Below are 68,370 nucleotides of genomic sequence, written 5' to 3'. Positions count from 1 at the left end.
GAAAACTTTTTTTAAAAAATATATATAATATATAGTTTTAAAAACATTTTTGAAAAAAATATATATCATATAGTTTGAAAATTAGTTTTTAAAATATATATATTATATGGTTTTGAAAATTATTTTTTAAAACATATATTGTATAGTTTTAAAAATGTTTTTAATTTATTTATTTATCTATTTATTTATTTATTTATTTTATTTTATTTCATTTATTATTTATTTATTTATTTTATTGTTGTTTGTTTCAGGTCCAAAATGGGGTCCAAACAATCAAAGAAACGGGCCTGAACCAGCCTAATGAAATAGTGCAGTAATAATGTTTAGGGTTGGAAACCCTAAAATGATGCCAGCCCACAGCTCCGAATGAGAGAGTTATACAGTCAAAGGGAAAACCAGGACTGCACTATCCCGGGATTCCCGACCACGTGAAGCAACGATAGGCCCGAAAGGTACGGGAACGACCCCATTATCACCAGAAACAGCCCGTGGAGGGCGGAGCAAATAACATCAGTGGTGGGTATAAATACCCACCAAGCCACACCGGAAAGGGGAGGACTCCCGAGCATCAAGTATCACTGAGAACATCAACCAAACACACGGCCAACAGAAAATCAGAGTACATCAACGGAGAAAAACTGAACACAAACAGTACACCAAAGATCCAACACCACCGAAACCCACAACATCACGAAAAACCATCGATCGGGAATGACCGAGCCACAAAAAATACCAACAACAGTACCATCGACGAAAAATAAAGATCCATCGAACACAAGCACATAATCATCATCAAAACCACAGTGAAACAAAAACCCATCAAAACCACAGTGAAACAAAAACCCATTAAACACAGTCGAAACCAAAAGGAAAACAACAACCAAACCATTTCAAAACACACATGCAAAAGGAGTAAGAGCAGTAAACAATCAAAGCGTCGGAGCAGAAGGAGCAACCGGGAAATCAAACGGTCAAAAAAAAAGAGAGGTAAAAACCCGAAGGTTATTTCATAGATCTACGCCGGCGAGGACATTGTTTGGGTGTTTGGAGGTTAGTTTTGGGTTCGTGAGGCCGAAGGGGTTATTTCGAGCTAGGTCAGTTTTGCCCGGTCGAGGCGGTGGTCGGAGCAGTTAGGGGCCATCGGACTAGTGGCCAGTATTTGGTCGGGGATGCTCTAGCTGAGAGAGTTTTCTCTCGTATGGGAGAGGGTTTTGTGAGTGAATGGTGAGAATGAATGCGAAAATGGGTCTTTTGGACCTTTTATATACGGGGGACCTTTTAAATTCGTTTTAAAGTGGTCGGTGGCGACTCCAATTCATTTAATCCAAGTCGGAGCCCAATTCTGGACCCAACCGAAAGACGGTTCCGACAATACCTAAAAGTGTAACGGAGAAAACTTTAAACACATACTTATTTTTATATTAAGCTTAAATTTTATATGCAAATTTGTAAATAACCCCAACCACCCTAAAGTCTTGATATCAAAATTCTCTTACCAAGTAGGAAACGTTGCGTTTTTGAAGGATTTGTTCTAGCACGTAAACGGCATCGTTTCGATGCTAAACATCCTCCATATAAACTAGGGGACTAGGGGTGATATTTCCATCTAAAACAATAACAATTCGAAGAAAGAAATCCCTAGAATCTGAAAAAAGGGGGGAAAAGATGAGGCCGATGCCGATGGAATACGTGACGGACCCGGACGATCAAGGTTCGGCCATGGAAGTCGACGACGTCGACTCACTCGATATCTTAGGTGATGGCGTAATCGGGAACGACAACAAGCTCGCCGATGCCGATTTCTTCAACAACTTCGAAGACGATTTCGATGACTCCGATATTAACTGAAAACAAATAAGAAGAATCCCTTGAAGTACACATCTATCTTCCCCCTCTTTCTCTGTTTGTGTGTTGCTTTTTAGGGTTTAAATTCTCCTACTATTTGTTAAATTTGGATTTGAACCATGGATGCTAATCGTATGCGAATCGTAAAAGTGTAGTGTGTAAACTTTCATCAGTATAATAATGGCTATAATTTTCCTCTTAATTCGATTTTCTTTCATGGCTTAAAGTCGCCTGCCAGTGAACCGAACAGTGAAAACAATTATTCACGTCCTATGAACACCGATATGTTAATGAAAAACTTTAATAGTGAGACGTATTGAGGTATCAACAAAGAGGTTCTTCAATCTCTTGTTGGATGTATTTACATAAGTTTTAATTTAATTATACACATTCTTTGACCTGGCCAGTGTTGATGAAGCTTTTTCATTTGATCACCATTTTTGTTTGCAACAACACTAAAGAAAATCTACATGTTTAGTTATTTTCCCCTTGTTTTGAAGAAACAATTAAATATTGAAATAATTTACCATTACCTTTGAATTTGAATTGTTATTGAAAGATTAATTCAAAAATATCGTTTTTCGGAACGTCTCTCTCAAATCATTTCCCGGAGAAGACAAAAACGATGTACGGGTACGAGCGTGCGAGTCGAACAGACACCGGCAAGGCGGAGCGTTTTGATCTAGAGTCAGGGGAGACTCCTTACCCGGGACTCGGCTATGGCGAGAATGCGCTCTGGTGGGGCTTTATCCGCAAGGTTTACGGCATTCTGGCGGCACAGCTGCTGCTGACTACCGTGGTCTCCGCCTTCCTTGTATTGTCATCTCCGATCAATGACCTCCTCCGTGGAAACTCTGGCCTCTTGCTCTTCATCTGTTTAATCCCCATCATCGTTATATTCCTTCCCGAAATAGGGCATCGGATAGCTATAGTGTTTGTTTTGTGATCGCCTTTTTTGTTTGGTTTATGTTTTGTATTTGTTATGGTTCCGTAAAGCTTTAGATTTGACAGTGCTTTGTAATTTTGTGAACAATTGTTGGTAACCTTAATAAATTTTTTTTTAAACTCTTTTCCACCTTCCGTTATCAAAGTTCTCTTTGATAAAAATAATTTTTTAATGAGGTTGTATTTTTTATAAAAAAAATAGAGAATACAAAAAGTACAAATATATAATATCACATATATCCTAAAATTCGATATAGATACCAAAACTTGATATATCCCAAAACACTCTTCTAACATCTTCAAAAAATTACAGAAATCTCAAAAATATTGCATATCTCTAAAATAATTCTCTCACGTTATCCTAAAAGTTAAGACACGATCTCTATTTATAGAGCCCACAAAAAATTCTTATTCTATATGAATTCCTACTTAAGATAAATATTTACTTTATTAAATAAAGTCAATTACTAAGAAATCTTCAACTATTAGAATTACAATAAACTCTAATTTAATTACTAATTATAATTTAAGTCAAAATATGACAAAATGAATAAAAAATTTATACTAACAAGTTTTGGGCAAACAATAAAATAAATTACACTCTAAGATTTTATTTGGTATGAAATATCGAAACGAGAAATAATGAAAAATATGTTGATTAAATGGTTGTTATAGTTTACCCAAAAAAACAATTGTTATATATTCAAATATCTTTGATTATATTTGTATATATCTAAATGACATATCAGTAAAATAACAAAATTTTAACTATCAAATCTTCTTAAACTAATTAACATATAAATTATCATGACCCTAATCAAAATTATGAAACATGAGAAAATATGAATAAATAAATAAGTAATTTATCTTAAAATTAATAGAAAATCATATCTAGATTTTGAGTAAACACATTTCGAAAATTAAAATAATAATCAGATTGTATATATATATATATATATATATATATATATATATATATATATATATATATATATATATATATATATATATATATATATATATATATATATAATTAATTATAAAATGAGTGTCCAAACTATACCGCTTTTCCTAAATAGGCGTCTAAACTTTTTTTTGAATCATTCAGGTACCTAATGTTACAAATTTATCACTTTAGGTGCACAGGTTGTAATTGCCGTTAAATTCTACCGTTAAGTGACATGTCTTACGTTCTAGTAGTTTTAAAAATTTTACTTAAATTAAAAAAATAAAATTATATATTTTTAGAGAAAAACCCAAAAATTTTGAAAGACTTAAAAATATTTCAAAACTTTGAAAATTATAATTTCAATCCTTAAACTCATGTCAACCATCATGTTTGACGTCGATTGGATATCCACCAGAACCTCTATCCTAAGACGAGCCAAACCTAACCATAAACGTCGTGTCTTCAACAAAGAAAACGACAAAATCGAGATCCAAATCTATGTCTCCGGTGAATTCAAACCTTCAAATTAGTGAAACCCAAGCAATCCAACGATGCGCACGACAACTAGGGGTGTAAACGAGCCGAGTCGAGCTCGAGTATTGCTGAGCTCGACTCGAAAACTTTGAAATGGAGCTCGACTCGACTCGGAAACTCTTTCAAGCTCGACTCGAACTCGAAATCCTGAACTGAAGCTCGTGAGCAGCTCGAAAAGGCTCGAAATGAAAAAAAAATCTTAAACTTAACTCTATTGAAGCCTCAAACTCAAACTCGAACATGAACCTTAAATACATGAAATCTTACTATATTTTTAAAAAAAATCAATACATAAATATTAATATTTGTTAGGATTTTCGGAAGCTCAAATCGACAACTGAAACGGTTTACAAAGAGGGGTCGGAACGATTTTGTGTTTAGGGAGTAAGGAGATTGAAAGATAGAGAATTGCACAGCGATTTATAGTGGTTCGACTTTCTCAACCAAAGTCTACGTCCACTACCTTAGCTCCTCACCAAGGATTTTCAAGGAGTAGGACTTTTGGCATTTCCGAGCTACTGCAAATGTAAGTTGGAGTATCAGCAGAATCTTAAAAACAAGGGCTGAAGCTTTTCCAATTTTTTCAGCCGGTTCACCGCATATTAGGGAAATTTGGGATTTGGTTCGATTCAAAGGGCAAAATGTTTCATGGCATAAACTTATTTGGTTTCCATTGCATATTCCAAAGTTTAGCTTGATAACTTGGATGGCATTACTGAACAAATTGCCTACTAGAGACCGCCTACTTCGAATGGGAATTACCACAGACAATCTTTGTGTTAATTGTTGCAACTCTTACGAGACAAGGGACCATCTCTTTTCGCAATGTTCTCTAGCAGTGGAACTCTGGTATTCAATTTTGAATCTTAATGGGATGAAGATCACTTACTTATCATGGGATGAAATGGTTTCAAAGGCATGTTCATCATGGAAAGGGAAGTCTCTTCTTACTTCCATCTTGAAAATTTCCTGGACTGCTTTTATTTACTCTCTGTGGCAAGAAAGAAACCAGAGAATATTCCAAGGACGTCGTAGAACGATTGATTGCTTGCTCAAAGATGTTAAAGACGTTGTTGGAATCCGCCTTAGGGGAACAAATATTAATAGACTAGAGAGTACTAACCTAATACTTTGTAATGCTTGGGGTATAGTCTAACCAATCATTTTGTAGGCTGTAATTTTGATTCTTTCATTGTTGATTGGTGGATGGTTGTAACTAAACCTTGATTTGGGTAATAAAATCAGAATTATCCAAAAAAAAAGAGTAACCTTACAAACTCCTTAGTTTTCCGGGCTAAACTAGAACATTTCCCTAGCTTTTACACGGGATTAGCTAGAACCTATCCCCTTTACAAAAGGATAAGAAATGTAAACAAGAAAACCTCTCTAAGGTAGGTGTTTACAAGATTGAGCTCACAAGAACAAAATATATACAAGAGAAAGATGAAATAAGAATAAAAAACTCTTCTCTTGTGTTTGATTGATTGGATAGTTGTTCTCTTTTTACTTCTTCAAGTGTCCTTAGCTTGTATTTATAGCTTGGAATGTGTTTGAAGTCATATCTAGCCGTTGGGGATATTTTGGAGCCGTTTGAGAATGATTTTTCTGCAAAAATAGGCTGCCCAGAATGGGGGGAATCGGTACCCCTTCATAGGGAATCGATACCCCTTCATAATATTCAAATATTATGACCGTTGGGCTGATGAACAGTGAGGGAATCGGTACCCTCAAGGGGCGAATCAGTTCACTTCGAGTAATCTGTTATTTCTCGGAGCCAAACCATGTAGGGGGAATCTGTTCTCGGGGAATCGATACCCCTTGGGGGGAATCTGTACCCCCTGGACAATATGATTTTTCTTGAAACCCTTAAAAAAAGAATATTTTTGGCTCGATTAAGGCTCGAAATACTTTGTAAAATTGTTTTAAAATAGTTTACGTATAAAACACTATTTTACACTTTAGTAAGGATTAAAATGAACTTTGAAAGACTTCGAGTAATATTTTGATATTCGAATAATTACATTGAATATACTTAGAAAATCTTTTGTAAAATCTTAAAATTCATTTAACTTAATTTGTTATATCGAAACATCAAAATGTTTTCAACAATCTCCCCCTTTTTGATATAACAAAACATTTGAGTAATTTTAAGATTTTGAAATAAAGTTTGAAATTACTCCCCCTTACTTTAACACTTCTTCCCTTTAACACCTTAACACTTCTTCTCATTTTTGTTAAATCAAAAAGACTCTAATCTTTGAAGTTCAAAATAACTTTGGAGAGTAAGTAGTAAATTTGACATTTTAAAAATCATTTGAAAAAATCAAAGCTCCCCCTTAATAAATGCATTCCAAATAAAATTTAGCTTTAAGAACAAGACACTTAAACAAAATTGAATTTCAACAAAGAATAACAAACATGTTAGTAGAAAATGAAATTCAATATATCTAAGACTAAAATACTTTATGCAATACCAATTGTTGAAATTTGATATCAATATCAATTGTTAAAATTAAGTGCATATGCATAAAGTTTTCCAAAAATGTTATGCATTTGAAAATTTTGATATCAATTGTTAGAGAGATATCATTTTCATTTAAACCACATGCATAAACATTCAAATTTAGGTCAAAAAATTTTAAAATTTGTAAAATCAAATTATTTGAAAAATTGATATCAATTGTTAGAGAGATATCAATTGCATTAAAACCAATTTTGACCAAAATTTTATTATGATGAACTAAAAATTATTAAAAATTAATATAACTTTAAAATGTTCGTCATAATCATCTTTTCAACATAAATGAGATTAAAACAATGATGCATAATCATTTAAAACAAAACTCATACATGCTTAAAATCAAATGAGAACCAAATAACCAAAATTAAAAGCATTAAGCTTAGAGGTTACCCATTCCTTTTTCATGTGTGGCTAGAGCATCTTGAATATCATCACTCTCATCACCATTGCTCCCACACACTTACAAGAGACATTTAAGTAGATTTTGGTATCCAAATTGCTTTGGATCCTTGGACGTTAGTTTCAATGCCCCTTGTTCCTTTCGGAACTCATACTTGCCTAATTTTAAAACATTTTCCTTTCTTCAAAGGACAAGTATGTTCCAAATGACCATGATAATGACAATGTGAGCATATTGTCATTATTGAACTAAATGAATTATTTAAAATGATTTCTTTTTCTTTTGTTAAGCATTCAAGCTTAACTTTTAAATCAAAATTTTGTTTTTCAAAACTATCAATTTTTATTTTTGAAAGCTCTAAATCCTTTTTCAAAATTTAATTTTGGCTTTCAAAATCTATTTTTGTTTTCAAAATAAAATCGTTTTCAATTTTAAATTTTGAAATCATTTTTTTTATATTTGGAGTTCATGGTCTCAAACTCCGAATATAACCTATGAAAACATCTTGTAACTCATCAAACGTATACGAATTAAATTCATTTGAGTTAGAAGATACATCGGGCTCTTCATAAGCCATTAGATACACCACATTTGTTGGTTCTTCTTTCTTGTTTCCATGGATTTCCTCGAGCTTATTTCAAAGCTTCTTGGCACTTGAACATGAAGAAACCCCTTCATATATTTCAGGACCAAATGCACAAAACAACATGTGCATGGCCTTGGCATTAAGTTGAGCTTTCTTCCGTTCTTGTCACTCCACTTCTTCTCCTTCTTCTTTGGAGAAGAGTAGTCATTCTTGATTATCTCCCATACATCAAGATCATTTGATTGGATGAATACCATCATTAATTTCTTCCAATGATGATAGTTGACTCCATTGAAGTATGGATGTTTGTCGGTTGGTAGGGAGTCTTCCATGTTGAACGAGCCGGAGGTGGAAGCCATCTTCTCGGTTGTGTAGGGAATTGGTAGAGCTTCTTCTAGGATCGTCTCAAGGTGGTTAAACCTTCTTAACGAGTTAGGCTCTGATACCAATTGTTAGTATTTTCGGAAGCTCAAATCGACAATCGAAACGGTTTGCAAAGAGGGGTCGGAACGATTTTATGTTTAGGGAGTAAGGAGATTGAAAGATAGAGAATTGCACAATGATTTATAGTGGTTCGACTTTCTCAACCAAAGTCTACGTCCACTACCTTAGCTCCTCACCAAGGATTTTCTAACAAATTCACTAATTTGTTCTTTCTTTTGAGGATAAAGAGTAACCTTACAAACTCCCTAGTTTTCCAAGCTAAACTAGAACCTTTCCCTAGCTTTTACACGGGATTAGTTATAACCTTTCTCCTTTATAAAAGGATAAGAAATGTAAACAAGAAAACCTCTCTAAGGTAGGTGTTTACAAGATTGAGCTCACAAGAACAAAATATATACAAGAGAAAGATGAAATAAGAATGAAAAACTCTTCTCTTGTGTTTGATTGCTTGGATAGTTGTTCTCTTTTTACTTCTTCAAGTGCCCTTAGCTTGTATTTATAGCTTGGAATGTGTTTGAAGTCATATCTAGCCCTTGGGGATGTTTTGGAGCCATTTGGGAATGATTTTTCTGCAAAAATAAGCTGCCCATAATGGGGGGAATCGATACCCCTTCATAGGGAATCGATACCCCTTCATAATATTCAAATATTATGACCGTTGGACTGATGAACAGTGAGGGAATCGGTACCCTCAAGGGGGGAATCGGTTCCATTTGAGTAATCTGTTATTTCTCGGAGCCAAACCATGTAGGGGGAATCTGTACCCCCTGGGGGGGGAATCTGTACCCCTGGACAATCTGATTTTTCTTGAAACCCTTAAAAAATATTTTTGACTCGATTAAGACTCGAAATACTTTGTAAAATTGTTTTAAAATAGTTTAAGTATAAAACACAATTTTACACTTTAGTAAGGATTAAAATGAACTTTGAAAGACTTGGAGTAATATTTTGATATTCAAATAATTACATCGAATATACTTAGAAAATCTTTTGTAAAATCTTAAAATTCATTTAACTTAATTTGTTATATCGAAACATCAAAATGTTTTCAACATTATTATTATTAATTTATTTTTTTTAAATAAAATCTTAATATATTATATTTTCGAGCTGCTCACGAGCTTTTCAAGTCGAATATCAAGTAGCTCGTTTCAGCTCGTTAAGAACTCGAGTCGAGTCCATTCGATCCGAGTATTTATCGAGCCTTGATCGAGTCGATCTCGAATAGCTCGTTATTTGTCTCGTCTCATTTACAGCCCTAACGACAACAAGTAAGATAACAACCAACTAGGGAGATGACAAAGGCAACATCAGCGACGACAACCATGGCCGACAACAGAGGTTAAAGTTAATGTTAGGGTTAGAGATTTGAGATTTTTATAGATTTAGGATTTTTTTGTAATTTTAGAAAAAATATGGTTTTTTTATAAATATAATATATTTTTTATTTTTCTATTTTTTTAAATTATCAAAGTGTGACACGTGTCACTTAACTAAATTTATTAACGATTGTTACGTCTCGAGAACCTAAAATAGTAATGTTTGTAATGTTAGGAATCGGGTGATTAAAAAAAAGTTTTGGCACATATTTTGGAAAAGTTGTATAATTTGTACACATTTTATAATTAAGCCTTTTATTTATTGTATTTTCTTTGGGGTAAATTAAAAATTTCATTATTAAACTTTACTTTCTCTCCTATTTTGCTTATTAAACTTTAAAAGTTTTCAATTTCTTCACTGAACTTAATACATTAGATTTTTTTGTCACTCCGTCGTTATATAGTTAACAACGTTAAATCGATTTCATTTCAAAAAATATTTTTTTTTTACCAAAACTATGTCATTTTGCATCTATATAAACGCCTATTTATATAACAATCTATTTATAACTCCATTAGTAAGGAAAAGATGATGAGTGACAAAAAAATCACAATGTATTAAATTCAATGAGAGAATTAAAAAAAAAAGTACAATGAGTAAAATAGGAGAGAGAAAATAAAGCTTAGTGACCAAATTTGTAGTTTACCCTAAAAAGCTAAACTCCGCCATGCACACACGTCGCGCGCATCGATTTTCTCCATCTTTTTCTGATTCTCTCACGCTTGGAAGTTGAACATCTTTTGAAGCTAAACAAATTCGCATTCCCCAGTTTCAGGGTTCACGCTTCTTTTTTTGTTAATTTCTACTCAATCTCCCCCCTTTAATGGCTCCCTTTCATTTCCTTCCTGAGCTGTTGATATTGTTTTTTGTCAAGAAATCCCTTTTCGCCTTGAATTAAAGAAGGAATCCTCTAAATCCTAAAAAGGATTTATTCTTTTCCCTAAATTTGATATAGGGTTTCTCTTCTTCTTTTTTTGCTGCTTGTGAAGGGGTTTATTCTTCTTTTTTGTCTTTAAAAACCCCCACCCTCTTGTTTGCACTGCGCCGTAAAATTTAATATTTTTCCCCATCTTTCATGATCAAATTTCCTGTTAAAATGCCCAGAATGTTAGCTTCAAGAAAAACCATTTCTCCATTTTCACCTAAAATCGCATAGTTCTCTCCATCACAAATCCAGTTTCTTTCAGGCCTTTTATCAAACACTTGAGCTACATTTTTTTAGAAAGGATTTTTTTATGCTCTTTCTAAATTGTGTTTCGAAATCATGGGTCGTGTTATGGGAAAGTGTTGTAACAGATATCCGTCAACCCCAGATGAGGATTCAGGTCACCATAGAGGAATAAAACCTTACAATAGCAAACACATCCTTACAAAGAGTTCATTGGAGCTGGTTCATGTTGCATCTCACAACTTCTCTTTGCATTACTCGAGCTTAACACAACATGGTTATTACCCAGACGCGGCTGAGAGGAAAAACCAAGATAGTTTCTGCATCAAGACACATATTCAAGGTAACCCGAATGTTCATTTCTTTGGTGTGTTTGATGGACATGGTGAATACGGTGCTGAATGTTCGAATTTTGTTAAGGATAGACTTGTAGAAATATTATCCAGTGACCCCACATTGTTGGACGATCCTTTAAAAGCTTACAATTCTGCGTTTTTAGCTACGAATTCTGAGTTGCATAATAGTGAGATAGATGATGTTTTGAGTGGTACCACAGCCATAACTGTACTTGTTGTTGGGGATATTCTTTATGTTGCTAATGTGGGTGATTCGAGGGCTGTGATTGCTGTTAACGATGGGGACCGTATTGTGGCTGAGGATTTATCTATGGATCAAACACCGTTTAGGAAAGATGAATATGATCGGGTGAAACTTTATGGGGCCCGTGTTTTGGATATCGAACAAGTGGAAGGCCTTAAAGACCCAAATATTCAACATTGGGGCGATGAAGAAAGTAACGATGGTGATCCTCCAAGGTTGTGGGTTCCGAATGGAATGTATCCTGGGACTGCATTTACAAGAAGTGTAGGAGATAGCACAGCAGAGAATATCGGTGTGACTGCAGTTCCTGAGATTTCAATTGTTCGCCTTACACCTAGTCATCTTTTCTTTGTTGTTGCAAGTGATGGAGTTTTTCAGTTTCTCTCTAGCCAAACTGTTGTCAACATGGTATGATGCAGATCCTTGTGATTTATTATTGATCCTTTTCCCATTTGCTTATAATGTTTTGGTCAATCCATGGATACATCATTTGTATGTTGACATTCAATTGCATGCTGATATGAGATATATTTGCTTTTGATTAGAAGGCTACTGCTGAAGTTTCTAATACGTTAGATTTCATTGCATGTTTATTGTTTGTGAAACGATGTTTATTGCTAAAGTTGCTTTTCTCAGCTGTAGCAATATATCGTACCTGCTGGTTATGCAGGATATTTGTCGTACTTTCTGCATTTGATTAACAAATTTATAATATTGTTTAATATAGGCTGCAGAATACAAAGATCCCAGGGATGCTTGTGCTGCAATTGCTGGAGAATCGTATAAACTTTGGTTGGAGCGTGAAAATCGAACTGATGATATTACAATCGTCATTGTACAGATCAAAGGCTTGTCTAATGTATGAACTATTTAAATATTTCTCTGGCTATTTGTGTTCTCAATATTTTAAACTACGGTTTCTGCTTTATGGCCGTCTCCTGAAGCTGTATTCTTTCTTAGAAGTGAGTGAACATCTTTTAGAATTGTGCGGTAGAAATTCCCACTTTGTAACTTAATTCGAAGCAACTTGTCTAATTAGCCTGGTTGAATTACTACTGCGAGCCATATAATCTTTCTTGATTTAGAAGGGAAAACACTTGTCGATTAATTTGCTTATTATTCCTTGCAGTTGGTATATCTCGTACATTTGTACTTGCAAACCTAATAGAAAATTTTAGGGAAGTTCTAATCTGAAGAACCTTTTGTCATCACAGTAAAGATTCTGTGTAATCCCTTTTTGCATTGTGATTAACTAATCTTCTTTGGAATCCTGCAGTCAGGTATTGCTGCCACAGATGGTGACGTAAATTACATGCCCAGGTCAGTTGAGAGAAATCTTGATTTTTCCTGTGAACCAGAAACCTATGGTTCAGTAAGACACGACTTGTCATGTATTCAGCAGTCCTGCTAGCATGGTGGTTCAATTAGTCGAAGCTCTGCTATTGTTGTTCCATCACCAATGCATCAGGGGCTTTGGAATTGGTTGGCCACTCAAGCTTTAGTTTTGAATCTAAGTTTATATGTATATATTTATACACCCACACACCCACACGAGCCATCAGATTAGTAGATTTGCCATAAGCTGCCTCATTTGCAAACGTAACACGCAGCGAGAACCGGTTTTTGATAGTCACTCGTCTTACTATCAGACTAGAGAATGAAGACACATTTCGTATTTCTTCAATATAGTTGTCCAAGTCTGAACTGACAGTTTTGTTTTGGCTGGAATCAGGATGCGGGTTAGCCGAAAGGAGCAAAGGGGAATTGTTTTTCGCATTCAAGATTCTCTTTGGCGAATTGTTTCGAGGCTGAGGGACATCTTGCTAATGAGGCCGACTATATCTTTGTTAAACATCATGAAATTTGTCAAGGTAAAGTACTTCAGCTCTGATCTTGCACCTGTTTATCCAAAGCATGTCAAGAAATGAATCCACTTTCGTCGGATTCGGAGAAACCCCATCAGCAAGTTTGAAGCTGATTATCGTAACTAACTCGATGGAACCGGTTCCGGGGATTAGGAAATTGTGTTCGTTCTTTCTATGTCAAATACCTTCATATTGTTAAGCTGCCACCATGGATTCTGTAAATTTCATGAATCGACTGCAGCTTCGGTTAAATGGTAAATACACATTTATTTGAAGAAAAATGAGAGGAAAACAAATGAAACAGCGAAAGGAAGAGTAAAAAATAGTTGAATGAGACGAGAAGTAAAATTAGAGGTTTGAATTTTAATATTGTAAATAAAATAAATTAGATTAAAAAAATTAAATTTCGATGATTAATTAAATTAATTTTGTTTAAAATGACAAAACACTCAATACTTCATGTATGTTTTATTGGTGTTATGATATTATTCTATTGATGTGACTGTCGATGCTATTATTTATAATTTTATAATTTATCATTTTAATAATTTTAAAATAATTTATTGTCATAGAATATCACATCAATAACGAAGTATATATGGGTTTATTTTGGAATACCGAACTCACACATTAACATTATAAAAATGTAATATTTTCATTAAAATAAGAGTAGAGTATTTACATTTAAAATAGTTTTAAGTTAGATTTACGGATATTTAGGAACTTGAACAAGAGCTCTCTAGGGATTGGCAAAAATATTCGAATTCGATGAGAAAAATAAAAAATCGAATTAAAAATGGGATGGAGAAAAATTGTTTATGCTAAACGGAGACGGAGATGGGAAAAAACCGTTTATGCTAAACGGGGACAGGTTTAGTAATCTCCGTCCCGATTACCCTACTACTCGGTCCGATAAATATTAAAAATAATTATTATATATATAATATTAATAGATTTAATTTAAATTAAAAAAATATTTATATAATATTTATATATTTAATTTAAATATATATATCTGGCCCGATACCCGTTTAAATAACCGTTTATGCTAAACGGGGATACATATTTTCCCACGGTTTTCCCCGATTACCCGATGAGGATCCCGTTTAAATCCTCGCTGCGGGACGGGTACGGTTTTTTTTAAACGGGACGGCCATCCCTAGAGCTCTCTCGGTTGAGACTGAAGACTGACTCTTCAAAAATCACTGCACTTCGAAGGGGCATCGATGGAAGCTGTGTTGAAAGATTTACGGATAACAAACATAGCGCGACTAGGACGGAATCTCAAACCCCTCTTATATCAGAAGCGGCGACGGATTTCCAGGACATCTCCTGTAAAGGAGGCGTGAAAAGTGAACGTGAATGCGTGATGCGTCTGTCGGAGGACATGTCCATGGTTTTCATCCCCTGCGCGCACCAGATCAATTGCACTACGTGCAATGAGCTCCACGAGAAACAAGGGATGGAGGACTGTCCTTCTTGTCGGAGTCTTATCCAGCGCCGCATTCCGGTCCGGTATGCTCGGTCGTAATCTTAATATTCGAAGCGATTCGAGCGAGTGTTCTGAATAATGTCTGTGGGAACTCTGTGGCTTGAATAATACATTTGAGAGTTGAGAACAGTTGAAAGTTGCATTTACAGTGCAAGATGATGCTTCGTTTCAGCTTCATCCTTATTGAAAGCGATGATATAAGGCTCAATTAGTCCAATATAACATTTTAAAATATTAAAAAAATCTTTTTTATATTGAAAATTATATATGTTTAATCAAACATAAATAAATAAAATTATTATTACAGAGAAGTTGTAGGAGGCTGCTCTGGAAATATTAAATATTAGATTTATATAACAAATTGTATTAAAGATTTTAAACCATTGACAATAAACGTTCAATCACCTCTACAAATGCTGCTGTTCGAATTCAAAATCTATAGAAACAACAATTATTTTTTAATCATTGAGATAATTTGGTTTGTACAAATATAAAAAATACTAAAAAATAATTTTGAATTCCACACATATATACCATGCAATAGGAAAATATTGAGTGCATGCCATTCAGGGGTTGTTTGGTTTAGGTAATCTGGGATTACCGAAGGAATGAAATGTCATTCTCCCGTTTGGTTGGCCAATATTCCCAGCCCCCGGTAATCTTTTATTACCAACAATGATATTTTGAGGGTATATTACCGGGAATGTGATTACCTCCCTTTCTTTAGGTATTGATAGATTATCGGCGTTTTGGACTAAAATGCCCTTAATGTTTTTTTCAAAAATATCATTTTTCTGTCGTTGAATAAAAAAATCTACGAAGGTTAAATTACAAATTTATCCTTAAACTATTTTATATTTACAAAAAAAATCCATAATTAGAATTTTATATGAAGTTCAGGGGTTAAAATAAAATTTTACCCTTTCATTAAACCTATTTATCTGTTCAATTTTGTAAAAAATATATATATATAAATTTATGAATTTAAATTTTTTAAAGAAAATATATAAATTAATTATAGTAGAATTCAACTTGTTAAAAATATATATATAATAAGAACAATTTGGTAAAATATACATTCTAATAAAATACAACATTCTCAGTAATCTTATTCCCGCAGGTAATCATATTCCAACTGATAATCTTATATTCTATAAACCAAACGCACCCTCATTGTAATTCACCATTAATTTTATAGGGTAAAATTAACAAATGGTCATTAAACTATATCAAAATTATCCTTTTGAACATTTAACTTTTAAAAGTTACATAATGAATATTAAATTTTAATTTTGTTACAAAATAGGAACAAAACCATTAAGAAATATCTTTTTTTGACCCTTCAATAACTAAAATTTAATTTTACTCTTAATTTTAATTGAAATAATTATTATTAGGTTCGTTGAATTGAAAATAAAATAGATATAGATAAAATAAATATCATATTTTAATTTTCTATTATAAATATTAAATTTGTACCATATAAATTAAAAATTATTTGATATGATATTATAAAATTATGGATGTATGATTTTTAAATTACACTTAAATTTGTTAAATAAAAGTTAAATACTTAAATCGTATCATTAATAAAAAAATAATTTTATTATTTGATAATATAAATTTTCAGACGTCAAAAAATTATAAATTTTTTATTTTAAAAATACAAAAAAAATCAAATAAGTAATTAGTTATAAATAATTTTTTCTTAATAAAAAATTAATTTCATTGTTTGATAACTGAATTTTTTGAATTTTTTTAAATTTTGAAAATAATTTATTTTCATATAATCTTAAAAAAGTCTAAAAATTCTATTTTTTTTAGAATTGCTACTTAAAAATGTTGAAAAATATTAAAGTGAAACTTTAGTTATAATTGAGAGGATAAATAAGATATTTTTCATTAATTTAGTGTGTTATTCAACCCTTATTAGCATTTAACGATTGTTATTTATATTTTTAACAAAATTCAAAATTTAATGTCTATTTTGTAAATTTTAAAAATTCAATGATTAATAGAATCAATTTAAAAATTTTGTGACTATTTATAAATTTTACCCTATTTATATTAGTAATGTATTTCAATACATGTCATTAGTGATGCATTTCAATAAATGTAGACTCTTCTCCGTACAATATAATTAGGAAAATTCTAGAATGCATGTCATTCATTGCAATTCACCACTAATTTTATAAGGTAAAATTTACAAATGGCCATTAAACTATGTAAAAATTACCCTTTTGAACATTTACCTTTTAAAAGTTACATAATGTATATTAAATTTTAATATTGTTACAAAATGGGCACAAAATTTTTAAGAAGTATCTCATTTGACCCTTCAATTATAACTATAATTTAATTTTACTCTTAATTCCAATTGAAATAATTCTTATTAGTCTCGTTTAATTGAAAATAAAATAGATATAGATAAATATCATCTTTTAATTTTATATTATAAATGTTAAATTTATACCATATAAATTAAAAATTATTTTATATGATATTATAAAATTATTGATGTATGAATTTTAAATTATATTTAAATTTGTTAAATAAAAGTTAAATGCTTAAATCACATCTTTAATAAAAAATTTACTATTTTTTTTATAAATAATTTAGTATATTATTCACCCCTTAATAATATTTAACGATTATTATTTATTTTTTAACAAAATTCAAAGTTTAACGTTTATTATGTAACTTTTAGAAATTCAATCAGAAATAAAATTAATTTAAGAAATTTTATGACTATTTATGAATTTTACCTTATTTTATATTAGTGATATACTTCAATATATATTATTAATGATGTATTTAAATAAATATTACTCATTATTGACTCGTCCATATAATTAAATTATTTAATAATAAAAAGCAACCACTCAGCTGATCAAATAAACTTTTTGTCTTTTGCCTATCCGTCAAGATTTAAGAACAGAAACAAAGCTACGTGTTTTTGTTTTTATCCACAATTGCCAAATATTTTTCATAAAATAAATATTCATGTAATATAGAAAAGGTAAATTCGTAAATAGTCCGTAGACTGTGGTTCTCGTATCATTTTGGTCACTAAAGGTCCAAGAATTATAAAGTTGTCATAATAATAATAATGATGAAATTTGATAAATTTATTCTGTATTTTAAATCAAATTGATAAATTTAATTATAATTTTATGATTATTATTTTCAAATATTTTGATAAATATAATGATCATTTTGTAACTACTAATAATTTAGTGAACCAAAAATATAAAATAATAGTATAGGGAGCAATGCTTTGCTTTAACCAAACATAAAACCAGCCATTAAAGTTTTAAAAATAGAACTATAGAATACAATAAAGTAAGATTGGAGAGAGAACAACGATGTTGGCTGAAGAATCGGACGGATCAACTTCAACCTTCGATCTTCCGGATGAAATCTTACGAGTCTTACCCTCCGATCCTTTCGAACAACTCGACGTTGCTTGTAAGATCACTTCCATTGCACTCTCCACTCGTCTCTCTTCACTCGAAGCCGAGTCTTCTTCCCTTCAATTCAAACTCGCCGAGAAAGACCAAAAAATCGCCCATCTTCATGCCCAGATCGAAGCCCTCGATGCTTCCTTGTCTCAAACCTCGGAGAAACTCGTCCTAGCCGATGTGGAAAAGGTCAATTGGTTTCTTCTTTTTGGGAGAAAAGAAAATGAATGATTGACTTATTGTTTTGTTTTTTTGCAGGAGAGTTTGCTGAATGATAACGCTTCGCTTGCTAATATTGTAAAGAAGCTTCAGAGGGATGTTTCCAAGGTACGATATTTATGGGGTTTTGAATTTTGGTTGATTTGTTGACTGAAGTTGGTAACTGTTTTAGTTTCGAATTAATTTTGGGTTAATTACTGTCTTTTGATTTCTTAATAGCTGAGTATTTGTCTATGAATTGTAATTAAGTTCTAAGTATTGTTAATTGGACTTGATTAATTAAGAGGGAGTGTTGCAATTTGAGTGCTAAATTGGAAGTGGAATAGAGTAAACAGTAAGTAAACGGAAGTATATTCATGTGTGTGTTTAGAGGTGTAAGTGAATAGAGCGTTCGGTAAATTGATCGTGAATCGTTGGTATAATATCCGTTTATGTTCGTTATTAAGTTAAATAAACTAGTACGAATAAATTTTTTTATGTTAAATTTAATAAACGAAAGAACACTAAACAAATGTGTTCGGCTTGTTTATTTTTATGAATAAGTTTGTTTAAAAACTCGTTTATCGACTCGCTTACCTGGTTCTCTTTTCCCTTTCATTTTTTTACACTTTAAATATTAGTAAATTTAGGAACTAAATTAAACACAAGGTGAACTTTAGAGTTCAAACTGTGAAGCCTAAAGAGTTTAAGGACTAGTTACATAATTTCACCATTTTTTGGCCTGCAAATAAAAGAGTTAAAAGAGAGTGTTGAAGAAAATACAAATAAACATGTTTGCAAACGTTAAATGAACATGTTTTGAATGTTAAACGTTAAACGAATCAAACATGAACATCTTCAAAAGTAAACAAACGAACACGGACTTGTTTGTTCAAGCCTGATTCACTTACACTCCTATGCATGTATAATGACTGTCTAACATGATTATCATGATTGATTTAGAATATTTTTCAGTTCTGGATTTTGTGTTTATGGTACCAAAAATGATGAGAGTTTGGAAAACTTGACCATACCCTTCATCTCTGAATCTGAAAGCAGATAGGGCCGATGTGGTTCGAGCTAAACGGTGTTACGAAAATGGAAAGTAGCGTAGGATTGTTTTATTAGACAATGTAGTCTGAGCCTTCACTGTTCTGTAATCTTGCAGTTGGAGGTCTTTAGAAAGAAGCTTATGCAGTCGCTTCAAGAGGATGAAGAAAGTTCAGTTGGAGGTCCTCGTATCGTTGCGAAACTAACTCCACCGGGTACGGTTTTCTTTTTTCCATGTTCACCGAGTCGAATTCATTCGAACTTCATTTGTGAGATGCATCATTTGTTGTTCAGAGCATGAGCATTTTTCCTTTTCTTATGATATAACTTCGTTTGTTTCGACGTCTTCAGAAGACGATGCGACCGTTCCTTCAAGAAATTCTTTCGAGGAGGAGCATGATGCAGACGGTATGCTTTGCACTCCATCGGTTTTGGCAGGCCAGCCGGTTTTATTCGTTAATAAGATGCTATAAATCTATGTTGCTTCAATTCTTCTGCATTTTTTGAAGTTTTCTGCTTCTACATTTATTGATGCTCGAACAAGCATATGCCGGTATCATGAAAAGTTGCAGAACGTTTGCAGTCTATTATTCTTACAAAGTACCATTATAATGGCAGCCTCGAGACCTGACAGACCTCAGCTGCTAGCATCACAAACAAGCACTCCTCGGCTAACTCCTCCGGCTTCCCCATCGAGTCTCTCAGCTTCTGCTTCTCCAACAAGAACATCGAAGCCAGTGTCCCCTAGGAGACATTCGGTTTCGTTTTCTACCTCGAGAGGCATGTTTGATGATAGGCCGTCGATACGGAGCTCCGATTCTGGATCACAGACTGGTTAGCTTCAAAGCTTGTTCTAAAAGAAGACCTTCATTTAAACTATAATTACTTGTAGGTTTGATTGCAATACGAACTGCTGACAAAGAATTCTAAAAGTTAACCCGTTTCGACTTCTTTCCGGATACTTTTCAGGACGCACTCGGGTCGATGGAAAAGAATTCTTCCGCCAAGCCAGGTAAAGCAGAATCAACTTATCTGATTATATAGCAGATTTAACTTGTTTTACAAGACAAACTAAGCAAATGTAATCAATTACTCTCGGTTTGTTCTTGCTTCTTAATTCATATTACCAGTTTCGAAGTTTTGCTTGCACCTTACGAAATTGCCTATCTCATTCGTATTCATCAGGAACCGGTTGTCTTACGAGCAGTTCAGCGCATTCCTGGGAAATGTTAAAGAATTGAATTCCCACAAGCAAACCAGAGAAGTATGCAATCCTTGTCTGAATATTTTCTCTTCTTTGTTTTATCAGTTTCTCATTGTGACATTTCCATCTCGTTGTTTATCCGAATAATCCAGGAGACTTTAAGGAAAGCAAACGAGATTTTCGGCCCCGATAACCGAGATCTTTATGCAATATTCGAGGGTCTGATTAATCGCAACCTCCATTAAATCAACTGAAAGCTAAAACAGCACCCACGGTTTGTAATCATCTGTTCTTCCTCTTTGTGATTTATATGACAACTTTTGGTGTAAAGTTGCTTTATAAAGCTTCAAACTCTATATAATGTATATGTAGATACTCTTTGAACTTTTATCTCTATTTGAAGCATAGTTTTAATGAATTTTTACTATGAAGAATAAGATCACAAACAAAGCTACTGCAGAAACATGAAACTAAGGGTAGGTTTGTTTTACGTAAAACATTTATCGGAAAATGTTTTCCTCATTTTCCAATGTTCGATTGGAGGAAAATTGGTTGGTCAACGTAAAACATTTTCCTAGTCAACAGAATTTCTTGTGTTTTCTGAAAAATGACTTACGGTCTGATTTTCCGTAAATCATTTTCCGAATTTTTCACTTCAAAAAATAAATATTCAAAATAATTTTATTTTATGAATTTAATATTAATAAAATATTTTAATATTATTTTAATCAAAATATTAATTATTAAAATATTTAAAATATATTTTTTTAATGTTTCTAATAATATAGCATTATATTTTTAATATTATAATAAAATAATCAATTATATAATAATAATATAAGATATTATATTTTTATTTTTAATAATATATAATAAATTATTAATAAAATTTATATTATTTATTAATTTCATAGAAATAATATTATTAAATTATTAATAATGAATAATATTATTTATATATTTAATATTAATATAATAATATAATAATATTTTAATAAAGATATTTAAAATATATTAATTAATATTTTAAAAATATAATATAACACTATTACTTTAACAAATAATTAATATAATTTATAATATTTTTATTTCAATAAAATATACTAATATTAATATTTTTATTAATAAAATTATAAAAACAATATTTTAATAATAAATAAATTATATTAATATTTTAAAAATATTAATATAAAATATTATGATAAATAATATTATTTATTGTATTTAATATTTGTAATAAATAATTTTTAAAAAATTATCAACTAGTAGAAAAAAGGTTTAAACATCATCTTCCAAACATCGTAAAATATTTTTCAGAAAATATAATTCATTTTACGGAAAACATTTTCCGGAAAAATGTTTTCAATGAAACAAACGAATACTAAGTTGTTTGCATAAACCTGGGATCGAAAACTGCTGTTTGGTTATGTCCGTAATCACAATAAACATGAGACTTTACCATATGGTGATATCTATGAGGAGTTTGCTTCAAAGTGTATAGCTCAACAATAGGTGCTTGATTAACTGAGCTTCGGGTGTTCTCGAACAGAGCAATCGATGTAAGGTATCGGCGAACTGACTTTAAGCCGAGTACTAAGTGGAATGAATGTGATCTATATTCGATTTTCGAGTCAAATTTTATTTACCTCTACTTATATCTGATCTATATTCAAAGATGAGTACAAGAATATGATTTTCCAAGTGAAAATGTTATCATGTACTTGTGTGCCTCAAAAGTACAGATTTGGCTATATATAGAGGTGTTTAATGAGTTGAGCAGTTTACGAGCTGTTTGAACTCAATTCAGTCAAAATTTGGTCAAAGTTTGACTTGAGTTGACTCGTAGGTTTGTTTATGAGATTTTGGGGGTCCTTGGATGCATAAAAAAATTAGGGCCCTTAATTAGAGATTTAAATTATAGTTTGCATTTGTGTCTTCGATCACATTCTATTTTTCGTTATTGCAGACATAACAGATGATATTGTGTCACTGCAAGTATCATGGTTCTAAATTTTTAACAACACATGATATTTTGGGCATAACAGTTATGAATATCACGATTTTGGAAGATGTCGTTGCCACTATGTTGAACCTATTTTGATATAACAATTTCAAGGCTAAATGCTTTTAGACTTGATTGAATTTGTTTAAAGTTGTCAAAAATAATACAAAGTTCATTAAACAAAAATTTGAACACAAAAACAGTTTTCTGAGTAAGCGGAACCGATATTGTTCTTACAATATCGATACCGCATGAACAATATCGTTATTGTTCTTGAAGTATTGGTACAAAAGGTAAGAGATGTATTGATACTCTCAAGGAAGTACTGATATTACCTGTTGTTTTCAAAGGTGTTCAGATTACAATAGGAAATTTTGATACTGATACTACTTTACAGTAGTATCGATACAATGAACCCGAGTACCAATACTCTTGCAACCCAACAGTCATTAACAACTATTTCATTTAAAAGTTATTAGGAAAATATCGGTACTCCTACCCGAGTACCGATAATCCCTGTTTTAGGTAGTTTTATTTTGCTGCAATTAAACCCCCAATGATTAGAAATGACTACAAACTCATTTTAACATATAAAAATAATTTGAGGATACTTGAAGCATGTTACAACACATATCCAAGCAATCCATATCAAGAGAAAAACTATTTCAATCTTATTTTCTTTTCTCTTGCATATAGTGTGTGTTTTGTAAGCTCAATTGTGTAAACACCTACCTTATGAGGCCTTCTTGTTTACAATCTTTTTATCGTTTTGTAAAAGAAATTTGATTCTATCTTAGCCATTGAAAAAATAATGATTTATAAGGGATACTCTTGAGCCTAGAAAAGAAAGAATAAATCAGTGAATTTGTTAAAAATTCTTAGTGTGGAGCTAAGGTAGTGGATGTAGACTTCATTGAGAAAGTTGAACCACTCTAAATCTAAAACTTGTGCATTTTTTTATCCTTTCTCTCCACATCTCCATTTTTTTCATTTGACCAATTCACCCCTTCTTGACTAAATTCGGTTGTTCAAAAGGCTTCAAAAATCTTAACACACTACATAATGGTCGTTGTTGTGGTTGCAGACTATTATTTAAGTAGTTGTTTCTAATAACAAATGTTGACAAAAATAAATTTTAAGGGCAGCTTCATAACAATAAGTTTTGAAAAAATTGATCCCTAATAACAAATATTAAAAATAAGTAAATTTTAATAGTATGCTCATAATACCAAATATTAAAAAAATACTGAAAAAATTGGACTCACAATAATAACAAATACGTATTAAAAAAATTAAATTTTAAAAGTATATACCTAATAACAAATATGGATTATTTAATTCTATATTTCTTATATTCTTCCTTTTTTTATGAATAACACATTACCTAAACTATTCATAATCTTCCTAAATTTGTATATTTGAATTAGTTATACTTTTTTAATACTCTATGATAATTGTAAGATAATATCTATTTAAAAAAATTAACTATTGACAATACACATACCATATAAATATAGCTACTCAAACCCGAGATTTCTAGAGAAAACGTCACTCTCTTCTACAATTGAAGTTGTTTAATGGATTCTGAATTAACTATACTTAATACATTCAAAATCAAATTCTCTAATAATATCAATCGAGTTAAGATCAAATAAACCTACAAAACACCCTTTATCTAATTTTCTTCAAATTTTACATTCAAATGTGAATCTCACATATCCCCAAACTCTAAAATTTAAAATTGATTCTTGGTTTTTCTTAATTCTATATCACACTAATTTCCATAATTAAATGCACCACAAATAACTTGACTTCTAATTCATAAAAAGGGAAAGCAATCAAGGATTGGACAGGATATGGTTTCTGGGAAATAATGTAAAGAAAGATTTAAGGAAAGTATTCAGACATTAATTCACTGAGATTTGTTCAATGTCTTAAAATCAATCTGTCAATTGGAGATCATGGAGCAATTAATGGCATGAATTTCAATCGATTCAGAGGCTATAAATCTCTTCATTTTTATCTCGATTCTACATCAAAAGCATAAACAGTTTTGAATCAATCGGAATGATGAAGAAATCGATTTTACTAACCAATTTAATCTCTGCTTTGCTTGTTCTTGTTGCTGCTCAAGTCCATGGGTTTGAGCCCTTCGATTTTGAATCTGAATTCCCACGGGATTTTGAAGCTTCCAAATTTACTTCTGAACCCCAATATTTTCCCGAAACAAATTTTGATGAACCTTCTTTGCTTTCACAATCTGAGTTTCCTTGGGATTTTCAAGAAACCCAATTTTCTGGATCCGAACGTCCTTACGATTCATCAGAAATCCTAAATTTTCCCGAGAAAACTTCTCCGTTTTCCGATAATGAATTTCCCAAAGAATTTGAATACCCCGAAGAGTCTTTCGAATATGGAACAGATGCACGCCGTAAAATCAAATCACCTCCCCCATCTCCTTCTCCACCGCCATCAGAAACACTACCTCCGTCGCCGTCGCCGTCAGTTCCAGAAGACACATGTGTTCACAAGTGCGGGCAGAAATGCCTCAAGGAATTCTTTCCCCCCCTTCGCAAAATATGCCTCAAATTCTGCAAGAAGAAATGTTTGCTCAGTCACTCAGTTCTGATCTACAAATGCACCAGTCGTTGTGCAGAAACCATGCCCAGAATCTTCAGATCCGGTAAAGAACATTGTTTATTCAGAATCGATTTTCATTTTTTTATAAGAAAACTAATCTTTTTGCTTTGCTTTTTTTTCTTGCAGACTTGAAGAAAGCAGGTGGATATGTCGAATACTGCTACAAGAACTGCATTGCGAAATTCTAATATCTTTATAAATACTAATATATTCTGGGTGGAAGAAATAAATCATCATTTTGAAGAGTAAATCAGATCACAAATTCATATTTGTATATCGAAATTCATACATTTTAAGTTGTATTTCCGAATTTTTTATCTGAAAAATAAAACTGATTTGAATTATTGATATCTTAGTCTATAAATAACACGAATGTTTATATTAGCTCATATTGTATGAATCTTCGATATGGATATCAGTTTATTTGGTATGGATATTAAACTTACGGTGTATTGATACCAAATGATTAATATTGATACCAAATCCCAAAAAATCTAAAATTTTATTTAAAAAATGAACAATATCGATACTAGTTAATATTAATAATTAAACCTACAAAATTCAGTTTCTTAATGGAAATATCATCTAAACCCCTCCCAAACTTATAATTAAGGCCCTGGATGATAGTTGAAGCTTGTGAGCAGGGATGACATACGAGTATAATTTTATGTGAAATTGGAGCGGGGATGGGTATAAGTTTAATGGGTAGTGGGCAGGTGTGGGTGTAAGAAATCATACTTGTCATGAGCACTAGGTAGGTGATGGGTTTGAGACCTTATATGTCCTGTGCCCGCCCACTAACTACTCACCATATAAATTTTGGATCATTATGAATTTAGGTATAATTTTAGAAATTATTTTGTAAATCGTAAGATTTTTATAGGACATGACTTGTAATATGTGAGGTTACTGCCATACAGGTATGGGTGGATACGAGATGTGTTGTGAGTATCCAATTGAGTAGTGTTTGTGGGATGAATTTTAGAATGTAGCTGCATGGGTGGGTTTGGATTTAAAAAAATTTCCCGTCGTTACTGGTGAGTAAGTGGTGAACACGAAAATAATAGGTGGGTATGGAGATGGGAAAAGGTATTTGCTCCCACAGTGAAGATCTAGATTTTTTTTGAGAGTTGACACACATATATTAATAATATAAATTTTTTATATCTAGGTGAACACGATAAAATTTTAGCGTGGACGCTATGAAATTTTAAGGTAGACACACATATATTAATAAAAAAATTAAATTTTAAAGAATAAAATTCGAATTTGAGGAAATGAGAGCTTTAAGGGTTCAAAACCTTTCGAAAATCTTCCACCAAGCTTATCCTCGAAAATGGAGTTCAAAAGATACTTTCTAAATTTGAACATAGTCTTACCTTGATGTATAGAGCGAAAATGGTGGTCAAGATAGAACCTTTGAATGATGAAACTTGTTAGAGAAGATGGAGAATAATAGAGGAGGAGATAAATGAGAGAAAGGGAAAAGGTTCTATCATGAAATGATGGAAAATTAAATTGTATTACCCAAAGGTCGAGTTCATTCATTGTCAGGGATAATTCGTTATCCCAACCAAATATTTTGGATTCAGTTCGTCTCAGTACATGCGATTACACAATCAGTCTTCTCAATGAGAAGTTAATCAATTAAAACAACAGTTGACTGAATTGGATGAAAATTTTACTCAAATGAAAGCCGATGTTGAAGTTAGAGAAGCATGGAAAGAAACGAAAGAAGCAAAGAGAGAAGCAGTATATCAGAAAAAAATATGAAGAACTTTAAAATCAACTTGAAGGTATGAAGCAGATGATGCAGTAGAACAAAGCGCAGAATTCACCATCCTATGTGATTGTTTAGAGTCATGCTTTGTTTATTATAATGAACAATGTTGACCTACATTTCATTTCGCTTTGATGCTTGTAAACTTTGATTTATTATTGTTTTAAAATATTTTTATTTAATTCGAATTGTAGTTAAATTTCTAGGATTTTATTATTGAATATTGTTACAGGTTAAATTTGGGTAATACAAAGTAGGAAAATGCATTTGGAAATCAGTTTTAACTAGCAATGTTTTAGGATGAAAAATGCCACTAATGGAATATACATTCGCGGCATTTGTGAGGACCAATGTCACTATATACATAGTAATTAGTGGCTTTTGAAGCAAAAAATGCCACTAGATATCACAAAATATAGCGGTGTTTAGGAGAACAAACACCACTAAATAAAGGTAATTTGCATCATTAGACCATAAACGCCACTATATATCATGACAATTAGTTGCGTTTATATCCAAAATGTCGCTAAGTAACCTAATCTTTTGTGGCGTTTAGTATCCACAAACACCACTATATATCATGACAATTAGCGGCGTTTGTTTCTAAAACGCCGCTATATAACCTAACATTTTGCGGCGTTTTTTTAACATAAAACTCCGCTAACAGTTGCGACACTTGTTCTTGCGTATTACGTTGGGAGGGCTTTTAGCGGCACTTTAAAATGCCGCTATAGACCTGTTCTGTTGTTGGCCATTCACCAATTACATGTGGTGATCTTATGTTGGGTGATGCACCCTACTAGAAAACATGCTTGGTTCTCACTATGTTTCTCCTATAGATGCTAAGGGGATATTGCACTGTCCCATCTCTCTGGTATATTCTGACGTACTTATTTGGAGCGGTCATTCCTCCGGCTCTTATTCGGTTCGAAACGGGTACAAATGGCTTAAATACGAGAGCACACCTCAAGTCCGACTGTTCGGGTGGCGAGCAGTGCATGAACCAGTTCCCAGTTTTGGCGCATGACTTGAGCATATAATGGATTCGTTCAATGTGGTCAGACTCACAGCTTTCCGGGATCTTCTTTGTAGGTTCATTTCTAATGTAATAGCTTATGAAGCTAAGTTCGGTTAAAATGGAGGAATGGCTAAAATTTTATAAAAAAAAATCATAGATTTGGTAACTCATTCATAAAAAAGGAAGCAATCAAGGATTGGATAGGATATGATTTCTGGGATATCATGTAGAGATAGATTTAAGGAAAGTATTGAGATATTAATTCACTGAGATTTGTTCAATCTCTTAAAATCAACCTGTCAATTAGAGATCATGGAGCAATTAATGGCATGAATTTCAATCGATTCAAAGGCTATAAATCTCCTCATTTTTTTATCTCGATCCTACATCAAAAGCTTAAACAGTTTTGAATCAATCGCAACAATGAAGAAATCAATTTTACTAACAAATTTAGTCTCTGCTATGCTTGTTCTTGTTTTTTTTTTTTTTGTAAAAATGTTACTTCGTATTTGAATTCACAAAATACAAAGTACACCCCAAAGGCCTCATTAAAAAAACCCCTAAATCCATATGGGGGAAAAGAGTGAATCTTGGGGTGGACTAGAATATACAGACGAGACCTATTTTCTCAATAAACAAGCCGTAATCTACGGCACTTAAACAACCCCTTGAATGATATACAAAAGAGTACACACACCCTTACAATGACAAACCCTGAAGGAGCCTCCAAACCAAAGAACAAATCAGCAAGGTTCTAACAAGGAAACTGGACACAATACCACTGTTCCAAAGAACGAAACACCAAACAAGGATGCTAAAACAGCAAAAAGGTGGATGAACAAACAAGGAACACGACGCTAATACATAAGAAAAACAAATGAAGTTAGAAACCAGCTAACACCATGCAGACGATTAGCAACCACAGATGGGAAGGCACTCGGCAGAATTGGCAGCATAAACCCACCGAATAGAAATAAAATGTCGCCAGAGATGTCAGCCCGGACTAACGAACCCGAGCATCAGCACAAAGCAATCCAATTCAATGACCAAAATCTTCATGAGGAGCCGTCAATACAGCATCTTGAAAACAACTTCCAAAACAAGGACCAGAAAGACAACACTGATACAAACGAACAGCAGGAAACTATCACAATACAGCAGCATCATCCAAGAACAAGTTTCGGAAAACAGAAAACTGGGAGCCTGTCAAACAGCACCGAGGATCTCCATTACCTTACACCATTAACGATCGCTTCTGGATTACGAACGAAATCAGTCACCACTGGAATTAACCTCGGCCACTGGTAATGAACCCAAACCCCTATCTACAGCAACGCGTGATTGAAGATTTGGTCAGCCGAATACGAGTAGCCTTTAAATCTAGATTTGTTTCTATGAATCCAAATTATCCAAATGAAACCAAAAATCCCGATGCGCCAAATCCCCCTCACTCTTTGCCTAATTTTCTGAGCAAACCAGACCTCTAACAATTGCTTGACATTCATAGGAAACACTAAGTTAACATTCCACACACTGCACCATCGTTGCCAAGCTCTCCACACAACAGCGTAAAGACAAAGAACGTGGTTAACCGCTTCCGGCTCAAGATTGCAAAACAAACACAAACACCGATCATTACAAATAATACCTCTTTTCACCAGCTCAAGCATAACCGGCAGTCTAAGGTGCACTGCTCTCCACACAAAGGCGGAAACTTTAGGCGGAACAAATTTATACCAAACCAGTCCCCAAACTGGATCAGCCAAAGTGCCTTGGGAAGCCACTATAGAACAGAATGCTTTAGGAATATATTGACCATCCTGTGTTCCAGACCAAATTACTGAGTCAGGACATTGATGCACACTAACCGCTCTATTCAGAACAAGTCTAAACTCATTCCATAATGGAATTTCCCATTCGAATAATCTTCTTCTGAGATCAATTCTCCAAGCCCATCTACCCTGAATCCAACATCCAAAATCCTTGATCTTTCCGCATTTTTTAACTGCTATACTATAGATTCTTGGAAAAGAGATTTTTAGGGAGGTTTTTTCTATCCAAAAATCTGACCAGAAATCAATCTTATTCCTGTTGCCCATAACACATCTAAAATCCGAGAGAAAGGCAAAGTCCCCCGACCCATTTGGATTGACAATATTGCGCCATACCCAAGAATATTTTCAACAACTATCTGCTTTAGGAACTGTCTTCTTGATCATAATTATACTTGGCTACTACGATCTTCCTCCATAAGCTATCCTCCTCCATACTGAACCTCCAAATCCATTTGTTAAACAAGGAACGATTTCTAGTTTTAACATCGAAAATACCTGATTTCGGTCTACACAAATATTCCCACTTAATCCAATGGATACACCTATCCGACTTGCCATTCCAGACAAAATTCGCTATGCATCTATTAATCTTGTCCGCAATAGACTTAAGCAAAGAGAAAATGGACATGTAATAAACAGGCAGATTAACGAGTACAGATTGAATAAGAGTTAACCTCCCACCAAATGAAAACAATTTACCTTTCCAACTTTGTAGCTGGCTTGTTACTTTGTCTAAGATGGGATTCCATAGAGACAAAGAATTCTTCTTGTGGCCACGAGGCAACCCCAAATAAGTCGATGGAAGCTCAGCCAAACCACAAAGAATCGAATCTACCCAGATTCTCACTCTACTTTCTTCCACATTGAAGCCAAATATCTTAGTTTCTCCCATGTTCAACTTCAACCCAGCAGCCACTTCAAATATTTTTAGTACCCGTTTAAAATTCAAAATTGACAAAGGATTTGGAGCAGAAAAAATCAGCAAGTCGTCAGCAAATTGGATATGAGATAAAATAAAGCCCCCAACCCCAACTTCCACTCCACAACAAAGCCCCAAATCCGACGCCTTCTTTATCAAGCCACTTAGCGCCTCACCTACAATGTTAAAAAGTAGCGGCGAAAGCGGGCAACCTTGTCTAAGGCCTCTCTTGATTGAAAAACTACTTGACGGGCAGCCATTAACCAGGACAGCGATAGAAGGGGTAGAAATAAAACAGCGAACCCAATTTCTTCATCTTTTGCCGAACCCCATTTTCTTAAGAATCAAGTTTAAGAACTGCCAATCAACCGTATCATAAGCTTAGGGATGGCAAAAAAACCCGAACCCGACGGGGAAAATCGAAAACCGAATTAAACGGGTCGAGTTCGGGGATGATAAACGGGGACGGGGACGGGAAAACCCATTTATTTTAAACGGGGACAGGGACGGGGACGGATTTGGTAATCCCCGCCCCGATTACCCGCCCCGATACCCGACCCGATAAATATTAAAAATAATTATATATATATATATATATATATATATATATAATATTAATAAATTTAATTTAAATAAAAAATATATATTTATATATTTAATTTAAATATATATATATATACCCGGCCCGATTCTCGACCCAATACCCGACCCAATACCCGGCCCAATACCCGTTTAAATAACCGTTTATGCTAAACGAGGATACCCGTTTCCCCGCGGTTTTCCCCGATTACCCGACGGGGATCCCCGTTTAAATCCCCGCGATTTTTTAAACGGGGACGGGTACCGGTTTTTTAAATGGGGACGGGTACCGGTTTTTTAAACGGGGACGAGGACGGGGGGACCAATACCCGGCTCGAACCCGGCCCGTTGCCATCCCTACATAAGCTCTACTAAAATCAGCCTTAATCAGCACTCCTTCTTTCTTACTTTTCAACAGTCCGTCAATTACTTCATTAGCAATTAGACTATAGTCGGCAATTAGCTTTCCACGAATGAAAGCGAATTGATTTTCTTCAATCACGTCAATGATGCAACTACCCAACCTCCTCGCCAAAACGCGAGAAATGATCTTATACAAACTGCCCACCAAGGAAATTGGTCTGAAATCATCAGGAGAAATGGCTTCAGCTTTCTTCGGGATAAGCGCAATGAAAGATTTGTTAAAGGAGAGATCTTCTACTTTGCCCCAATAGAAATCCTCCATAAACTTCATAACTTCTCCTTTAATATATTGCCAAAATTTCTTAAAAAAATCCAAACTGAAGCCGTCAGGACCTGGCGCCCTTGTGTCGTCAGAAGACTTTATGGCATGCCAAACTTCATCTTCCGAAAATGGACACTCAATGAACCTTCTGGTAACAGCGGTTAATCTCTTTAGTGGGACGTCGAATTTCTTGAGAGGAATAGTGTTCACCAAATTATAACCAGCAGAGAAATAATTAACAAACGCATGTTTAATACCAGCCTGATTTTTGAATAGCGAATTCTGAAATTTCAGTTTTGAAATCTAGTTCTTACGACCTCTAGCAACAGCTGAAAGATGGAAAAATTTAGTATTTTTATCACGTTCTTTGAACCACCTAAGCCTTGATTTTTAAAGCCAATCTCGTTCATCCTTCCTCACTACAGCCCACAATCTCGCTTTCAACGTGGACAGCTCCAACTGAAAATGGGGATTGCATGGATCCGACAACCAACTATCTTCTAACGCTTCAATCCTTTTACCAAGCTCTTCCGCTGACTCAGGATTCAGCTCTCTAAATTCCAACTCTCTATCCTTTGTCAAATTCTTGGCCAACAATAACAGATTATTGATCCCTATACCTTTATTAACCACGCATAAGTCATTAATTCTTTTCACCAAAATAGAGTCATACGCCCAAGAATTGAACCATTTGAAAGGTCTGGAAACCTTATTTGATCTTTTTTCTTTAAGAACAATTGGCTTGTGGTAAGATAATCCCCTGGGCAGAGAAAATTGTACCAATTGAGGCAACATGTTGTAAATTTCAGTAGAAATCAAGAATCTGTCAAGTCTGCTTGCTATTGCATTCCCGCCACCCCTGAACCAAGTAAACGAACTGCCTATGTTAGGCACCTCAACCAGATCGCAAGCAAAAATAAATTCTTCAAAAATCCTCGATGCAGACGCATAATCATGGGCACCTATTCTTTCAGATTGCCATCTAACAGAATTAAAGTCACCTCCTACTATCACCGGAATACACCAACTAGAGATGATAGACTTCAATGTCTCAAAGAACTCTCTACGTTCTCCTTGCGAATTCGGACCGTAAACATTAATAACACCTATTTCCTTGTTTGCTGAAACAAGTTTCCCTTTAATAGCTATGAATCTCCTCTGAATTAGCGAACAACTAACCTCTAGCAATTTTCTGTCCCAAAGAGAAACCAACCCACCCGAAGCCCCTTCAGCAGGCGCAAACACAAAATCCATTATTTTCTATTCAACCTTCTCAACAGAGTTCCGTTCAACTCAGATACCTTCAACTCCTGGAGCAATATTAAATTCGCCTTGCTTGATTCGATCACCCTTTGAACTTCTCTAATTTTTTCCGATTTTCTTAGACCCCTTACATTCCATGATAAAAACGATAAACTGGATATCATGAAGAAGAAACACCCACAAGAAACGGCACAGATAGTAAGCAGCAAAGAGCCACACTAACCCAATTTATCGATCTCTTCCAATCTCTTCAGCACATCCCTTCTCGGACCCGAGAAATCCACCCCCAAAACTTCTGCAACAGCTAAAGTATTCACTGCTTCTATATTTTCGTTCTCTTTGCCCGTCCCATGCTCTCCTTCAATGGAGCATTTTTGCTTCCTTCTTCTACTAGAAGTCTGACTTTTAGCACGACCGTTTGCGCCTTATCTTCTTGCTCAGACTATTATGGGCTTTAGGACTACACCGATTCGCCCCAATCGGAACTGAATTTGGAACAATATCATGTAAGGCATTTGAAGAATCACCTCCTTAGGGAAATCCCATCACTGAGTTCACGATTTACAGCAGAAACCGCCTCCTCCATCCGTCTAAATGATGACACCTCGTCAACCTGAACCTCTAAGAGCTTTGAACTATTGGAAATCGAATAGATCGGCCAAAATGAATCAGCATCCCTATTGATTGGTATGAGCCCCACACTGTCATCAAAAGCACGCTGTTCGGCTGGCCGAATATTAAAATCAATGGGAACATCATACAACCCACCATCCGAGACACCCAAACTTACCACGTTATTTTGTGCATGTGCCAACCCACCAACCAAGGAAACATTATAATATTCATTCCTCTGACTAGCCAACACGTCCTTCTCCCGCCCATACTCACTTCTCTGACTAACCAAGACATCCTGCTCACGCCCATACTTACATCCCTTGGAAAATACACCAACAGCACGTTCCTCCTGAAAAGAAGGGAGACTTGTTTCACCTTCGATTACCGCACACCCATCACCACCCCCCGCCATGAAACCATCAATGAAAGTTCTCGGCTCTTCCTGCGCTTTAGTAAGAATTTTAATGGAGTGAAGGCAACCTTTGAATATGATAGAGATATTTGCTGGTATGGAAGATTCAGATCGCACTTCCAACAACAATCTAGCTACATCAAACCCATCACGATCAGTCGTTTCTTTATCGATCAGAAGGACTTTTCCCCACAAACTTCCAATGTCATTAAAAAACTTCTCACTCCAAATGGAAAGGGGAACATCCATCAAAGAGACCCAGACTTTGAACTTGACTCTATTCTCATAGCCTTCTAATAGCTCCAACTCATCAAACCATACGCTGATCCATTTTTCTCTAGAACCAGCATGCCTGACGATCGTTTTCGTTACTGAATTGGAGAATCACCAACAAATCGTGCCAGATGCTGACCTTCACGTCAAATCCATCAGCTTTTAATGTTGTTTGTATAATATTATCATTATACATGTTTTTAATTTTACCAACCAAACATATTTTCCTCCACAATAACTCCTTCTTTGGAATAGAAATATTCCTATTAGCGACCTCATTAGTTGATGAAGACCTGGCATCTCTGTCATCTGCAATATTAACATGTACTACATCAACATCACCTCCAATGAACCCATCTTGAAGACTTCAAACTTCACACCTGGCTTCTCACTACCACCATGAACACCTCGAAGAACTTCTTTGAAGGTCCTAGCATCCCTATAAGCTGGTTTCCAAGCCTTTTTAACACTTCTATCATCATCAGCTCTCTTCCTTTGACTGCCATTCATTTTGTCGTGAAACACTCTAATCTTAAAACCATCCATCACCCTACCGTCCCTCTAAGAACGGCCTTATTTTGCGTGGTGGTTAGTGTGCTTACACTCCAAGCGTATGGACGTGGATTCGAGGAATCTTATACGTAAAAAAAAAATTAAAATTTGATTTCATCAATCAAAGAGTAACATGTGTTATTTTTTTTAGTGGTAATTAAATATTAATAATAATATTTCTAAATTTTTTATAAAAATCTGACGTGACAGTATTACATCATTATCTATCATGATTTGAACATGTCACATCAACATATTTCTCCACATATTCATGCTTAGTTAGTTATAGACTTTGATCGTCAATTGATTAATGATTTCCATCTAACGAGAGTATTTTTTATTCAAAATGAAACGTTGTGGGATCAAATGTTTCAAAAAAAGAATACGAGTAAAATTGACTACACTGTCAATCATTAAGGGTATTTTGTTATATTATGCCTTCTTTAATTGTAATTCCCCTGAAGTTACTTTTATATTTAAGAAGATAATTCAATTTCTTCATGGGAATCTCATCTAAAACCCTCCCAAACTTATAATGAAGGCCCTGGGATGGTAGTTAAAGCTTGTGATCAAGATGGTAAACGAGTATAATTTCGTGAATTTTATATCTCACCCGTTCCAATTGGGACGGAGATGTGTATAAGTTTAATGGGTGGTAGACAAATGTAGGCGTAAAAAGTCATACACGTCGTGGATAGAGGGTAGGTGATAGGTTTGAAACTTTACCCACTCGTATCCGCCCGTTCACTAACTACCCATCATATAAATTTTGGGTCATTATAAATATACTACTCCGTAAATCTTAAGATTTTATAGAACATGACTTGTAATTTAACTAAATGAAGATGTTTGTTTTTTGTTTTGTTGTTTATACAATTTGTGAGGTTGTTGTTAAGCGGGTATAGGTTGATATTGGTGGTCGAGATGAGTTGTAGGTGTCAAATTGGATAGTGGATGTAGGGGTAGATTTGAAATTTTAGGCTGTAGTTTAAAAATTTTATTCTGATAGTGAATACGAAAATGGAGATAGAAAAAGGGTATCCACACACGTTGTCATCCCTACCTGTGATAATCAACCTCAAATGAGAGCTTTAAGGGTTCAAAGCCCTTCTAAAATCTTCCACCAAGCTTACCCTCGAAAATGAAGTTCAAAAGATACTTTCTAAATTTGAACAGTCTTACCTTGAAAATTTTTGAAGGTATTTAGTCCATCTTCCATTGCTCCCAAATAAAAAAAATCCATTTTTTTTTATCTTTTATAGGCTCAATTGATGGGCATGGATCGGGTTGGATTTTTGATCCACCCGACCCGAGAACAATGAATCCTCCATTCGAGATCCGACTCGACCTGACCAAAACAGATTTCACTCGACATGAACTCGACCCGATATATAACTTTAAAACCCGACCCGACCCGAAATAATAAAAAATATTATTTTTATTCAATAAAAACAGTGACTTAATTAAAAATAATAATATATAGACGAGTATTATTGTAATTATTCCTAAATATATAAGGTAAAATTATATATTTTTTCAGATAGAGTCGGGTATTTTTCACCTTAAACTCGAATCCGACCTGACTCGAACCCGATTTTTTATATAAAAAACCCGACCCGATCAGGTCGGGTTTGGGTCTCATGCCCAAACCTAAGTGTAAATATGAACCATAGAACCTTAACAGTTAACACTATAATTAATCAATTTAACTAAATTTCAGGTCAATGCTCAAACGTTGACTTGAAATTTTAACTGTTACAGTGTTCCCATGCACAGCGAAAGCTGGGGGGCACCACTCCAATTCAACTTTCCTCCGTCTACGACGATAATGATCATTCACCAATTACATGTGGTAATCTAATGTTGGGTGATGTCCCCCACTGGAATACAGGTTTGGTTCTCACTACGTTTCTCCTATGGATGCTCAGGCGATATTGCACTTTCCCATATCTTCCGACGTACTTATTTGGAGCGGTCATTCCTCCTGCTCTTATTCGGTTCAAAAGGGGTACAAATGACTTATAAGAGAGCACATGGTGTCTCCTTGCTACCGGTGAAGCGTTACAGGCTGCTTATCATGTTGTCACCGCTTCGGCCTCCGTCGATTATCCACTATCTTCCTTGGCGTTCCACACTTGTCACTGGATGAAACCTCCTTCGGGGCACCCTAAAGGTTAATGTTGATGGGGCATGTCCGAGGCTCCCTGACTCTCCGGTCGTCGGGATCATTGTGCGTGACAGTGTTGCCCTGTGTATCGGGAAGCTAACTTTAGAAAAATTCTAATATTTGGTAACTCGTTCATAATAAAAAGGAAGCACTCAAGGATTGGATAGTACATTATTTCTGGGAAATAATGTAGAGATAGATTCAAGGAAAGTATTCAGACATTAATTCACTGAGATTTGTTCAATCTCTTAAAATCAATCTGTCAATTGGAGATCATGGAGCAATTAATGGCATGAATTTCAATCGATTCATAGGCTATAAATCTCTTCATTTTTATCTCGATTCTACATCGAAAGCATAAACAGTTTTGAATCAATCGGAACGATGAAGAAATCAATTTTACTAACCAATTTAGTCTCTGCTTTGCTTGTTCTTGTTGTTTCTCAAGTTCATGGTTTTGAGCCCTTTGATTTCGAATCTGAATTTCCTCTGGATTTTGATGCTTCCAAGTTTTCTTCTGAATCCCAATATTTTCCTCAAACAAATTCTGAAGAACCATCGTTGCTTTCACAATCTGAATTTCCCCAGGATTTTGAAGCTTCCAAATTTTCTTCTGAACCCCAATATTTTCCTCAGTCAAATCCTGAAGAATCTTCGTTGCTTTCACAATCTGAACTTCCTCAGGATTTCAAAGAAACCCAATTTTCTGAATCTGAACGTCCTTATGATTCACTAGAAATCCTAAATTTTCCCGAGAAAACTTCTAGGTTTTCTGATAATGAATTTCCAAAAGAATTCGAATACCCCGAGGAGTCTTTCGAATATGGAACCGATGCACGTCATAAAATCAAATCCCCTCCGCCATCTCCTGCTCCATCGCCATCAGAAACACCATCTCCATCACCATCCCCACCCCCATTAGTTCCAGAAAACACTTGCGTCCACAAGTGTTCGTTGAAATGCCGCAAAGAGTTCTTTCCTCCCCTTCACAACTTATGCCTCCAAGTCTGCAAGAAGAAATGTTTGCTCCGTTACTCAGTTCTGATCTACCGTTGTACTAGTCGTTGTGCAGAATCCATGCCTAAAACCTTCAAATCCGGTAATCAGCATTCTTTTGTCTTAGACTCTTAGTATCGAATATCATTTTCATATCTTCTTTTTCTTATAAGAAAACTAATCTTTTTGCTTTGTTTTTCTTTTTGCAGACAAGAAGAAAGCAGCTGGATATGTCGATTACTGCTACAAGAAGTGCTTAACCAAATATTAGTCTTGTTTTTATCAATATTAATTTATATTCATAAAGAAAAAAATGCTACTTTGTTTAGTGGTTATCAAAATATATTTTAATTTATATTCAAAAAGAAAAAAAATGCTACTTTATTTAGTGGTTATCAAAATATATTTGAAGTTTTGAAAAAAAATTAAAACTTTAAGTACTAAAACGGATCAAAACGGATAATTTATCTTTTTGATTGTTCTCATCGAGAGTTAAAATGGGTCATGATCTTGAGGAAAGGCCAACTCTTTACAAGAAAATATCCAAATACAAAGAGCGGCAAATTAACATATTATTTTGGGAATGAATGATTGATCTTTATAAAAAGATCTCTTGTTATATGTTGGAGTTCAATGTGTACGTTAACAATTTTTTCAATACTCTAGGAGTGATTACAATGTATTATCTGTTTAGATTTTTTCTTAATCATTGATAATGTATGCACACCCTACAACGCAACTACTCAAACTCGGGATCTTCAGAGAAATCAATACTTTTTTTACCATTGAGGTCAATTAAAGACTTTTGTATGTTAACAACTTTCCTTATATTACGAGCTGCACCTTAGCCCTCCTAAAAGCGAGGTTTATTCCGTTGGTATGACACAATCTGATCTATGGTGGAAGTATGAGATTATAATGTTTACAATAGAAAAAAATACATATGTAATATCTAGAATGCCTTTATCTTGGAAAAAAACTATGCCCAAAAAATTATTAGATAGATCTGATTCATCACGTCATTTATGGTTTCAGTTAATAACATATGTTCATCTCATTTTTTTAAAGTGAATTTTCATCTCTCTTTTTTATGCATGTAAATAAGGAGAGATTGTTATTTAGAAATTACTTTGAGATTGATCTATTTTATTGGTTGAGACTAGGGGTGTTCAAATCTGGGTACCAGGTTTTCGGGTAGTTGATTTGTCGGCCTGTGTCCCGATCCGAATGTTGCGGGTACCTGTAATTTGGTACCTGGTACCTGTTTTTTTTTTCATTTTCAAAATATTAATTTTTAAAAAATATACACAAATTTAATTGTTTGAAACTTTGAATTACATACTTCAACATCTGAACATAAAATTTAAAAGTTCGAAATACAAAATCTAATAATCCATAATATAAATAAAACATAAAAATTCATATCTAACTAGGGTAAATATGAATTATGATAGTCATTAACATCCAATTACTAAACTATCAAAACTTAATCCAATTACAAATAATATCAATATTTATACAAATTATCATGTTAATGGTTTAGTAATTGGATTATATATATATATATATATATATATATATAACTAACCGGGTACTCGGGTACCCGGAAAAACTCAATTTTATGACCCAGGCCCGATCCGGGAAATGTCGGGCTGGGTACCCGACCTGGTCGGTAATTTTTTTAGAAAATTAAGAAAATTATCTTTTTTTTAGGTTCGGGTCAACGAGTCAAAGGATCATATCAATCAGATCATGTATTTTTGCACACCCCTAATTGTGACTACAAATCACATAACGTGTTGGATTCATCTTATAATTTATCTCTTCAAGGGTATAAGGTGGCTTGGGCCTTGTATACATGAGCAGTTGGAACAAGGCTTGCTCTATTCAACAAATTTGGACAATAATTACGGGTAAGAGTATGTGATCTAAATTTCATTTTGGTTCTCCTTAAAAAGTTTGTAACATGATCCGTGTGCGTATATATATATTGTCACGCCCTCAGAACTTCGACGCCTCAAACCGTCGGAATATCAGAGTTAAGGTCTGACGGGTTGTGTGGCCTTAGATGCTCCTCGATCTTCTCTGCGACTAAGTAAGCCTTACCCAAGCTAAGTGAGCATGCAAACTCACAAAGGTTGGAACCAAGCCCTAAAGGCTTCGGGTTACGGAAGCTTTAACACCAACGTGGCTACTCCGAGCCACAAGGTCAGACTATCGTGTAGAAGTGCAAACACGAATGTGGCTACTCCTGGCCACCAAGATAGGCAACAAGAACATAGAACTAAAGAACTCAGAAAGAATAGAGCAAATGCCTCAGAGCTATATTACTCTCTCACAAAGAGAAGAATGGAATGGGTGATCACAAATGAGGAGGAGAGCTCTCTATTTATAGTTGAGCTCCCTCTCAATTGATGGCCAAGATCGTTTTACATGAAGGGCTAAGATTGATTCCTACCTAACCCAATCCCTTAAATCAAGGAAATCTCACCTAACCTTATCCTTCTAGAATCCTCCAAGGAACGGGCCAAATCTGATGGTTCTGGGCAAGCCCAATAGTCTGTCTAATTTTCTTACAGATATCTGCTCACATGTCTCGGTTCGAATCCACGAGCCTTGACAGAATTGCCCCCATCGCCCTCGTCGCTTCTCTCGGACGCCTTGGAATAGATCTTTCACGGACTTGTTAAGCATTCTCCAAGAATGGGCTAAGCTTGGTGGTCACGGTAAGCCCGATACTCTATATTGAACCTCTTTGTCAGACGCTTACACCAATGTCTCAGACCCAAGTTTCTAGCCCGTGACAATATATATATGATTAAGATTCTAAGGTTTGATGTAGAGTTGTAAATGAGACGAGGCAGATTGTAAGCTATTCGATATCGATTTGATGAAAGTTCGATAAATACTCTACACGAATGGACTCTACTCAAACTCGAGCTCTTATCGAGTCGAAACGAGCTACTTGGTACTCGATTTGAAAAGTTCACGAGTAACTCGAAAATATATCTTCGCTGTGCATTTGCACGTCATCATCTTCGATTTCTTAACATATCCTCGCTTGGATCTGCAAACGCGAATCGTTTTTACTTTCTCTGTCTTATCAGTTCTTCATTTCTCGGGTTTCGAAGCTCAATTAAGTGAGTCCTTCAAAATCAAAGGAAAATACTGGAAAAGAGGGAAAATTTTGCCCGAAGACCCAGCAACAGAATATCGAAATCTGGGATTTGTTTATTTATTTTCTTGGAAAGGTTAGCGGACCACGAAAGGGGGAAAACCCAGAATTCAAAAGCTGCGTTAAGGTACCTTTCCTGTTTTGCAATTTTCAAGGTTTTCGCTTGTATCGAATTTTTCACAAAGAGGTGGTAAATCTGAGCTCTGGTAAAATCAATTCAACTTCTTCTGTTTCTAATTTTGGATTTATTTCATTATCGTTCCCGTTGCTGGGTTTTTTTTAAAAGTTAATTTTGGTTTATAATTGAATTGCTCTACGGGTTTTCTTTCTAATCTCAGTGTAAAAGATTTATTTTCTTACATGTGTTGGGTTTTATTTATTTATAATATGTGGAAAAATTCAATCGTTTTTTTATTTTATATAAATTTGGGATGTTTTTATATCATTTCTGGATCCGCCTGGGTTTCCAGTTTTCTGATTCTTCTGTTTTTAGACTTTGAATAATAGAATAATAAGAAAGTTAAAAAAATGAAGATTGGGATTTGAGTTAGCTGGTGGGTTCTTTGCAAAATAACTAAAGTTTCAACATTGGATTAAAAACTGCAATTCGATCGTTGAAAAAAATTTGGGGGTTTTCTTGATTTTTACATATTTAAGTAAGATAGTGTTAATTTGTCTTAAAATCCTATTTAGTAACTAACTAGGCTTCTTAGTACCCCTCAATTCTCTAGCGTTTTCATAGTTCCTCATAGCTTCGGCTATAGATGATTACTTGGGGTCATGTCCTTCTTTTAGATCCCATAGGGCGTATAGGGGGAGGGCTCGACAGAGCGGTGCCAAGGAGACTAGACTTAGAGTTTGTTCGTTGAATGTAGGCACATTAAATGCTAGGCTGCTGGAGCTGACCGGCGTACTTAGAAATAGGAAAATTGATTTTGCATGTAGTCAGGAGACTAGGTGGAAAGGGGCTCGCGCCTGAGAGTGTAATGGGTACAAGTTGTGGTATTTAGGCGTAGATAACGCTAGAAATGGGGTGGGTATCTTGATATCCTCTAGGCTCAAGGAAAATGTAGTTGAAGTTTGTAGATACCGGGATAGGATCATGATGATTAAGGTTATTATAGAAGCGGAAGTGGTGAATGTCCTTTCAGTGTACGCCCCACACGTTGGCCTAGGGGATGGGGAAAAACGTTGCTTCTGGAATCAGTTAGATGATGTACTTAGGAGCATTCCAGAGGACCAAAGAGTTTTCATAGGGGGAGACTTCAATGGCCATATAGGTAGTGCAACCGACGGGTACGACGGTGTTCATGGAGGTTTCAGTTTTGGTAGTAGGAACGAGGAGGGGCGTACATTGCTTGAATTTGCTACTGCACATGATATGGTGGTCACTAACTCCTTTAAAAAGAGAGATGTGAACTTGATTACGTTCCATAGCAAGGGATATTGTACCCAAATCGACTATATTCTGGTTCGAAATCGGGATCGATGGTCTTGCATTGACTGTAAGGTGTTCCCTGAAGAGGCATGTGCATCACAACACCGATTGTTGGTTTTGGTATTTCACGTACGCCGCGGGAGGAGCACTCATAGGAGGGATAAACTTGATAAACCTAAGATCCTTTGGAAGCACTTACATGGAGCGACAGCTGATGACTTTAGGAGTAAGGTTTTGTCTAATACAAGTTTTGGTACTACAAAATTAAATAATGCATATATGTTATGGGAAAATATGGCAAATTCCATTAGAGATATGGGCAAAAACACTCTTGGGTTGTCGATAGGGAAGGTCAAGGAACATAAAGAATTGTGGTGGTGGAACGAAGAAGTCCAAACTAAGGTGAAGAGAAAACAAACTTGCTTCAAGGAGTTTCTACAATGCAATGACGACGAAGAAAGATCGAGAGCTAAACAAAGATACAAGGACGCAAATCGGGAAGCCAAGAAAACAGTGGCTAAAGCAAAGGATAAAGCATACGAGGAAATATACAAGAGATTAGACACCAAGGAAGGACAAAACGGCATCTTCAGGCTTGCAAAATCCAGGGAAAATAGGAAAAAGGATCTAGGTAGCATTAGGTTTATTAAGGACAACAATGGTGTTCTTTTAGTTAAAGATCAATATATTAAGAGGGTTTGGGGTAGTTACTTCTTTGGCTTATTTAATAATGGTGCATTTCCCTGTAGAGATAATATCGTTGATGGGTCAGCCGACCATCATACTACGGCCAATGACTACCCTACAAGTAGGATTGAGTTTGAGGAAGTCAAAATGGCTCTTAGAAAGATGGGGAGGGATAAAGCTGTCGGTCCAGATCAAATTCTTATCACTGTGTGGTTGACCCTAGGAGAAGAGGGAGTTAAGTGGTTGACCAACATCTTTAATATTATTTTAGAGACTGCCAAGATGCCAGAGGAGTGGAGAGAGTCTACGGTGATACCAATCTATAAGAATAAAGGAGATCCCCAACGTTGTGGCAACTACAGAGGTATTAAACTACTCAGCCATACCATGAAGCTATGGAAAAGGGTAATAGAGGCTAGGTTGAGACAGGTTACTAGGGTTTCAGAAAACCAATTTGGCTTTATGCCAGACAGGTCTACTACGGAGGCGATTCATCTACTTCGACGACTTATGGAGAAATATAGGGAAAAAATAGTGATCTTCACATGGCGTTCATTGACCTTGAGAAGGCGTATGATAGCGTTCCCCGCGATACGATCTGGAAGACCTTGGAAACGAGACGGATCCCAACTGCTTATATCCGGGTGATTCGTGATATGTACTGTAGATCTACTACTACCGTCAGGACTACAGTTGGCGACACCAAGGCATTCCCGGTGGAAATCGAACTCCACCAGGGGTCGGCTCTTAGCCCTTACATCTTCGCCTTGATTATGGATGACATCTATTGTCCGACACCAGACAGTGTTCCATGGTGTATGCTTTTCGCTGACGACATTGTCCTAATTGCTGAAACAAAAACTGAGCTGAATAGTAGACTTGCTACCTGGAAGACTGCTTTGGAAGAAAAAGGTCTAAGGATCAATATTGAAAAGACAAATTATGTATGTTCAAACTTCAGTGGAAACCAAAATGATGAAGATGTAGAAGTATGTATAGAAGGACACATTATCCCCTCAAATTATTGTTTCAAGTACTTAGGTTCTATGATACATAAAGATGAGGGTGTAGATGAAGACGTTACACACCGTATAAAGGCAGGATGGCTAAAGTGGAGGGCTGCTACTGGAGTTTTGTGTGACAAGAAGGTGCCTCTAAAACTAAAGGGAAAATTTTATAGAATGGCAATTAGACCAGCGCTGCTGTATGGATCAGAATGTTGGGCAATCAAGAAGGATCACGTAAGGAGGATGGAGGCCGCAGAAATGAGAATGCTTCGATGGACATGTGGTAGGACTCTGTGGGACATGACACCTAACTCTGCTATTAGGATGTACTTGGGGGTGGTGCCTGTATCCGAAAAATTGAGGGAGGGAAGACTACGGTGGTTTGGGCATGTCCTTAGGCGACAACCGACGGATGCAGTCAGGAGGGTAGAGTCGATTACAGTCGACGGTGTCAGAAGGAGAGGACGACCAAGATGTAAGTGGGAAGACTGCTTGAGATCTGATTTGAAGGAATTAGCCCTTACCGAGGACATGACCTCTGATAGGAAAGTATGGAGACTTAAGACCATGGTAGTTAAGTAGTGCGGTTCACAGCCATAGGGTGTAACATCTCTGTCTTCTTTTTAATGTCTTTGTAGCACTTTCCATGACTCCTACTTTATACATGTTTATGTCATTGAAATGTATGAAGGCTTAGAACTAGGGTATCGGAGTAGTGTTGCCTTATTTTAAGAATTAACTCATTTGAATTTATTCCTCCTCGTAGCTTGCTATTATTGACTTATGTATATCATTTCTATTCATGTTTTCTCTTTTTAAATTTAGCTGGGTCTTACATTTTCAGTCTATATGCAGAGATTTCTATGTAGGGAATTATTTGCAGGGAATTATTTACAGGGATTACTCCCCATTACAGACGCACATATCAAGACTGCATATGAAGTCTGTTCATCTATTTATTTATTTATTTATTTATACACGCATTTGCATCTTATCTTTATTTTTAATTTTCTGACTGCCAGAGATCTTCCACGAAAGCTGCTCTCAACCTGGCGTTGGGGTCAGCCTACTACCCTACCTCCCCCTTACTCCATTGCATATGGGAATCAGGGTTTTGTTGTTGTTGTTGTTGTATGTGTTGATTTTTTTTTTATAAAATGCAGTATAAAGTTTTCATGCATTTAAGGCTCTAATAGTTTGAGTTTCAATCGATTTAAGTTTAATATTTTTTTCATTTCGAGCTTAGCTTCAATTCATGGTTTCGAGTTCGAATCGAGCTTGAAAATTCTAAGCTCGCGAGTTTTTCGAGTCGAACTCCGTTTTCGAGTCGGGTCGAGCTTAGCAATACTCGAACTCGACTCGTTTACCGCCTTAGTTTGATGTTTTCTCGTTAAACTTTTTGTATTTGTTGCTGACATAATAAATACATTGTCCCACAAAGAACAGATTGCTAACTTGGGGGATGAATATTGATGATTTATACTCTATTTTCCACGTTGAGATGAGATCGAGGGATCATCTGTTAATTAGCGATTATGGAACAATCAATGGCATGATTTCAATTGATTCATGGCCTATATATATATATATTTTTTTAGCTTAGTTTTTCATCGAAGGCTGAACATTTTTGAAACAATGGATAAGTCATATTTGGTAGCCAATTTAGTATCTGATTTGCTTGTTCATGCTGCAGTTCATGCCCATGGATTAGTCCCTGATTTTTCATACGAACCCCAATATTTTTCTGAATTAATTCCCGAAGAAACTTCTCTTCTTTCAGAATCTGAAACCCAGAATTTTCCCGAGAAAACTTCCCAGCTTTCAGAATTTGAATTTCTCCAAGACTCTGAATATCCGGATGAGTATTTTGCAGCCCAACAACTTCCTTATGAAATAGACGCACGCTGTGAAATCAAATCAACCCCTCCATCTCCTGCACCATCTCCGTCGCCGTCAAATCCAGGAAATACTTTGTAAATTTAAGTGTTCGACGAAATGCCGCTAAGAAAAAGTCCCCCTTCTTGGTAACTTATGCAACCAAGTATGTAAGACGAGATGTTTACTCCGTCACTCGTTCCTGATCTATAAGTGTACTACTCGGTGTGCAGAATCCATGCCCGAAATCATCAAATCCAGTAAAGTGTTGTACTCTTTTGTTTTGTATCAAATATTATTTCCAATTATTTTTATGCGAAAACTTATTCTTTTTTTTCTTTTTCTTTTTTGCAGATAAGAAGAAAGCAGCTGAATATGTGAATTACTGCTTCAAGAAATGCATCATGAAATACTAGGCTTTTGTAATTTATTTTGTAATTAATTTCTAAAATTAATATTTTGCTCATGAATAATATATATCTTCTTATTAATTTATAATATTTGTGAGTTTAATTATATATTATATTTATATATATTACTGTTATTAGGGATGCCAGACGGATACAATTTAATGGATTTCACACCGTATCTGCTCTAATTGGGACAGAGATTGGTATAAGTTTAGTAGCTAGTAGGCAGGTGTGGATGTACAAAGTCATACCCGCTGTGGGTAATGGATAGGTGATGGGTTTGAAACTTTATCCACCCGCATCCACCTACACCGCATCCGCCAGCCCACTAACTACCCACCATATAAAGTTTGGACCATTATGAATTTAGGTAAAATTTTAGAGACTATTCTGTAAATCTTAAAATTTTATTGGACATAACTTGTAATTTAACCCGATGTTAAGGTATAAATATTTTTAGAATTGAATATCATCGTTTTTCCTATCTCAAATTAGTGGGTAAAGGTAGGTACAGACAGGCACATGATGGGTGATGAGTATCCAATTAGGTGGTGGGTATGAGGATGGATTTAAGAATGTATCTACGTGGGCGGATGTGGAATTAAATATTTTACCCGTCATAGATAGTAGATAGGTAGTGGATACGAAAATATCAAGTGAGTATGAGAATGGGGAAGAGTTATCTACACTCGTCCCGCCCGTTTACTATCCCTAAATGTTATTATTAGAAATAATCATAAAAAGGCGTTCCAAGGTTTGGATTCTTAAACCTAAATCACTTATATTCCAATGCTGAAATGATAGTTATAGTATAGGAATGAACCCCAAATCCAAAGACATAAATGGAAATAAAAGACAAATCTTTCCTTAATCAAAATCATCGCATCTTCTTCTGAAAATTACAACCGACCAGTGGATTTCAACAACAGATCAATACTAATCTAAAATATAAATCATATAGTATACATCCTGAAACTTATTGAATAAACAAGAAAAAGAAAAAAGAAAGCTAAAATCACTGGTAGAGCTGCATAATCATTTCCAGAACTAATTTTCTTGGAATCCAATCATTGCCCTTATCTTGACTTGAGGCAAACGAATTGATCCCAAATTTTCTTGCAAAAAATGGAATTTTCTTTTCCCATTATGAATTTATGCATGCCTGGATTTCTTCCAGCGTTTTCCCTTTAGTTTCTGGGACAAATTTGGCTACATATAGGATGGTCATTACTGAGAATCCCGAGTATATAAAAAATGTTCCTGGAACAGAAAGTTGAAGGGGAAAAAACATGTTTCAGAGTTCATGCCTGAAAAAAAAAACTCATTTCCAGATTTTCTGGACAAGTTGAAAGAGTGTGCTCTTCAGTTCATTCACCTGATGAACTCCAGCTCATGAGAAAGTTGAATGTGTAAGAGACTGCCCATGCACCTAACCAGTTCACCAGCACCACCAAACTACCAGCTACTCCCTTAACATTTATCGGGAAAATCTGAAACGAAAAACATCGAGTTCGGGTCATTTCAGGTTAATCGTCTTGAATCCGTTTTGTTTAACTTTTAAAGTGTACTCACCTCAGACATTATCACCCAAGGAACTGCTCCCATTCCAATTGAAAAGGATGCTACATATATCTGATTTCAATGGGAAAATATGAAGAATAAATATATACATACATGATACATACATACATATAATAATAATAATGTAGGATGATTTACTTACAAGGACTCCACCAACAGCTAATATTGGTTGCCATTCAGGCAAAAGACTCTGCTCCTGGTTCATATAAATAATGAAACAGGTTCAACAAATTGAATCAAAAACATGAAATTATTTCATTGATAGACAATTATTATGGCTTACTTTGAGATAAAATGAAGTGCCAGCCAGGAAGCAACCAAGAAATGTGCCAGTTGCAGAAACCTGAAAATGGTGGAATCGATATTTCATCCCAAATTTTCCCATCAAATTTCTTATATGTAAAGAAAGTAAAAGTAAATTTCTGGGATTAACTTTTTACCATTATTAATGGTCTTCTTCCTGACTTGTCCATCAAAATTGCTCCCACCACAGTTATTGGGACCTACATATACAGTAAGAAAATATCATCGAATCTGTTTATTCTAACGCGTATTTCGATCGGTTCATGCAGTAAAGAGGGACAAATTAATTACCTGAAGACAAGCATACGCTATGGTTCCGGCTTTTCCTGAAGAAAGCCCTGGAAATTGTATACACAGAAAAAAAAAATTCAACATGAAAGGTTAATGACAAAAGGACATTGGAATAAGTTACTTAAAATCTATTGATTTACCAGCTGATGCAAAGGTTTCACTTGCATAGAAGCTTATTCCATTAATTCCTCCAAATTGTTGGAACACCATTAATGTGACTCCAATCTGAATATCATATTATAAAAAAGAAAAATTATACATAATGGAAACCACTTAAACAAGACTCTTGAATTGACCAGAGATAAAGAATGGATTCACTCACCATCACAGAACGAATATATTTCGGTTGAAACAAATCCAATATTCTTGTTTTTGGTAGGCTTTCAAGAGTTTCAATGTGCATCTGTCGAGACACCAAAAAGTTGTCAACTTCGCTTTACATATAATTTCAAGGACAGTCTATGTCTATATTATCCAGATTCTTCATTTTACCCCAAGTATTAACACATATTCTGACAGTTATCTACGAGTCCGGTTAACATAGGTGACTGAATATATAGTTCAGAAGAAATTTACTTGAATTTCTTCAGCTTCTTGAGTGATATCGGCATCTTTGCCTCGAAGCTTCCGAAGAGCGACGTGAAATTCTTTGTTGAGGCCAACCTTTGCCTGAAATCAACAATGTTTCAACAATCATATACACACATTTATATATACATATGTATGTATGTATCCTGTTTTTATTTGCTTATATGAATGTAATATATTCTATTGAAATGTTTACCAGCCATCTTGGAGATTCAGGTATGAAACACAGGCCAACAAACAGGAAAATGCAGGGCACAAGTCCTTCAAAAATCAAAACCAACATTTAGGGTCTAATAATCCTTTATGTTTTTCGGTTTCGATTCGAAAATCTTGAAGGATAATTAGGATTACCAGTTAGAGCCAGTTCCCTCCATGGTATGATTGTTCCTATTAAGAATGCAACCGATGAACCAGTAACAATCATGAGCTGCAATGGAAAGAAAAGGCATTTAAACGACAATCGTGCTAGCCGGCGTTCCAGGAAATATTCCAGTAGTGAATAATCAGTTGCGGACGCTATCTAAATCTGCATACGATTCTTCCGACCTCTCTAACCTGATTCAATGTTGTGAGCCCTCCCCTGAGATTTTTTGGTGCTATTTCAGCTATGAAGATTGGGACCTGTTTGTTTAGTGGGAAAATGATTAGCAACTTCAGTATATTCATCAAGAAATGCATATTTTCTCAGGAAATTTTTTTTACCACATATGAGAAAACTCCAATGCCATATCCAGTGGAAAATCTTCCAGCATCCAGTGAAAGAGCCCCCTGCAATAGGATCCATGCAAATTTGAGTACTTTCTATCCAATTTAAATCCCAAATTCTCTGAGATGAAGAGCACCAAGTGTACCTTTGAGAAATAAACAGCAAGCCATCCAGTGATGCAAAAACCAGCTGATAATCTCATTGCCTGATTCCATTGAAGTTGCAGAAATTTAGTACAATTATCATTGGAAATATACATATTCCAATTTAATTCCGAAACAGAACATACCCCTTTTCGACCAATCATGTCTGCAATCCGACCACTAGTGACAGCCCCAAGCATTGCAGCAATGGTTAAGATAGAACCAAACATTGAAAACTGGAAAAAGAAATCCGATAAAAGTCGGTGACGGTCGAGATACCACCGATAAAACCCGAAAATTGGAAGTATATGGCAAATTGTTTGTAGTAAATAGAAGGCTAACCTCAGCTAGAGATAGATTAAGATCTTCCCTGATAGCAGATTGAGTGGGTGCTGAATACCCCACCTGCCAAAAGAACAACTTAAACTAAACAAACCTTTTCGGTCTGGTTTTTTTGGATGTGGTTTTGTTTTTACGTTTTCTAGTTTTGGCTCCTAAAAATAAACAAAAACACAAAGAAGAAAAGAAAAAGAAAACATCTTAGCAACATGAACTTTGTTTAAAAATGGGAATTCCTCAAACATGGAAAATTTGATCTGAACAAGCAAACAACAAAAAAAAAATGAAATTTCAAAGCAAAAGAACTTACACAAGATCCAAATTCAAATGAGCCACAAACAGCAACAAACGTGCAGAGCAAAACCATCCAAATGGACCCATTTTCGTCACCAACACTTTTACCATTCCCATGAACACCAACAACAACAACCTTCTCATCTTCTTCAACAACAACAATCAACGGCGTCTCCAAATCTTCAAGCCCTTTGATTTCACCGCTTTCAACATCTTTAAACTGCCCAATTGTCATCTCTCTAGTGTTTTCAACACCACCCCAGACCCACAAACCAAACTTCAAACAGATGGTGTCGGTGGAAACCAAATGTCTAATACACGAGCTTTATATACACATCACCACCAAGATTTTCTTCACCTTTTTTGGACGCGTAGATATTTTTATCGTGGATTCCTTGATTGACCGAATTTCATCGTGGATGGGAATAATAATTGAATTGTCGGGTTGTGTATTATTGGAGATTAGGCCGCCATTAGCAGATGAGCGAAGAGCTGTATTTCTTTGCGGATACGAAGCTGTCACTGACGTGGTTTGATAGAGTATTGACTGTACAAGCTTCATACCATAATTACCGTTAATCATTGGAGCCGCAATTCTTCATTGGGCAATTGTCATGCAACTTGATTTGGTAATCAAACTTTTGTTGTAGTTCAGTTTTAATCATTCGTGTTAAAAAATAAATAAAATTGTTCATGTATAATTTTTTAATGATAATATGGATTTACTTTATGATATACATCGATAGCATCGTTAATTTTTCAACTATAATCAGAATAGAATCAAAACAGAACATTATGTATGATTTTAAAAAATAATTAAATGACCAAAACGGAACTACAGAAATAAGAGAGTGGCTAGATAAGTAGTTTGCCCTTTTATTTAAATCTAAGTAACAATGGTGCATTGAATTTTTTTTTGAATAGTTTTCGGGTGATTACAAGATGGTATATTAGTATATGTTAAAAAAATTTCTTAGTCGTTAACAACGCACACTCTTAAATGTAATTGTTTGAACTCATAACCTCTAAGAAAAACAACTCTTGATTTAATCATTGAGACCACCTAATATTAATCGATTAATAAATCGAATATGAGCGGTTATAAAAAAAATACACCACATCACTTAATAAATAATGGCGGTGTTTGGTAAATAACTTTTTGAAGAGCATTTAGCTAATTGGTAGTCAAACCCTCCATTTTTAGTGTTTGGTAAATACCTTTTTAAAAGAGTTTATTGTGCAAAATAAACTGCAAATGAAAACGCTGAAAAATCCAACAGTTTGGGAGATTTGATTGTAAAATAAAATATTAAATTACATATTTGACCTTATTATTTTCATAATTACATCCTTGCCATAAAACTTAATCTATTAAAATAGCCTCCATCCTAATATATTTTAGTGAAATTTTATTTTATTATTCAATTTTGTAGTTGTAGATTCTCAAATATATTTTAGTTAAGAAAATATAGCAAAAATGAAAGTAAAAAAATGTAGTGTTGATATTTTATATAAAGTTAATAGTATGTATCAATCTCACAAGGTTAATATTTGTAAATATTAAATTTAAAAAATATGTTTAAAATTTTCAAAAATAATCACTAATTTTCTTAAGGAATTTTTAATTCCTTGTCAAAAGCATTTATCCGAATAATTTCACCCCAATAAAGACTAAAGTATCATAAAACATATATGTACTTAACAACTAAATGTACCATACCCATATTTGTCATTTTACCCATATCAACTATCAGCTAAATTTTACCAAACACTTCTACATAAACAATTAATTAAATAAGTTTCTCAAATCAACTAATCAAATCAGTTGGTCAAACCAATCATTAGAATCAGTTACCATCTATCAGCTATCAGTTATTTGCCAAACACCCTAACAGAACACACTTAGAGGCCAAGGGCCTCCAGCCCCTGTTTAAATTTATATATTCAATATAATTTTAATTTAATAATATTTTAATTTATGTAAAAATAAATATTTAAATTTAAAAAGTATAAACAATTATTAAATATTTAAATTTAAAAAATATAAAAATTTATTAAATATTTAATTAAGTAGCGGTCGAAGTAAAGAATGAAAGTATGCGTTCTCAAATTTTTAGTCTAATTACAATTTAGGTCATTGTAAATTTAAATATTAGACAAATTAGAAGTTGTCTTGTGAATTTTAACTTTTTTTATTATAAATTTAAGGTGAATACAATGTACTATATGTATAAAGACTTTCAACTATTTGACAATGAACGCTCACACTCCTACATACGCCTCAGGACCTCAAAGATAACAACAATCTTCTTTATCACTAAGGTCGTTTGTTCATGCTGAATTTCGAGTTTAAATATCTAATAAGTCTTTATATTTTTCTTAAATAGTCTAATATTTCGACCCCCATCAATATTTAATTTTAGCTCCGTCTCTGGCGATCGGATTCTTGAAAATTTTAAATTATTATATAATTTAAGATTTTTTTATATTTTTTATCGATGATCTAATTATGTATTCTTAAAATTTTATAATTTTACATCCCTAAAACTTTAATATAATTTTTATTTTTAAAGTTTACGATTGAAGTAAACAAGTTACAGAGTCTGAATTTTACACCGTTCATATATAAAATAATTCCCCTTAAACTAATAACTCTAACTTCAGTGTATAACGTGATGAAATCAAGAATCGAAATTCTAAAATCAAATAAGTCCCTTTTAAAACAAAATGACAAACTTTGAGTCAAGAAGTTTACCCCAGTCGCCGATTCTCGTCCCTATTCGTCTTATCTTCAATTTATAGGATCTAATAATGGGTAAACTATAGAAATGGGTTCTAGCTTTATAAACTTTTCCTCATCGAGTTCAAAAAACATAAGATTTGATAACTTTCATTTCGTTTTTGTTAAATTTGGTCAATTTTATTTTATTTTAATTAAGATATGGTCGCTGAAGGTTAACGACCGTTAAACCTTTAACGATTTGCTAACGTGACACAGTAAATATATAAAATTAAAATTACATCATTTCTATGCAGTCAAGTCTGCCCCGATTCAACTTCCCTGAGTGACAACGGAATGGATCAACATCCCCAGATCTGATATTCCCTTCAGAAGAAGCAGAACATGTCTCTCTTTTTCAAGATTTGATATTCCCTGAGTACCCCTTCGGTTGTCGATTCGAGTTTCCGCAAAATCCCAACTATTAATATCAGAGCTTGACTCGTTAAAATGCTTCACATCCTTGAGACGATCCTCTTTCTTTTCATATCTGTACACTTTTTGGTCACTTAAGTTATCTTTTTATTAAGAATTCAAAAAATGTTCTTCTCAATTTTCTTTACAGTTTCATAAAATATAAAAAAAATGGAACAAAATAGTCCAAAAAACACGAACTTAATAGGAAATTAATTTTATATCAACTTATAATATATTACAAAAAAAAAGTAGCTCACAATAAAAGTGTGTCATTAAAGTGAAAAATTGCACATAAAATACTCTTCTTGTTCTCCTTTACAAATTAAGTATAAAAAAGAAAGAATATTTTTTTCAAAAGGGATATGAAACCAATGAAGAATTGGTTTTGCACCAACTTAAAGTACAGGGACCAAAAGATAAATTTATCCAATAAAATTGATGTTTATTTGAGATTTAACCATTATTTATGACTTTTCAGAATAATATAATTTAAATTATCCATTACATCATAATCCTTTTGTGTAGAGAATATTCGAAAGGAGTAAAAGACGATAAAGAAAATATTGGAACAGATCTTGAAGCACCGACTGCATTATAATGATTGATCAATAAGACCAAATAACGTGAACATAATGAGAAATTATTTGATGGAACAGTAAGAACTTATATTATTATCCTCAAGTCGGGTCGGAATTTTTTCATCCTCCATCTTAATTCGATCCGACCCCGAGTTTTTTTTAATCTAATCATATCAGATCGGATCGAAACCGAATACCATCACTAGTCAAGAGGGGTGTCATTAGTTGGAATTTGGAGTTGGCGTAGGCTAACTGCAGCTTGAGGGAAAAATCCTTAATGCCATTAGTGTTGAAATTAGCTTAAAATGGCTACATGTCTGGTAAATTTAATGGTCATTTTATCACGTTTCGATAAAATTTAATGATCATTTTATAATAATTTTAAAAAGTTAATGATCATTTTATAATCCTAAAATAGCTTAATAAATGTTAAATTTTACTATTTACAATGTAAATCAAATGGTCCCTGATTATGCTACATTCTACAACCTTCCTGTTGCCATTCATGCTCGAGACTTCTACGAATTTCGGATTCTTATATTTTATCTGATGTGAATACGAGTCAAGAACTGGTATCTCTAGGATGATGATCACGGCCACAAAGTTGAAGAAAGTGGCACATAAATCAAGCTTTCACGACTATTCATTCTGAAATTTGGCCTATAAATAAATAAAACTCACCTAAAAGACGGGTATAAAAGCTCGGGAGGATCGGATAGATCTCGATGCCGGTAAACGTATGAAGTTGTATCCCAAGCTTCGTGCTTCGGACATCTATTATTCAAAACAAATCAAACAACATCGAAAACCCGTTCCTCCATGTGGCTCCACTAGGAACTCTTTCTTTCTTGTGCATCATGATTTCTCCAAGGATTCAATTCTTCTCTCATTGCTTGAGCTTCAGGGGAATTCTCCCAAGCTCGCTTCTCCGACTCCAGAACAGTTACCTTGTCATCTACAACATAAGAAAGGTAAAGGTTCAGTCAAGAGTTAGACAACAATGTGACTTGAAAAACATGCCATAACACGACTATGTGACTTGACGAACATACGAAATTGTAAATACAACCATTTCCTTTAAACAGTTAGATATCATTATCATCTTCCTTTACATTTACCAAGGGACTCAGCTAACAGTTCGAACCAAATCATTTTCAACCCGTCATTAAGCATCCATTGAGATTAACACTCACTAATGCTTGTCACTAATCACACAGTCATAGACTAATTAGCAGTAAGACGCTAAAATTATTAAAGACTGAAACTAAGCACATAGACATAAGAATATTAGATCCGCGTCTAAGAACGTGTGGAAACACCAGGCTTTGAAGTCCATTTATACGACCTAGAATTTAAAACTAACCATACATTACAATGAGAGTCTGAAAATGTTCAAAAGTATCATTTGGATAACATTAAGAACCGAGACAATCAAAATAACTCAAATAAAAATCCAGCAATTAACAAGAAGAATATGGTACTAATATACTAATTTGCTTAGACTCATCATTTTTCTTTTAAGTACCATATACGTATGGGAATACAAATCTCAAAACATATGAAAAACTTCGGGAAAAAAAAAGACTTGAACATATCCATGCTGGACACATGCTCGTATTGGACACACATCTCTTGGCTAAGTCTTGGTAACATAGCTAATATCTTATGAAATTTAGAGATATCAAGTTAAAAGGCAACCAAAGAAAGGGAAAATCAAAGACTACACTTTTTAGGGTTTGGAGAATAAAATCATAAATTACTGAAATGAAATCAGTTTAGATAAATGAAAGGGAGAAAAATATGGAGAGTTCTCACACAGAAACCAGTCTTGATCATGAATAACTCCATGGAACCTCCAATTAGAGCCGACCCAGCTGCAATCTTCAAATACCAATCAAGAAACTTTATTGCCATTTTCCTTTTAGCTGCAATTAAATACTTGTGCTTAGTTAGGAGTTCAAATTAACAAAGGAACTAAATTCTGATCATGCTAAATTGTACTAAGAACAGAAATTAAACTATTAAAACAGACATAAAACTACAAAACAAAACAAAAAAATAAATAAATTTGAATTCAAGTGACCTTGAGTGGCTTGAGGAAGAGGATGAAACAGGAGACAGCTCGGAAGCCAGGAATTGAATATTGAAGTTGCCGTCCAATCGGTGCCGTCGTCTCGTTAGATGCCGACGGCTACAATTGAGCCCTTATCGGCGATGCAAAATGTATTGATGAGTGCGTGGGACTGGGATCCGTGGTGTAGAGCCTGAAATTGTAAACAAAAAGGGAAGGGGAAAAAAGGGTTTTCAAATTTCACCTATTAAAAAAATGTAAAATCCCTTTTCTAGAAAGATGACAGAATTTACAAATCGAAAGAAAAATATTTTACGAAAAGAAAATAAATTTATCAAAGTTTATAGAGGAAAGTACAAATCCATTAGACCCATTTTACTTATGATTCGATTAGTTTAGTTTCAGTTAAATCGATGATGATTATAAAAATTAATTAATTAAATAAATTAAATTAAATTTATTAAAAAAACTAACTTAAATTCTAATATTAATAAATCAATTATTAATATTTATAATTATTAGTTAAACGAAATCGATGATGATTATAAAATTAATTAATTAAATAAATTGATTAAATTTAAAAAGTCTATTAAATCAACTAACTTAAATTATAAGTTAAAACAATTTTAATATTAATTATTATATTTAATAATTAATTATTATATTTAATAATTAATTAACGAAAAATATGTACCTAATCAGCAACGACTAAGAAATACATTAACTCCTGAAAATCATAATGATGTTACAATTGTTTTACATCAGAACATATGATTCAACAAGCTTGAGAGCACATAAGCACCCAGTTACACCTACAATAGTTGAGACTTTAACCAAGAGCCCTGTTTTTTAAAGCCACTGACCGATCATGTAATGTACACATAATGTGAAGTAAAGAAGGCATTTAATAATCTTGCTACTCTAGGAAGAAAAATAATGTGGTGGCAATGCTGCAGGATCAAGTTCCCAACATCCTCTTAGGTTGCCATTTCTCTCATGGGTTAGCTGGAAATATGGAATCTGATGAGAGAACCGAGGCTGATCGGCTCGAGGGATTTCGAGTGTAACAGTCTTTCCTCCTTTTACCTGGGGCTTGAAAACCGAATTGAAGCCGTCGACTTTGTCTAAAAGTAAAACCTTGAAGAGAGAATAATTTTCCTCCAAAACCTGCACTATGTCATATTCCCAGTTCTCTAAGTCGGAGCATTTGATGTCTCGACTCCAGTTCTGGTACAAGGCCCAGATTTCGCATCTTCTAGGTACAATGGTAAACTCCGCCTTCGAACCAGTAGGCCCGGCTTTTAACAAATGAGAAAAGGAATCAGTGGAGGTGTAGGTCTGGGAACCATTTCCAATTCTAAATCTCCCACAAGAAGTTGGCATGTCCGGATCAGACCACCCGGCCGTGGTTTCTGATGGGCTACGAAAAAGCCATCTCAAATGTATTTTGAAAACTGGGTGGGTGTTGATTTTCTTGATCTCGCCGTAGTACTTTGGCATGCCATCCTCATCACCATACAGTGCCCATATCTGACCGACGCGAAACTTTTCCTTGGGTTTTTCAGTATCAAAATTGTGGAATTCTGATTCTGGAATTTCAAAACCCGAAGCTGGAGGAACAGAATTATTCGATCCCACCACTGGATTTACCGTTTCTGGAACTCCTGGACATGAACCACTAGGATTTCTGCCATTACCACCTTCCTCCTTCATGTCCTTGGAAACAAAAAATTCTTCAGGTAAAGAAACAGGTTCGAGTTCAAATGAACCTTTTGGCACCCCTTGCCTCTCTTTACCGGTCAGTGCGAAGGATGGAACCCTGTGTGAAAACCTGAATAGTTCCCGGGGTGGAATTAGAAATGCATCCTTATTCATGGGCGAGAAGACACTAACAAACCCTTTGACCTTAGTCAAGTAAGAAACCTGTATTCCTACACCTTCAGCATCATCTGATAAGATCTCAACAATTTCATACTCGTGTTTCTGGGCACCAGACTTCCATTTGATATTCCAGTTCTTAAAAAGGGCCCAGGTTTCTCCTTGTCTTGGAAATATCTTATACGTATCTCTAGATGTTCCTTTTTCCCAATACATCAAATGGGAAAACATAAGACGATCTTCAACGTTTTCAGACCCTCCATATTTGAAGTTACCACAAGAAGCGGGTAAACCTTCACTGACCCATTGTATTTCATCCTCATCATCTGGATCAGGTTCTAGCCACGTTATCCTCAGCTTGAACCCAGATGAGAGGACTCTTCTGATCCGAGCATAGAATCTAGGCATGGCATCTGGTGTATCATACAAAGCCCAAATCTGACCTACTTTAAAACACTCTTCTTTCTTCTCTTTGTCAAAGTCATTAAACTCAGGATCAGGGTAATCAAAAACCCCGGGCTCTTTTGTTTCTTCAAAACTTGAATACGAAACAGAATCAACAACAGCAGGGTTTGAATTTCCCTTGATACCATCAGCAGAAGCTTCCCTAGTATTCTTACCATTGGGTAAGCTCGCCTCAAAATGCTTACCATTTCCGTCGTCCATCTCCTTATCTTCTTTCACTTGATTTTTGTTTACAGGCTTGTCTTCGTCATCCATTTCTTCAGTGGCACATTGTGATCCACTTCCCTTAGGTTTTTTTGTGGGATTAACTGTGTCCTCATCATCACTTAAATTTTCCTTGTAAGAAACATGCTGCTTATGCCTCCCAGATCTCCGCACATTCTGCGGTACTTGAGAACCAACCTTCTTTCCAGACAAAGCTTCACCATCGCCATCAACCACCACATCCTCCTCTGACTCGATGCTGCTTTCACTGTCACAGCTTTCACTGGATTCAACAGTTTGCTTCCTTCCTCTCTTACCATTCACTTTTTCAGTCCATGCATCTGAAGTGCTAGCTGCCTTCGGTGTAAAAGCTGTAAAAACATTTTCAGTAGTGAATTTCTTTTGAGATCCTTGATCCGCTCTGCCAGCACTCTGATTCTGGGCAACTCCTTGTCGAGGAAAATTCGATTGATTCATATTAGCTGCCTGTGAACCTGCACCTGAATCATAGGCAACAAAGTTCTTTTTGCAAGTTTGACAACGAATAGATCTGTGAAGTACTTCTGTATAGTACTGGTACCTAACCGTACAGTACGGACACTTGGTCCAAAAAGTGCTCTGACCATTGGAAAACCCTGCTTGAGTTGGCGGTTGTCGCTGTTGTTGAGAATTCAATCCAGAAAAATTGGGGATATTATTCTGAGCAGCTGTGTGGGGGTGCCAACTCGGATACTGCGGGGGGCGAAATGCTGCTGCCGGAGCCGGTCTATTAACAGTTGCTTTGCGTTTCATGTCATATGCAGATCTTTTGCCTGGATCCAAAAGTGTCCTCTGAGCATCCCCAATCAACTTAAAAGCTGCTTCCGCCCCCGGAAATTTATTCTTATCTGGGTGAAGCTGGAGGGCAAATTTTCTATACTGCTTCTTTATCATAGCTTCATCAGCTGTCTGCTCCAGCTTCAGTATGGCATACCAATCCTTGTCGTTACCAAAGAAATGTCTCTCAGCAGCACAATGAACGTCACACACCATTATCATCTGAGAAATATTCTCCAGGTCCTGGCAAAGATGTTTAGCCTTGATCGCAACTTTAAGAGCCCCAGAAAAATCTCGATTCTGCATCTTCTTCTCCGCAATGTTTTTGGCCTGGATGGCCTCCTCTTTGTTGCAGTCCATCACCAAAAAAATCCAGACTGGGGCTGGTTGAATGTGTTTTGGAAACAAAAAGAGCTAATGATTGCTTTAGTAAACTAATTCAATTAAAATATAACGGAATTCGATACTCTTCCTACGAGACCTGTCAATTATCAGACAAGAAAGTCATCAGCCTCCTCATTGGCGCTGCAGTAGTTCTATAAAATTACAACAACGCAAATTTGGCAAAACCACAAATCCAAAGATGTAAAAACTCCTATCTATCGGAACCAATACAACATTTAACATGACAAGTTGGTTTGCATGCATGAATAAGGAGTAACGTCTCTACAGAAAAAGGTAAAACACAATTAGGGACATAAATAAACCAAATTTGAACGAATTAAGTTGTGTTTGTGTTTGTTTATTTATTTTTAAAGGTGTTCAAATTCGGTTCATGTTCATTTAAAATTTTAGTACTGTGTTCGTTTATTTATTTTTGAAGGTGTTCGTGTTTGTTAGTTTAACGTTTGTTTAATGTTCAGCAACCTACACTCCTTTTTATTTGCAAGTCAAAGAAAAATGGTAAAATTATACCACTAATCCTTAAGTTCCTTAGGCTACACAATTTAAACTCTAAAGTTCACTTTATGTTCAATTTAGTCCAAACCTTCACCAATGTTTAAAATGTTAAAAAATAAAAGGAAAAGGAAAACCGAGTAAACAAGCTTATAAAAGAGTCGATAAACAAAAATGAGCTTGTTCGTCAACATAAACAAACCAAACATACATTTCTTCGTGTTCGTTCGTTTATTAAATGAACATCAAAATTTTGTTCATACCCATTTATTTAACTTAATAAAGATAAACGAATGGTTCGTTGAACTCTATGTTAGTTTACACCCCTAAACACAATGTACTTGTGGCGTACTTCCAAAATGCATTCATAGATAATCCCATGGGACAAGCAATTAAGGGTTAAAAATATACTATTATAGGGTTAAGAGAAATAACAAATGATGAAAGAAATTTAAGTCTTCATAATTCTGCATTGACCAAACCAAATTTCCTGCAGGAAATTATAACTAAATGTTTCGAAAACATGTCAGATGAACAAAAATTCAGTGACGAAAAGAAAATTACAAAAGCCATGCATATCAATACGACTTATAAAGCATGATTTTCCATTAACATTGTTACCATAATGAGAGAAACCAAGTAAATTCCCTCTTTTCTAGCATTAAGGCCTAAAACCCTTATGCATAGGAGTGAGCAAAATTCGACTTGACTCGAAAAATCAATCTGTTCGACTCGAACAGAAAACACTTTACTCGACTTGTAATTTTATAAAATTGACTTGACTAGAAAAAATTTTAAATTATTGGATTAGTTTTCAAGTTTGAGTGGTGTACCACAACTCTGTATAACATATGTATATCACATATAAAAGATATGAAATATATATATGTATTTTATATAGTTATAAAAAAGTTTAATTAGAATCAAATAGTAGCATAAATTTATAAATATTTACAATTATATTTAAACATAAACTCGAACAATTCAAATCAACCCAACAAAATTCAAATAAAATTTGAATTATAAAATAGAATCTAAACTCGAATAAATGGAAAAAATAATTGACTATATTCTATTGACGCTTACCCCTGATAGTGCATAAACAATATCAAACCCATAAGACAATAAGAAGAAATGAAAACCTAAAACCCAACCTAAATCCCAAATTCTAAGTTTCTAACCCACAAAAATGAACCAACGTTTATTAGAACAAAAATAAACCAAATCCTTAATACTAGTTAACAAACATGAACGAAGAGGAACACGTATACGCATTTCAGTGACATAAAACCCAGAATAACGTAAGTCAACAAAACTTCAAAAACAAACCCTAGAATTTGAAAGGGCGGTAAAAAGAAGAAGCATAGAAATGGAACTTGCCTGTATACGGAATTCCAAACCAGAGTAGTGAAAAAACTCAAACGAAAAACAAAAGGGTTTTAGGGATTTGAGGGACACGGGACATAAACCATAGGGGAGGAAGGACCACGAAATTGGGGAAGAACACAAAGTATGAGAGTACGACTTAATTTCTCTGTTGCCACTTATTTTGTGATTCACTCCTGGACATGGTTGTGATTTTGGTCAACTTTAGGGGCATTTTCACGAAGTAAATTACATAAATGTCCTTATAATTTCATCAATTTACAATTTTAAGTATGACATGTTCATGAGTCGGATCGAGTTTCGGAAATTTTTTATATTTCTTTTAATATTTACCCGAACACGTTTCATGAAGAAAATAATGTTATCAGAAATATTAATTATGAGCAAAACACATCTAACTGAATAATTAAATTATTCATTTTTGTTATCTCATATTTCTTTCATAGATTCTAAATTTACTAATGATATATGATTCAGATTTCATTATAATTGGAAGAAATAATTTTTTTATTATTACCACATCGTATACTACTACTTTTTTTATATGAAAGGGGTAATTTAGAAAATAAAAGCAGTTGAAGGGGCAAATTAGAAAATAAAAGCTGGTGGAGGGAAATAATTGAGGGTAATTTTGGTAATAAGTTAATTGATTGGGGACAATTGTGTAAGGTGCTGGTGTAAGAAGGGTGATTGTGGCAACGCAAAATTAATTGAAGGGCAATTGTGGCAAAAGACTAAACTATTTTCTTAATGAAACTTAATTTATTATAAAATTGTGAAATTACTAAACTAATATCATTTTATAATATAATAATATTAGGGTAAAATGTACAAATGGTCCCTCAATTATAAGATATTATTTTATTGAGTCTCTCGATTATTAAAAGTTACAAAATAGTCTCTCGAATGATATTGTTTTGGTGAGCCCCCAATAATTAAAAGTTACTAAATGATCACCTAACTATTCATGCATTCCAAACTAACATTTTTTCGTTAAAAAGTTGACTACCGTCTGAACTGGATGTTAATTTGTTGCCTCAACAAAACAATACTTTATAATTGGATGATCAATTTTTTATCTTACAATAATCAATAGGTTAATGTTCAGCTAGGATAATCATCAATTTTTAATGAAAAAATGACGAGTTTAGAACATATGAGTAATTGTCGAACCATATGTGGCCTTCACCCTTAATCGTATCATGATAATACTTTTATATTTTCGTACTTTTGAACCCTTCAAGTGATTTAGTAGTTAAAGAGAATATTATTCTTCAATGAGATCTTAGAATCGAGTAATTACGTATGCAGTATATACAATTTTTTTCAATGATTAAAAAATATTTTAAACAGATACGACTCTATAACCCTAAATTATTTAAAAAGAAAATAAATCAAATATATATATATATATTGATTTCAAATCTGATCCGCCACGTAAGCCCGACATATTAAATTTTCCGTACTTTTGATTTTCAATTCTAAATTATTTTCCCGCTCATTTCCACAGTTCCTCTCTCTCTCTATCTCTCTTCATTTGCCAAAAATGGCTAAAGCCAAAATTTGTCTATCAGAGTCTCACTAATTTCTTCTTCTTTCAAAAAGCTCCCAGCAAAATCTTCTTCCCAAAATACCCTAACTTCATCTCTCAATTTTCAAATCCGGACCCTAACAGCCTCAAATGAACCAGTATCACATCTACGAAGCCATTAGTCGTGGCAAATATTCGGTAAAATCATCTCATTTCTCTCAGATTTCTCCAACATTTTTTCGTCGCTGATTATGTTCGGCTTTACTGCATTTTCGTCTACTTAATCTCATTTTTTGGTAGACTGTGTATAAAAGAAGGAAGAAGAAGACGATTGAATATTTCGCAATCAAAAGCGTGGAGAAATCACAGCGGAGCAAAGTTCTTCTAGAAGTAACATCGACTTTTCCTTTTGAATTTATTGATATGATTTGAGCAATCAATTACTAATATTGAAAATTTGGATGCCATCGATTTGATTTTATATTGTAATATTACTCGGTATGATCTTTACAGATGTTAGAGCTGTCGCTTCTTTTATTTTCTTTCTCCTTACTGAATATTTGAGATAATATGGTAATCTCGATATTCATGTTTAGTTCACATCGGAACAAATTTCATCTAGAAATAACATCGACATTTTTAGTGCTTGAGCTGATTTGAGTGACTAATTACTCTTATTGAAAATTAAGACGCTCTTTTTTTTTTTGTAATTTTAGCTTGTGGTTTTACTAGGCATGATCTTTAAAGAAGAGACAGTTGTTTGTTTTATATATATATTCTATGTGATATTTGATATGCTTTAATAATCAGAATAATGATGCTTAATTACTAATATAGTTCAATTTTGCTTCTATTTTATTGTTTGTTTGCATTTCCATTTTCAGGTTCGGATACTTCACTCTTTAAATGACCTGAATATACTCAAGTTTTACTCATGGTATTTTTATTTTCCAATTTAGATATGTACTTCTAAATTTTGGCATAATTTTGAAAATGTCTCATTTTTGTCACTTGTGTATCAAGGTATGAAACTTCTGCACATTTGTGGTTAGTTTTGGAATTCTGTACTGGTGGTGATCTCATTGCTGATGTAGCCTCCGAATCTGTTGTCTTGTTGCTCAAGGCAGCTCCGAGGGAAGACACGACCGGGTTCCTGACTAATCTTTCGAAGGCCGGTTCGGTCCTCGAGTCGTGGCGGGGAAACGGCAGCTCTCACTTGCTCTTGAAGAGGTTATTGCACGCCGTTGGTTATGCTTGTAGGCAATACTTGTTGCAGGCTATGATATTATCGATATCGGGACCCGAGATTACACGGATTCAAGGCATAGTTTCCAAGTTGAAAAGCTCGAGTATACCTGGATTGGCTAATGTTGCTTCCCTTGTTCTCTCGGAGTTGCAGCGGCTGTCGCGTTGCGTTTGATCTTCTTTTCAGGTACATCCCCAAATACCTCGTAATGTGTCTATCCAATTCGTATTTTAGAGTAAATTATATCGTAGGTCACTAAACTATGTTCAACTACTTGTTTTGATCATAAATTTTCAAAAGTTCCAAAATTGTCTTTAAATTTTATCAAAACATGTCATAATTTTATAATTTAAAAGTTATAAAATAATCATTAAAATTTTAAAATTATTTCAAAATGATTATTAAAATTGTCAAACGTTTACGATTATCATAATGTCATCACACTGTCATTTATAACAATTTGATAAATTTAATTATTATTTTATAAATTTTAAAATTTAATATAATTTAGTCATCTCTCTGATGTACTTTATTTTTTTATTCATATAATTATATTCCGATTTAAAGTGGATAATAAATGGATTGAAATTTTAAATTAAATTTGTAAATCCAGATTCATGTTACGGGCGTTGTCGATGGGACATGGAGGATGTCTAATGGAGCTCTGGTCTAGATGATTCATGTTTGAGAGGTGAGTTTCTATTGTTAAAGTCCAGCTTTTACCATGTAACTAAATAAACCATGCATGCTTCCCATCTTTATATCAATTGATATAAGTATCATATATTCAATTTATCTTTATCATTATTGCTTTTCTTTTATCCATTTTACTCAAATCGATGGCATGCAAGTTTGTGCAACTTCACCACCTTTTCTATGGTAGTCAGGGATGGACGCTTAGGCGATCGCCCCTAAATATTTAAAATTATTATATATTTTAGATTTTATTTATGTATTTTTTGTTAAAAATTTATTTTCGTATTCTAAAATTTTATAAGTTCAAGTTCGCCCTTAACATAAAATCTTGCGTTCGTTTCTGTGGTCTAAGCCTGTACTGACTTTAACTTTTTTCTATCTGATCCGGTTTAAACCGTTTTGAAAATTTAAATAATATTTAATATAACACTAAAATATTTTTATATTTTCATGTCAATACTTATACATTTTAACTCATTTTAAGAAACTGAACAGTTAAGTAAAGTATACAATCTCACAATAAATTGCGGTCACAACGCGACGTATTGATCGCATCGTAATGGTTTTGAACGCACCGTAACGCAATATTAGCACAATGCGATAAGGGAATCGCATCACAACTTTTACGGTATAAAACTGTTACGTAACACCACAATAGGTAAAAAATTACGTCGCAATACAACAACAACGAACATTTAAATTGTCCAAAATATAAAATTACATAAATAAAATACTTGAATATTTTGACTTAACAAAAAAAATGATATTAAATATTAACAAACATTTAACTTATGATGTATCTCTATATAATAATTGAAGATTATTAGCTAATAAAACAAATATCAGCTAGGTGTTAAATTGGTTATAACAGTATAGGTGAACTGGCATAACAAATAGATGCTTCTAGTATGGCATTTGTAAAAGGATAAATATAGGTTGTGTGAAATGAAAGAAAACCAGTGCATTTGTGAATATTTTTTTATGATAACAGAAAAGTTTACAGAGAAGTTTGACATGGTATCGAGAGCCTTGGGATCTGGGGGTATCTACCTTTCATAGTTTTTTTCCTTTTTGCTTTGTTCTGTTGGTGGTAAGATGGTCGATACAGACGTATCATCGGTGTCGCTGCAAAAGATCTTCACCAATAATTGGTTCAATGTCGTCTTGGATGAACACAACTTTTTTTTATGGAAATAACAAGTGCTTCTGGCGGTTCGGAGTCATCACCTGGAAAAACTTCTCAATGGTGCAGTCACTCCTCCTCCGGCATTAGTGGTTCAGGGAGATGGTACGGTTACTGAAAAAATGAAGACTATGAAATATTTGTTGCATAAGATAGTGCACTTGCTTCATGGCTTCTGTCCACCATAAGCCCATTGATTCTTCCCCACTTGGTCGGAGCTGATACGGCTGCGCATGTATGGGCTACGGTCACTAAGTATTTTGCCAGCAAGTCGACAACGACGATAATGAATCTTCATTATCGCTTGAAAGTAGTTCGTAAAGGTGAAATGAGTATGAGAACGTTCATATCTCAGGTCAAGGAGCTTTGTGATGCTCTTGTCGCATGTGGTTCTCCGGTGACCGAGTATGAGCAAGTGACGACCATTTTGAACGGTCTTCCGTTGGAGTATCGACCGTTTATTGTTGTTATCGCTGCTAGCAGAGAACCTTTCACGTTGGATGGTGTTACGTCTGTGTTGCTTGATGCAGAGTTGCAAAAAAAAGGTTTTGAGGAGGCTGATAGCTTGACGATCAGCGCAAATCTTGCGAATTGTTGAGTTAATCGATCGATGAAATCGGCCAAGAGGGGGTGAATTGGCAATAAAAATTTTGGTGGAAGCTTTTGCAGAAAATTGAAAGTAATTGCACAACGATTTACAGTGGTTTGACTTTATCAACCAAAGTCTACGTCCACTACCTTAGCTATCCACACTAAGGATTTTCCAACAAATTCACTAATTTGTTCTTTCTTTTGAGGCCAAAGAGATAACCTTACAACTCCCTCAAGAATTATACCCCAATTCTTGAGAACACTCTTTCTCAAAGAGAAGGTTACAAATTTCGCAAACTTACAAGAAAAACCTCACAAGGTAAGATGTTTGCACAATTTTAGAACAAAGAAAGAACACTCAATAATAAATATAATTGAGCACACACTAAGGGGTCTCTGCTGGTCGTTCTTCTTCGA

At 34.4% G+C, this 68,370-nt stretch overlaps 9 protein-coding genes and 1 long non-coding RNA gene across 15 annotated transcripts; 5 read left to right on the top strand and 5 right to left on the bottom strand.

Annotated features, from left to right (window-relative positions):
• The first annotated feature begins 1,609 nt into the window (after nt 1-1,609).
• On the top strand, nt 1,610-2,045 carry LOC120114977 (small acidic protein 1-like). Its single transcript, XM_039135747.1, has one exon. It carries the CDS (start codon nt 1,666-1,668, stop codon nt 1,846-1,848), a length of 183 nt encoding a protein of 60 aa, XP_038991678.1. The 5' UTR covers nt 1,610-1,665; the 3' UTR covers nt 1,849-2,045.
• Nucleotides 2,046-2,376: 331 nt separating this feature from the next.
• On the top strand, nt 2,377-2,813 carry LOC120114976 (BI1-like protein). The gene has a single exon (XM_039135746.1). It carries the CDS (start codon nt 2,471-2,473, stop codon nt 2,789-2,791), a length of 321 nt encoding a protein of 106 aa, XP_038991677.1. The 5' UTR covers nt 2,377-2,470; the 3' UTR covers nt 2,792-2,813.
• A 7,880-nt stretch (nt 2,814-10,693) lies between these two features.
• On the top strand, nt 10,694-12,806 carry LOC120114974 (probable protein phosphatase 2C 35). The gene is made up of 3 exons (XM_039135743.1): nt 10,694-11,780; nt 12,100-12,231; nt 12,649-12,806. The coding sequence occupies exons 1-3, from the start codon at nt 10,869-10,871 to the stop codon at nt 12,781-12,783; spliced, it is 1,179 nt and encodes a 392-aa protein (XP_038991674.1). The 5' UTR covers nt 10,694-10,868; the 3' UTR covers nt 12,784-12,806.
• Nucleotides 12,807-18,062: 5,256 nt separating this feature from the next.
• On the top strand, nt 18,063-21,066 carry LOC120114975 (uncharacterized protein At4g15545-like). Of its 2 annotated transcripts, none has more exons than XM_039135745.1 (8): nt 18,063-18,379; nt 18,449-18,517; nt 19,557-19,653; nt 19,793-19,846; nt 20,057-20,272; nt 20,408-20,450; nt 20,624-20,702; nt 20,795-21,066. In XM_039135745.1, the coding sequence occupies exons 1-8, from the start codon at nt 18,095-18,097 to the stop codon at nt 20,885-20,887; spliced, it is 936 nt and encodes a 311-aa protein (XP_038991676.1). In that variant the 5' UTR covers nt 18,063-18,094; the 3' UTR covers nt 20,888-21,066. The 2 variants fall into 2 exon arrangements, with proteins under 2 accessions (XP_038991676.1, XP_038991675.1); XM_039135744.1 differs by having other exon boundaries at nt 19,790-19,846.
• A 3,648-nt stretch (nt 21,067-24,714) lies between these two features.
• Nucleotides 24,715-25,500, top strand: LOC120115052. Its single transcript, XM_039135822.1, has 2 exons — nt 24,715-25,327; nt 25,411-25,500. The coding sequence occupies exons 1-2, from the start codon at nt 24,715-24,717 to the stop codon at nt 25,470-25,472; spliced, it is 675 nt and encodes a 224-aa protein (XP_038991753.1). The 3' UTR covers nt 25,473-25,500.
• A 3,907-nt stretch (nt 25,501-29,407) lies between these two features.
• On the bottom strand, nt 29,408-30,181 carry LOC120115051. Its single transcript, XM_039135821.1, has one exon. The coding sequence runs from the start codon at nt 30,179-30,181 to the stop codon at nt 29,408-29,410; it is 774 nt and encodes a 257-aa protein (XP_038991752.1).
• Nucleotides 30,182-30,278: 97 nt separating this feature from the next.
• Nucleotides 30,279-33,354, bottom strand: LOC120115050. Its single transcript, XM_039135820.1, has 3 exons — nt 32,521-33,354; nt 31,824-32,361; nt 30,279-31,012 (listed from the first exon to the last, which is right to left on the bottom strand). The coding sequence occupies exons 1-3, from the start codon at nt 33,352-33,354 to the stop codon at nt 30,279-30,281; spliced, it is 2,106 nt and encodes a 701-aa protein (XP_038991751.1).
• A 14,561-nt stretch (nt 33,355-47,915) lies between these two features.
• On the bottom strand, nt 47,916-51,501 carry LOC120114972 (sugar transporter ERD6-like 16). 5 transcript variants are annotated; one of them, XM_039135738.1, is made up of 19 exons: nt 51,374-51,488; nt 51,232-51,337; nt 50,925-51,008; nt 50,729-50,818; nt 50,585-50,644; nt 50,436-50,501; nt 50,289-50,354; nt 50,085-50,160; nt 49,930-49,994; nt 49,722-49,814; nt 49,468-49,548; nt 49,286-49,370; nt 49,146-49,192; nt 48,992-49,054; nt 48,835-48,894; nt 48,694-48,747; nt 48,543-48,602; nt 48,346-48,460; nt 47,916-48,230 (listed from the first exon to the last, which is right to left on the bottom strand). In XM_039135738.1, exons 1-19 carry the CDS (start codon nt 51,448-51,450, stop codon nt 48,115-48,117), a joined length of 1,464 nt encoding a protein of 487 aa, XP_038991669.1. In that variant the 5' UTR covers nt 51,451-51,488; the 3' UTR covers nt 47,916-48,114. The 5 variants fall into 5 exon arrangements, with proteins under 5 accessions (XP_038991669.1, XP_038991671.1, XP_038991667.1 ...); XM_039135740.1 differs by having other exon boundaries at nt 50,925-50,987; nt 51,374-51,487; XM_039135736.1 differs by having other exon boundaries at nt 51,232-51,489.
• Nucleotides 51,502-55,505: 4,004 nt separating this feature from the next.
• Nucleotides 55,506-57,251, bottom strand: LOC120114935. Its single transcript, XR_005515442.1, has 3 exons — nt 57,073-57,251; nt 56,807-56,914; nt 55,506-55,944 (listed from the first exon to the last, which is right to left on the bottom strand). It is a non-coding gene; the product is annotated as an uncharacterized LOC120114935 (long non-coding RNA).
• A 730-nt stretch (nt 57,252-57,981) lies between these two features.
• Nucleotides 57,982-60,783, bottom strand: LOC120115049. The gene has a single exon (XM_039135819.1). It carries the CDS (start codon nt 60,781-60,783, stop codon nt 57,982-57,984), a length of 2,802 nt encoding a protein of 933 aa, XP_038991750.1.
• Nucleotides 60,784-68,370: the final 7,587 nt, after the last annotated feature.

This window comes from Hibiscus syriacus, unplaced genomic scaffold, assembly GCF_006381635.1.
Source record: "Hibiscus syriacus cultivar Baekdansim isolate YM2019G1 unplaced genomic scaffold, ASM638163v2 tig00110257_pilon, whole genome shotgun sequence".
Classification (NCBI taxonomy): Eukaryota; Viridiplantae; Streptophyta; class Magnoliopsida; order Malvales; family Malvaceae; genus Hibiscus; species Hibiscus syriacus.
This window is presented reverse-complemented; position numbering and strand designations above follow the sequence as displayed.

Excerpts from the sequence above, each read along its gene's own strand:
- LOC120114977 (XM_039135747.1), top strand. The coding sequence starts at position 1,666 with ATGAGGCCGATGCCGATGGAATACGTGACGGACCCGGACGATCAAGGT.
- LOC120114976 (XM_039135746.1), top strand. The coding sequence starts at position 2,471 with ATGTACGGGTACGAGCGTGCGAGTCGAACAGACACCGGCAAGGCGGAG.
- LOC120114974 (XM_039135743.1), top strand. The coding sequence starts at position 10,869 with ATGGGTCGTGTTATGGGAAAGTGTTGTAACAGATATCCGTCAACCCCA. Across the intron at positions 11,781-12,099 it reads GCCAAACTGTTGTCAACATG|GCTGCAGAATACAAAGATCC; the intron begins GTATGATGCAGA and ends TGTTTAATATAG. Across the intron at positions 12,232-12,648 it reads AGATCAAAGGCTTGTCTAAT|TCAGGTATTGCTGCCACAGA; the intron begins GTATGAACTATT and ends GGAATCCTGCAG.
- LOC120114975 (XM_039135744.1), top strand. The coding sequence starts at position 18,095 with ATGTTGGCTGAAGAATCGGACGGATCAACTTCAACCTTCGATCTTCCG. Across the intron at positions 19,847-20,056 it reads GGAGGAGCATGATGCAGACG|CCTCGAGACCTGACAGACCT; the intron begins GTATGCTTTGCA and ends TTATAATGGCAG. Across the intron at positions 20,703-20,794 it reads CCCACAAGCAAACCAGAGAA|GAGACTTTAAGGAAAGCAAA; the intron begins GTATGCAATCCT and ends CGAATAATCCAG.
- LOC120115052 (XM_039135822.1), top strand. The coding sequence starts at position 24,715 with ATGAAGAAATCGATTTTACTAACCAATTTAATCTCTGCTTTGCTTGTT. Across the intron at positions 25,328-25,410 it reads GCCCAGAATCTTCAGATCCG|ACTTGAAGAAAGCAGGTGGA; the intron begins GTAAAGAACATT and ends TTTTTCTTGCAG.
- LOC120115051 (XM_039135821.1), bottom strand. The coding sequence starts at position 30,181 with ATGGGCAACAGGAATAAGATTGATTTCTGGTCAGATTTTTGGATAGAA.
- LOC120115050 (XM_039135820.1), bottom strand. The coding sequence starts at position 33,354 with ATGGATTTTGTGTTTGCGCCTGCTGAAGGGGCTTCGGGTGGGTTGGTT. Across the intron at positions 32,362-32,520 it reads AAGCGAGATTGTGGGCTGTA|GCTGGTATTAAACATGCGTT; the intron begins GTGAGGAAGGAT and ends TTCAAAAATCAG. Across the intron at positions 31,013-31,823 it reads AATTGACGGACTGTTGAAAA|GTGAGGCGCTAAGTGGCTTG; the intron begins GTAAGAAAGAAG and ends TTAACATTGTAG.
- LOC120114972 (XM_039135736.1), bottom strand. The coding sequence starts at position 51,450 with ATGACAATTGGGCAGTTTAAAGATGTTGAAAGCGGTGAAATCAAAGGG. Across the intron at positions 51,009-51,231 it reads CATTTGAATTTGGATCTTGT|TTTAAGTTGTTCTTTTGGCA; the intron begins GTAAGTTCTTTT and ends AGGTTTGTTTAG. Across the intron at positions 48,895-48,991 it reads GAAGAAGACCATTAATAATG|GTTTCTGCAACTGGCACATT; the intron begins GTAAAAAGTTAA and ends CACCATTTTCAG.
- LOC120115049 (XM_039135819.1), bottom strand. The coding sequence starts at position 60,783 with ATGGACTGCAACAAAGAGGAGGCCATCCAGGCCAAAAACATTGCGGAG.